Source organism: Hibiscus syriacus, unplaced genomic scaffold (assembly GCF_006381635.1).
Source record: "Hibiscus syriacus cultivar Baekdansim isolate YM2019G1 unplaced genomic scaffold, ASM638163v2 tig00110270_pilon, whole genome shotgun sequence".
Lineage (NCBI taxonomy): Eukaryota > Viridiplantae > Streptophyta > Magnoliopsida > Malvales > Malvaceae > Hibiscus > Hibiscus syriacus.
This window is the reverse complement of record NW_024062656.1, coordinates 454,568-515,515: the sequence shown is the minus strand read 5'-3', so window position 1 is coordinate 515,515 and position 60,948 is coordinate 454,568. Positions and strand designations below refer to the sequence as shown.

At 34.9% G+C, this 60,948-nt stretch overlaps 1 protein-coding gene and 2 pseudogenes across 2 annotated transcripts; 2 read left to right on the top strand and 1 right to left on the bottom strand.

The window, feature by feature from the left end:
* Positions 1–20,184: 20,184 nt before the first annotated feature.
* On the top strand, positions 20,185–20,947 carry LOC120115686 (annotated as a pseudogene).
* Positions 20,905–21,556, top strand: LOC120115685 (annotated as a pseudogene).
* A 21,473-nt stretch (positions 21,557–43,029) lies between these two features.
* LOC120115684 (flowering time control protein FCA-like) lies at positions 43,030–55,894 on the bottom strand. Of its 2 annotated transcripts, none has more exons than XM_039136315.1 (17): positions 55,364–55,894; positions 54,905–54,987; positions 54,685–54,763; positions 51,142–51,224; positions 50,984–51,035; positions 50,164–50,231; positions 49,878–49,944; positions 49,606–49,685; positions 49,451–49,521; positions 49,153–49,215; positions 48,863–49,055; positions 44,504–45,049; positions 43,932–44,126; positions 43,659–43,826; positions 43,510–43,548; positions 43,208–43,270; positions 43,030–43,132 (listed from the first exon to the last, which is right to left on the bottom strand). In XM_039136315.1, exons 1-17 carry the CDS (start codon positions 55,812–55,814, stop codon positions 43,088–43,090), a joined length of 2,346 nt encoding a protein of 781 aa, XP_038992246.1. In that variant the 5' UTR covers positions 55,815–55,894; the 3' UTR covers positions 43,030–43,087. The 2 variants fall into 2 exon arrangements, with proteins under 2 accessions (XP_038992246.1, XP_038992247.1); XM_039136316.1 differs by having other exon boundaries at positions 43,050–43,132; positions 48,893–49,055; positions 49,878–49,941; positions 50,161–50,231.
* Positions 55,895–60,948: the final 5,054 nt, after the last annotated feature.

Here is a 60,948-nt window from a genome sequence, read left to right as displayed (position 1 = left end):
ATAGAATTATGCTAATTTTATTAACGGACACGTCACCACCTCCATTAAAAATTAACGGTCGGTGGCTTGATTGAAATATTTAAATAGTTGAGTGGTTTTTTTGATTCAATTGAAACTTCAATGGTCAAATTGATTTTTGACCATAGTTTAGTGGTCTCCCGTGTAGTTTACCCTTATTTATATCATTATATGTGATTTAATAATAAAATATATTATATTTTTAAATGAAAAATACTTGTTCTGAAACATAAAGATCACGTTATTAAAAAGAAAATTGACTAACCTTAAATATAAATTGCAAAATAAATATAAAAGTTGAATACGTTGACGTGGCCGCATTTCCTTTGTAATCTTTTTCATTATATACTTACAATCATTAATTATATAATATTTACTATTTTTATAAGAAAAAAAGAATTGTCTAATCTTATGTTAACTAAAGTAAAAACAATATATATTATCAATAAAATAGAGTATATTAAGGCGTTTTTACCCAAAAATCACCCTAACAACGAATATTACCTGTCAGACACCCTTTCTCCAAATATTAACGATCTAGCACCTTTTCTGACAAAGCGCGGATCATGAAGCGTGCCTTCGCGGGGTTCTGTCCGAGCTGGTACCACGGTGAAAAGGCACATATCATGAGGCGTGCCTTCGAGGGATTCTGTCCGAGCTGGTGTCACGTTAGAAGACGCGAATCATAAAGCGTGCCTTTGTGGGGTTCCGTCGGAGCTGGCAAAAGGTGCGGATCATGATCTACTCCTTTCATTTAAATCCAACAATCCGCCATAAATACTGCCAACCGTTGTCCGCCTGCCCCTCCCCTCTCCCTATAAATACCTCATCCCTTTCAACACTCACATCACAAACGAAAATATTATATTTCTTCATTCTATCTATCCTTCTATCAAGTTTTAAGAAGGTATAGTTATCATTTTTAAAAGCTAATTTTTTATTATATTATAATCATTTATTAATTTATTATATTTTATTGTACGAATTTTTTTATTACTTTTTACAGTTATAAAATGATAGGTAGGTTGTTGCGTTTATATGATAATTATATCTCGAGTCATTTTACCGATACGATAATAATTTTATATTATGTTATTTTATTGATTATGAATGTTTTATTTAGTTATTTTTTAGTATTAGTTTATATTTTAATTTGTATACTATTTATTTAATTAGGTGAATGTGTAACACCCCCAACCCGTATCCGACTCGAATACGAGTCTGAGATGTCACATCAACTTTTCAAACCATTTTCTTAAATCAAATAGAGAAATATTCAAACTCCATTCAAAACATACTAAATAATTTACATATATTTACTCAAAACGTTTACAAACTGTTCAGAGCTTATACAATTTACTTTTCTTTAAATACATGCAAACTAGATTTTATATAATAAAATACATATTATTCATTTCTCTTCAGATCTGACCTTCGGCAAGGAGAACTGACTTGTCTTACTTCACATCGATCCATAAGCTCATATCGGAACCTACGTGTGAAACATTCACACGCTAAGTCGATGACTTAGTGAGGCATTTAAAAACATATAAGATAACTTTAACTCCTATAATGCATGGACATATAATTATATCATACTGTCAACACACATTTTCGTCCTACTAGGATTCAAACTCCTAAAAATAGGATAAAATTTTGCTAAGATTCAAACTCCTAAAAATAGGATAGAGTTCTACTAAGATTTAAATTCCTAAAGATAGGATCCACAAGCACTATAAATAGCCATTGTAACTCACCATTGTGACACACGATTTACACACAAAACATAGAGGAAAGCACGGGAAGATACAAAGGCAAAACTATTGTAAAGGATTCGAAAAGGAAATAAAAGGTAGCATTTTCTTTTTTCTTTCTTTTGCATGTGCACGTTATTTTTCTTGAGGTTTGGTTCGAATAACCCAAAACGTGGGTTGCGCCGATGACCAAAATGGGTGGGGTTTCGAAGTTTCGAACCTAGATCTACCCCGAGACTTATTTTTAAAAACCGGGTTGATTTTCGGTTAAAGGAGGGGAAGAGCTTTTTAAAAATCTATATTAGTCCCTTTATTTATTATATAGATATTTTATTCATTTATTTTTATTATTCATGTTATTATTATTATATGTATATATATATATATATTAAATTATTTTCATTTATTTTTTACTATATTTTATTATTATTATATATATATATATATCTTTAATATTTTACTTATAAGTCTAATATTACTATATATATATTGTAATTATCTTTATTTGTTTTTTTACCATTATATGTGTATATGTTCTTTTTGTCATTTAATTTATTAATTTATATATTTACTTTTTATTTATTTTATATATATATTATTCGTACTTTGTTATTATTATTTTGTTTATTTGTTTTATTTATTTTCTTTTTCTTTTTATTTTTTATATATATTTTATTTTTTATTTTTTTTACTTACTATTTTATCTTTGCTTTCTTTATTTTATCATTTTACTTAATTTGTTTTCTTTTCATTTTAATTTAATTAATTAATTTCTTACCATTTTATCTAACATGGCTTTTTTACTTTCTTAAGGGTACATTTTCAATCAATCAAATGTAAGTTTTGGATCGTTATTTTACCTTTCAATTTAAACTTTCAACTTTCTTAATTAAAGACAACTGGAAATTACATAGTACCGAAAGGGCGGTTCAAGGGTGCTAATCCTTCCTTGACTGTAACCGACTCCCGGATCTGACATATCACTGGTAAGACGCAGATCATGTAAGAAATAAGGTATCTGATCAACCCACTTTTCGTAAAGTAAATGATCGGTGGCGACTCCCAATCCATTTTTCACGTCGAAGCCCAATTCCGGGGCACAACCGAAAGACGGTTGCGACAGCTTGGCGACTCCACTGGGGACGGTAAGTGAGTCAGGCTAAGGTAATTTCCAATTGTCTTTTTAACGAAAAGGGTAAGTTTAAATTTTAAGGTAATATTTCGATCCTTTTACTTTTGATTATTTTCGAGTAAATAGTTGGACTAATCGTTTTTTCATGATTTCAGCCTTCAAAGTTTTCTTTTTTTCATCTAAAGGCTCTATACCCGAGCTCCGAACCCGTTTTAAGAGGGGGTGAAAGCGACGCCTTCGTGTGAATTTATTCATCGTATGGGCCTAGCAAGTAACCTTCGGGATTCATATACCTTATGCCTTCGTGTGAATTTATTCTCCGTATGGGCATAAGGGAATGTGTCCTCTCGAGTTTAACTTAGTCCACACAAGCCTGTGATGGGTTTAGGACTAAGGGTCTGGTAAGCCCAGGGGGGCACCAGCAAGAATAACTCGGGTACCTTTTTTTTAGAACCTAAACCCGGAGACTACAAGGAATTAGGGCCCACCCCAAGACCTCATTTCAAACCCTAGGATGCCGGAATTATTTCCTGCTTTACTTTCTGTTCAAAGCATGTGAACTAGAAATTTATGCGGTTAGAACTTGTTCAAAACCAACTTACGGGATAGAGATCATGTCCGGGTAGGAATAATAAGCATGAGGGGTATATGTCATGTGAGGTACGATTTTTCATTTTTATTTTTATTTTGATTTACCTCACTAACTCTTTTTGTTTTTGTTCTCTTTTATTTTGTTTTCATCACCTGCATAATTTAAAAGAGGTGTTGATCCACCAAAATGTGTTTGTTAAACATAAATAATCTGAATTAATGGATAAAGGGGTTGTAATACAAGAGATAAAAATGCAGAGGACAGTCTACAAGACGACTATGTGTCATATTCAATCCTGAAGGCGTGATGCCCACAATTGAGGAATATATCACTTTGATGCGTTATAAAGGACTCAGAATGAATCAGGTCTGCATCAAGCACAATGAAAGACTATCTTGGAAAAACTAACTGTCAGAGGTTTCAGGAGCAAGATGAAGGTTACTAATCTTAGGAGTCCCTTCAGAGATAACAATTACAAAACGATAGCTGGAATTGGAGATCATTGCTGACGAATTCAAGGAACAAACTAATGACTTTATATATTTCTTATCAATCGAGGGCTCCAATGACGTATTCGTTGGAGACAGGCTCAACAAAAGATAGATGCTAGAGATGCAGTCATTCAAGACTTCTTGGGCCAGTGCAAAAAGTAACTCAACATTGGCACGACCCATCTAGAGAAGCCGGAGTGGTTCGACATGTTATTCAACCAGTGACATACGAATACAGAAGACTAGTCAACATGTCAAAAGCTGTCAGAATATTTTTGTCTCTTAATAGATAAAACACTTTTGTCCCCAATGAGGATTATTCATAATAACAGGCACATTTTTTGGATCAATGCCTCGGATATTTCATGTATCATGCATTTAGACATATTCTACATTTCGTTATTTTCTTTGCATTCATATCAACTAACGGAAGAATGTATCAATGAAGGAATAAATATTGGATACACCGCCTCAAGAGTTGTACACACCTCATCCGTATAACACCCGCTTGAAAAAGAAAAAAACAAATGGAGGCCAGAATGGCTCAAATCGAGGAGAACATGGCAAAATTGCAGAAAGAACTTGAAGATAAGATAAACCAGATTAGTTTGAGTACTCTGAATACAATCATGAAGAACCAAGAATATTTGGTTAATCAGATCGTTGCCAAGTTAGTTGGCCTACAACAGACCAGTGCGCTTGGGCAGGTTTACCGGAAGGGGTAACTATACCACCTACCCCACAAGGGGTTGTCTCACCTGAAATCTTACCCGGATTACAAGAGGACTCATATGCTATCAAGGGGAAAGCTATATCTGGTGCAAATATACAAGCTTCCGCGACCAACACTCATCCGGAAGACTATCATGTCCCGGATTTTGACGAGGAGGATAAGGAAAAGAAGGTGGAAAAAAAGATCAAGATGTTAGAAGATCAAATGAAGATGGTCCAAGGGGACCATGATTATTATGGAGTGGATGCAATGAAGCTGAGCCTGGTTCCAGATTTGGTGCTTCCACCAAAGTTTAAAGCTCCTGAGTTTGAGAAGTTCGATGGGAACAGCTGCCCATCAGCCCATATCACTATGTTCTGTCGGAAGATGACAGGATATGGAGGGAATGATCAACTCCTGATCCACTACTTTCAGGAGAGCCTATCCGGTTCAGCTATCCGCTGGTATAATCAGCTCAGCCAAACTCACATCAAGATATGGAAAGACTTAGCCAAGTCTTTCCTAGAACAATATAAGCATATCAACGATATGAGACCAGACCGAGTTATGCTGCAAAGCCTGGAAAAGAAGCATAATGAGAGTTTCCGACAATATGCGCAACGATGGAGGGATTTGTCTGTGCAGGTTCATCCACCCCTGGATGAAAAAGAAACTAGAAAGTTGTTCGTACAAACCCTGAAGGCACCCTATTTCGGACACCTGGTGGCAATTACATATGGAGGTTTCTCAGATCTAGTTATGGCTGGCGAAATGATTGAGTTAGCCATTAAACAAGGAAAAATCGAAGGAGGAGACTCTAGTAAAAAGCCTCCCATGAAGAACAAAGATCGAGAGGTCAACAATTTCAACACCTACAACGTCAACAAGGGCGTTACGGTCTCAAGTCCAAAAATGTTGCAGTTGTACCGTCTAGTACTTCTAAACAAACTCAGAGAGACCAAGGAAAGAAAAGATTTGCATCAGTCCAATCCAATGACATATGAGGAGTTACTCCCAACGCTAGTTGAGAAAAATCTTGTGACTCTAGTTCAATCCAAACCTAGAGAGGCCCCATATCCTGAAGGTCATGATATTAACGCCGTATGCAGCTATCATATTGGGAGCTCAGGGCACACCACTGAGAATTGTAGGGCATTGAAACGTAAGGTCCAAGATCTAATCGATTCAGGGGCATTCTGATCGAAAGTCATATGGGGTATCCATTAGGAATTTTGTTGCATTATCAAGTATATCATCTTGTTTGAACTTGTTTTTCTTTCGTACTTCTTATGCGTGAACATTTTAAGTCACTTGACGTTTAAACATTTTAAATAAAATGCTTCCTTCTTAGGAGATGAGCAAATTTTAATCTTGAATTCCTTGAATATCACCTCAATTAAAAACTGTTTAATAATTGAGGTTGTAAATCTTTGACAAATGACAAGATTGAACCCTGCAAAACAAAGACCCCTTGGTCTTAATTTAAAAGATACATCAGACTACATATTTTTCTCTTACCGAACTAAGTTTTCTCTTCTCATGAAGAGTCCATCCAAGGTTTGGTATTCAGACACATATTAAGAGCGAACAGAATAGGGCAACTAGCACATGAGATTGCAAAACTAATTGGTTTATACCCTTGTTTATGATGTTCAGGGATGATAATGATCTTCACAGATGGAATAGTCGAGTAAGCAAATCTAGTTTAGGTTAGTTGTTTGGAAATTTAACTCTAAAGATGAGATCCCTTGACTTTCAAAAACACCTAGACTATAATAGGTTCTTCTTAACAATCTTAAGAAATTAAATCCGTAAAGCTGAGCTATTCCACTAAGGCAATTGGTTATAGAGGAAACTCGAAAGCCCTGGCTTTATGAATAGATTATGTTCAAACTATGACACTGCTCGGACACTTGGCAATTCGGTGTTTGCTCCACTGCTTTTGTCAGGCCAAAGACTTTGTGATGAGATGAACCATTCAGTGATTTGTCCATCTAAAGCTGAGCTATTCCACTAAGGCAATTGGTTATAGAGGAAACTCAAAAGCCCTGGCTTTATGAATAGATTATGTTCAAACTATGACACTGCTCGGACACTTGGCAATTCGGTGTTTGCTCCACTGCTTTTGTCAGGCCAAAGACTTTGTGATGAGACAAACCCTTCAGTGATTTGTCCCTCTAAAGCTGAGCTATTCCACTAAGGCAATTGGTTATAGAGGAAACTCGAAAGCCCTGGCTTTATGAATAGATTACATTCAAATCATGACATTGCTCGGACACTTGGCAATTCGGTGTTTGCTCCACTGCTTTTGTCAGGTCAAAGACTTTGTGATGAGATGAACCCTTCAGTTAAACCTGATAAAAGTGATTATAAGTTGTCCCTCTAAAGTAATTGGTTGAACGCCCCGACTTTATGGATTCGGCTAGCCAGACAATGGCAAAATAAATCAAATTCATCTAAAAAGAAATTTTCGGTAATAATAGACTAAGGGAGTTGAGAAACACCTGTTATAGTCAAATTCACACGAGCACTCAAGAATTTCATTTTTTAGACCGATATTTCTGCACTACCTTTGTTAGAAGAGCTTATGAAACTTGAACAAATGGAAGATTTCAGAGAACTGAAACAAAAGTGTTCTGAAAGGTCTAGTCATTGATTATGCTAGTTGTGTCATTTTGTTCACCTCTGATCAAAATACCAAATCAAGAAAGAGGGGCATGCCATGATCTTCACGATAACCAAATCGATGAAACAAACCCACCTCTAGCCCAACTTTTAGATCTTGATATTTGTCAAAGATTTGCAGCTATCAAAGATTAAAAGAGTGTTTGATTCTTTTGATATCCAATGAACTCATGTTTTATGATTTGCTTCAATTGTGAAACCTAGAAAGAGGTAACTTTTTCAAAAGTTCTTTTTGATATTTTTCAAATTTTTGAAAATTCGAAAGAAGAAAAACATTTTCAAACAAGATAAGTTCTCTGGAAGCACATCTTGGAATTCAACAAATATCTCTCCGAAGCTCAAGATCGAAACAGAGGCAAAGGAAACCATCTTTGGGGCAAAATTTGATAAGGAAAGGAAAAATTGTCTTGAGGTCTGCAAGAGTGTACCATGGTGGAAATGAAGACAAATTAAGTCAGAATGAAGACTGCACACGCAGCCATTCCCCTCACATCTCAACATATACATCAACACGTACATACATGACGCATGAAATTTGTATCTTTGAATTCATCATCATGAGCAATAAAAACCTTGATTTTTCCTCCCTTGAGGGTAAATTCAACAACAAATAAATTTCATTTGGGCATACATCAAGCATACATCATCAGGATAGTTACATCCATATACATTTTACAGATCTTTCAGGAGAAGATGAGATTAAAAGCCAACTCGACAGATTGAAAGATCGACATTCATCTCCAGATTCAACATTTCCAATATAAACTTTGTCTCACTTAAGACAGTCTCATTTAATGCAGATGATTATCTCACTCAAATTTGTTTTTCTTAAAACATACTTTGTCTCACTTGAGACTGTTTTTCTCGAAAGAAGATTTATTTCACTCAAGATTGTTTTTCTTAAAACAAGATTTGTCTCGCTTGAGACCGTTTTCACTCGAAAGAAGGCATTTCATTTCACTCAAGGCTGTTTTTTTAAGAAGATTTTATCTTGCTTGAGATAGTTTCCCTCAAAACAGAAAATTTTGTCTCCCTTGAGACAGTTTCTCTTGAAAACATTTCCCTTGAAATTAATTTTTTCTCTCCTGAGATAGTTTCCCTCGAAACAGAAAATTTTGTCTCATTTGAGACAGTTTTTCTTGAAACATAAACATTGAAAACATTTCCCTTGAAATGATTTTTTTTCTCTCTCTTGAGATAGTTTCCCTCGAAACAGAAAATTTTGTCTCCCTTGAGACAGTTTCTCTTGCAACATAAACATTGAAAACATTTCCCTTGAAATGAATTTTATCTCGCTTGAGATAGTTTCCCTTGAAACGAATTTTGTATCCCTTGAGACACTTTCTCTCCAAACATAAACTTTGAAAACAATTTAACGAAATCTTTGAATATGTTTTCCTTCAAACAAATTTTGTCTCTTGAGACAGTTTTCTTGAAACGACACAATTTGCTCGAGAATAGATTTCAACTTCACGACGAAGGATGTCTAGCTCGAAGCCAAACATCCACGATTTCAACTCCACGACGGAGGATATCGTGACACTCGAGACAACACAAGTTCAACTTCACAACGAAGGGACGACTGGTTGTCAACAAACAACTTCTCAATTTCAGAGCCAATTTCAACTTCACAACGAAGGATATTGGACTCCAGACAACGCAAGTTCAACTTCACGACGAAGGGACCGCTGCTTGTCAACAACAACTTCTCAATTTCAGAGCCAATTTCAACTTTACAACGAAGGATATTGGACTTCAGACAAAGCAAGTTCAACTTCACGTCCAAGGGACCGCTGCTTGTCAACAACAACTTCCCAATCTCAGAGCCAATTTCAACTTCACAACGAAGGATATTGGACTCCAGACAACGCAAGTTCAACTTCACGACGAAGGGACCGCTGCTTGTCAACAACAACTTCCCAATCTCAGAGCCAATTTCAACTTCACAACGAAGGATATTGGACTCCAGACAACGCAAGTTCAACTCCACGACGAAGGGACCGCTGCTTGTCAACAAAATTTCATTCAGAGTCAATTTCAACTTCACAGCGAAGGATATTGGACTAAAGACAACACAAGTTCAACTTCACAATGAAGGGACGACTGGTTGTCAACAAACAATTTCCCTGTTCCAGAGCCAATTTCAACTTCACGACAGAGGATATTGGACTCGGAACAATGCTACTTACTTGGATTTCAACTTCACGACGAAGGATATCCAACTCAAAGAAGGATTATCTGCCATCAAAATTGTCGAGTTCGACTCCATTCAGCTCGATGACACATCAATCGCACTACTTTCCGGTTGCAGTCGAGGTTTTCAAGTCGAGAAGATGACCTGGGTTAGCCGTGCCTTAGTGACAAGCAACCATTTTCAAACAACATAGCTTAAGTCAAGAAAAAGCTATCTGTCAATGAAGATTTCTGAGTTCGATTCCGATCCAAGGTCTTTAAACCAAGAAGAAGACCGAAGGGTAACGGGAAGCCACGTGCTGATTCAAATTCGAACTACGGCTTCAATTTCATATCATTTCAAGATGAACTCGACTTCACGATGGAGGAGTCATCCGTAACTCAATTCGACAGGGAGTTATTGAAACATCAGAGTTAATTTTCAACTCCACTGAACGAAAAATGTGTCTTTTAATCTTTGCCCTATCCCCGTTACATGACTATGGGCAAAGAGGGGCAGCTGTCAACACACATTTTCGTCCTACTAGGATTCAAACTCCTAAAAATAGGATAAAATTTTGCTAGGATTCAAACTCCTAAAAATAGGATAGAGTTCTACTAAGATTTAAATTCCTAAAGATAGGATCCACAAGCACTATAAATAGCTATTGTAACTCACCATTGTGACACACGATTTACACACAAAACATAGAGGAAAGCACGGGAAGATACAAAGGCAAAACTATTGTAAAGGATTCGAAAAGGAAATAAAAGGTAGCATTTTCTTTTTTCTTTCTTTTGCATGTGCACGTTATTTTTCTTGAGATTTGGTTCGAATAACCCAAAACGTGGGTTGCGCCGATGACCAAAATGGGTGGGGTTTCGAAGTTTCGAACCTAGATCTACCCCGAGGCTTATTTTTAAAAACTGATTTGATTTTCGGTTAAAGGAAGGGAAGAGCTTTTTAAAAATCTATATTAGTCCCTTTATTTATTATATGGATATTTTATTCATTTATTTTTATTATTCATGTTATTATTATATATGTATATATATATATATATTAATTATTTTCATTTATTTTTTACTATATTTTATTATTATATATATATATATTTCTTTAATATTTTACTTATAAGTCTAATATTATATATATATTATAATTATCTTTATTTATTTTTTACCATTATATGTGTATATGTTCTTTTCATCATTTAATTTATTAATTATATATATTTATATATATATATATTTTTATTATATATATATATATATATTATTCGTACTTGTTATTATTATTTTGTTTATTTGTTTTATTTATTTTCTTTTTCTTTTTTTAATATATATTTTATTATTTGTTTTTTACTTACTATTTTATTTTGCTTTCTTTATTTTATCATTTTACTTAATTTGTTTTCTTTCATTTTAATTTAATTAATTAATTTCTTACCATTTTATCTAACATGGCTTTTTTACTTTCTTAAGGGTACATTTTCAATCAATCAAATGTAAGTTTTGGATCGTTATTTTACATTTCAATTTAAACTTTCAACTTTCTTAATTAAAGACAACTGGAAATTACATAGTACCGAAAGGGCGGTTCAAGGGTGCTAATCCTTCCTTGACCGTATCCGACCCCCGGATCCGACATATCACTGGTAAGACGCAGATCATGTAAGAAATAAGGTATCTGATCAACCCACTTTTCGTAAAGTAAATAATCGGTGGCGACTCCCAATCCATTTTTCACGTCGAAGCCCAATTCCGGGGCACAACCGAAAGACGGTTGCGACACATACCATACGAAATCCATATGTCCTTTCATGTAACAAATGCATACATATGTATATATACTAATATTGTCATCATTCACATCCTTTTTAAGATCAACATTATTTCTATTCATTCATTTAATCTTGTAATCTTATCCTTAACCTTTATGCACATCTTATATCACATATATCAATTCACAATAAATCAAACATATTATCATACAATTTCTATATTGCATCTTATATCACATAAGCATATACAATATATAAGGTATTTGTTGTTATCTCTGTCTTAGCCCATGTACACATGTGAGAACTAAAAATATATGAGTAGATTGAGGTTGTGCACCTATGTTGTCACCACATCTCGTATAAAGATCCACTGAGTGGCATATGAAATTGTCCCGAAGGACCTATGTATCCCGAAGGACCGTGTAGACCCTCGACTCTTGGCATGCCAACTATACCTCTAGCCCTCATGACACATAACATGGACATTTTATTCACACATTCATGTCATATAACCCTTTATCATGTTTTCATGTGATCACATAGTTCACTTCTATATAATTCACACATTTCTTCTCTTCTACCACGTATCATATGTATATGTAATCATCGATCTCATATCATATAACATTCTTGTATATTCCTATATATCATTGTCACATATTGCATATCACATATACTATAATCACACAATTTCCATATCATTGGACTTATTTCACTTCCTAAAGTTAATACATAGACATGTAGTCCTAATTATATACTCTTTCATATAATTCATATAGTAATACAATATTCTCATCTTATACAATAATTGTGCATAATGATTTCTTAAGGTCATACAATCTCATATTACCCTATAAGTAAATACTACTTATCTCATGTCACTTTTCCACTTGCTCACATAACTATTTATATGGTTTATTACCTATCCTGGCTTTATACAGTTCCTTTAACCTATACCATAACATATAATTTACATCACTTATCTCATTATTCATATACTAAGTTAATCTATTTATTTAATTTAGTTCCACATGACTCTTATAATCTTCCCATCTATCTTTATAGTTCTTTAAACTATAACTCCTATATATTTTCCATTAAATATATATAACTTGCTTATAATACTTATCATATAGTTTTATATCATCATTTATATTTATGTCCCTTAATTTATATAATATTCTCATAGAGTCTCATAATCTTTCTCATTTAATCATTTACCATATAGTATAAATTGTACTTGGTTATCCTATGTTTACATGTATATATATATCAATAATTCTTTAGTTGGTAGATTATGTCACCTATTCATCTCATTCATTATGTCAATACATATAACTTATGTAACATATATATATATATATATATATACATATACATATATATATATATATCACTTATACCGGTTCCTATGTCTTATCACACTAGCATATATTCATACAATCATGTCACACACATATAATAACATATAACTTAGACACTCATAACAAACACATGCTCATGTTCATGCATAATACTATAGGAAATCGACTTATCGCAAGTCTTATTTCCATTAAACACCATATACTATCTACTGTACACTCACCTGGCCTCATAGTCAATATCGTTCCCTTATCTCTTCTTGATGGTTATTACTTGACACTTTTTCCGGACATTGCTCTCGATCGATATCTATACAATCATACGTATAATATACATATCAACATTCCACTTGGCATACTCTAATCTTTCATTTCTTAGACTAAAATAAAGATTTATTTCTATTTCCTTTTGAAGTGTATCGGTACACACTATATTGTATCGATACATTCCTTAACGTGTGTATCGATACCTACCTAGTATCGATACCAAATTACATTCGAAAGTTTTCCTGTTTAAGGGGGTATCGATACACTTTGAACGTCTTCCCAGATTTTGCTATTGATGTATCGATACTTATTGAATATGTACCGATACCACCACACCAGCCCAGAAATCAATTTTAAGCATGAAAATCACTTCATTCTTGCTCAATTGTGTCATATTTCAACCCCTTTCATATCCTTAACTTACATACACCTACTTAAACTCATTAATACTCATTTATCACCTCTTAAACCTCAAAATCCTATAATCCATACGAAATTCAAGAATTAAACTCAATTTTCAACATGTTCCAAATTCAATTCTATTACTTCTAACTTCTTAATTAACCATTGACAAGTCAAATTCCACTTAAAATATATTAACTCCTTCTATTTCAATAATTCACTTAAAAACACCTTTTCCTTAACCTCTCATAACTTGTTCATCTTGGAGTTTTAAACCATTTAAAACTTTCCTTAAGCTTACTTATCACTCTAGAAATCAAAAGAAATCTTAAAATTAAAGAAACTATTAAGTTGAATCACACTCACCTTGCCATTGGAGCCACGGGAGAGAAGAGGAAGATAACCCATGCTCCAAAATTTCTCTCTGTCTCCAGTGTTTACTTTCTTATAAAGGGAAGATAAAATCTTTCCTTTAAAAAGACCATTTTACCCTTATTACTCTCAAACTTTACTATTAAATCCAACATCAAAATTCTCCAATTAAATCCCTCACAAAAATATTTCTAATGAGTCCCTGTACTTTACAATCTTTGAAATCATACCTCAAAGTTTCAAAATACCATTTTTGTCACTAACCTGATTTTGAGATATTACATAATGATTGTATATTAGATCCATTTATTTGTAACGTTAAGTTAAAGATACCGAGTCGTGTCTGGATGTATTTAGCCGCGATTGGATTCAGTGACATAGTGAAATATGAAGGTATTGTAACCTTGAACCCAACATTATTTATGTTCTGATTGAGAGATGGAGACCAGAGACACATATTCCATATTTGAGGCTATGGTAGATGGGGATGTTATTTTGGTGTGGCGGACGGTGATTGACATTCTTTGTGCTAGGAGTATCTTGGAGGTATCCCGCCTAATTTCAACGGTGGTCGAATACAGTTATCATGGTTGGCTACAAATTTTTAACAGTTAAGCAAAGATTATTCCGAAGAACAGACTAAAATATTTGCCCGACCTTGCATATTATAACTCATAGGAGAGATCTTGATACCGATAAATCTCGCAACCAAGTTCATTGTATATGGTTACATTACCTCGCAGATTTTTGAGTTGTCGGGTCATTCAGTTGGGGCTCCACGATTTTGGTATCTTTGTATAGAGAAATGTATGGATGACGATGATCCCTTTAATAAATTATGCTATTGTCGAGTGGCATCCTACTGATCGCGTGCTCTGCCAATTTAGTTTTATACAATCTATTCCTGAAGCACCTAGAAATCTTAATAACATGCATAACGTCGACAGGGAAAAAAGATGTCAACTGGACGAAGAAGCACAATGAGTGAGTAATGATCTAGGAGGATTTACTTATACGCATTCCCCATATGAAGCAATTTATGTTGATCATTATTCAGTTACGGATGACTATTATCAATGGTTCGTGAACGAGAAGATGTTCTTACTTTCTCAGGAAGCACGAAGCAGGAGCATTTATCAGCGTCGAGAAAAGCATACACCGTCACAATATCATCGTCCCCTGACTCGTGGTTAGAGAGTAGTCACTTATGGCTCATCGTCAGCTGCAACACCAGAACCATCACCACAACCACCATATAAACCTATTATATTCTACAATCATTTCAGATTCCATCGCATCTATTTGAGATGACATTACGGCTGTTTTCGATGCCATCACAACCATTTCAGATGTCACCACTGTAGGGTTTTATGAAATTTCCTGGCGGATATTCCCTCATGCTTATAGATCCAGTGTGGTCTTCATATGCTACTTATTTGGCGGGTGATACTTCACTAGAGACACATACACCTCTGACTCAGTTTTTGTTTTCATCGATGTCGATGTTTTTGCAGTTTTCATAGTTTTTTATGTGTGGTGGGATGGTTAGTCATACACCTCCAGAGTCCTTATTCTATAGAGGTGCTACATCATCATCCGTCCCTCATCAACAACATGTAGTTGCTATTGCTGCTGCTGATGATGGTGGTGATGAGAGTGAGGAGGAAGAGCAACTTATACGAAGAAATCCTCATCGAAATAGATAGCCAGCACTCTGTGGAACACATTCAAGATATAGACATTGATAGACTTGTTTTTATTTATTTTATTTCTTAATGTTTTTATTTAATTATGGACATTTTATTTATTTTGTTTCTTAATGTTTTTATTTAATTATGAACTTTTTATTTATTTTGTTTCTTAATATTTTTATTATTTAATTGTTTGAATTGTAATGTTTCTATTTAATTTTTATTATTATTTAGTTTGTAATGTTTTTATTTAATTTTCACCTGAGTAGCCCATCACTTGAGTAGCACATAATTAAAAGTAAACGTAAATGAAATAACACAAACTGAGGTTTCATAAACAACAATTTGCATCGCCACAACATCAACGATTACGTGATAATAAAAGAGATTAACATACTTATGGCTCATCGTCAGCTGTAACACCAGAACCATCACCACAACCACCATATAAACCTATTTATATTCTACAATCATTTTAGATTCCATCGCATCTATTTGAGATGACATTACGGTTGTTTTCGATGCCATCACAACCATTTCAGATGTCACCACTGTAATGTTTTTATTTAATTTTCACCTGAGTAGCCCATCACTTGAGTAGCACATAATTAAAAGTAAACGTAAATGAAATAACACAAATTGAGGTTTCATAAACAACAATTTACATCGCCACAACATCAACGGTTACGTGATAATAAAAGAGATTAACATTTTTTCTATTGTGGCCTAGGTTTATACAATGCCAACATCTTTTGCTTTCTTTGGATGTCTCTTGAATATCCATATCACAATGAATTTGAGTGGATTTTGGATGACTTGTCTCTCTTAATAAAGACGGATCTGGTATAATCGGAAGGCAATTCTAAACCTCATTTGGGTATTTCTCATTACCTATAGGGGAAGTGAAATTTATATACCTTAAATACTTCTAAAAGTTGGTACCTTAAATACTTCTTAAAGTGAGTATACGGAATCCACAAACTAGTTATAGTCTTGACGGTATAAGATCATGCTACTATGACATGGAGTACGAATACTTTGGAGCTTGAAAAACCCACAGTCACACCACCTGTCTTGTAGACTAACTCTGAACGAGTTAGCTTCAATCCCTTGAAGAGGCCATGTCATTTCTGTGACACTAAATAATTCATGGTTCGAGAGAAGCTTGTTATAGAAATTTCATTTGATGCAACATGTATTTTTTGCATATATGCAACTAATCTTAGGCGATAAGTATGATCGTTTTGCATCCAAGTTAGAGCTTATCCCCCGAGCTTGGCAAAAAGTGCTCCCAAATAAAATAAGTCGTTTTAACCAAAGTTGTTACTGGTCAATGGTACACTCCTTTAAGGTCGAATTAGTAGACTCAACCAAGTTGTCTTCATGTTTCCATATCGATATCCACCATCGTATGCAGTTATCCACATTTATTTGTTGATAAGGTTGATATAATTGTACCCTTGCTCATTTTTTCCTCACAAATCTTGAAGCATTGACTCAAATGTTTGAGGTAATGGTTTGTAACCTGAGGTTTAAATGTAATACTTACTGTTAAGTTCCCATAAAAAATGAAAATGATTGAGAAATAAAATTAGGCATTGTGACATACCCATGCACACAAGTAATTGGCACTCATGATTCTTCTTGAACTTTCCATGATAGTTTGCAACAATATGTCGAATACAATATCGATGTTGGAATAGGGTGGTTGCCATATTGGACCCAAAGACTCCATTATTACTTTGATCCCAGCTCCGCGATCTAAAATGACACAGATTTTTCCCTCGTGACAATATGTAAGCGTAAGTTTTTGAGGAAAAATGCCCAAGATTTTGTATATTCTCCTTCAACAAGGGTAAAAGTAACTAGAATAATGTTGCGATTACAATCTTGGACAACTTCCAATAACAAAACTTGATTGTATTTTCCATATAAGAATGTCCCATAAATTTGAACCACGAGCTGCAGTATATCAAAAACATTAATGCACTATGGGTAATTCTAAAAAAGCTAGGAGAATTGACATCGATCGTGAAGCACTCGATCATTGTGGTATGCATGGCAAGTTTCGAAGTCGACTATTGTCCCAGGATTTAGTCCGCGCACTACCCTAAACCAACTTAATAGTTCGTTGTAAGATGAATCCCACTCGCCATGAAAGTTTTTCAATGACATTCTGTTTTGCCTTTCACGTTTTCCTGTAGGAAACGGCGTATCCATATTGAGACTGTATAGCTGAAATCAGAACCACAATAGCTATATGAGAGCTTTCTTTAACCATGGGTGTGATGGCTTGGCAGATAATGTCAGAGTCAAAGTTGGGATAATCCTTGTTGATCTCTTTAACATAGTATGTATGATGACCTTTATATAATGTTAGTTCATATATGTTGTTTTTCCTCTTCCTCTTCGATACACGAACTATCTAGTTGCATCCGTTGTCACGTTGGACACAACAGAGACATATTTTTCAATGGTGGATCGGTCAACTCTGGAGTAAACAAAATTATGAATATTGTAATTCTTAATTGCAATCATCATTTTTTCTTTGGTTGGAAACTTCATTATGATATATAACTCACCATAATTGACTAATGAGTTAAATATGTAGTCACCAACATTAGGTATATTCGTAAATTCTGGCACGTACATTATATAATAGTTAGCTTCATACATATGTATTGAAGGTTCCGTGTGTAACTTATTTGTGAGAACTTCATCTGCATCATTATCATCAGAGTCCATGTTGAACTGCGGTGATTCAGACTCAACGAATAGTCCAGTATCAACACCATCCACACCTGGCTCATGAAGATGTTCTTTTGGTGGAAATGATTGTTCCTCTGTGATGACGATATTTAAGTCGAACAAGCTAGTAGTTTGAATACCTTCCCCTTGAACTTGAAGGCATCGTGTCATACGGGTTTTGAACCGAGTGTTGTGTCGCAATCATCTCCGCATTGAGGTCGACGAAACTCGCAGTTGAATGCCTCCCCTGAAACTTAAAGGCATCATGTCAAATGGGTACGTGCATTCCTGCACGTGTTAGATTTCCCTGCGAAGGCGCGCTTCATGATCCGCGCCTTCTGACGTGACGCCAGCTCTGACAGAACCCTACGAAGGTACGCCTCATGATCCGCACCTTTCCACAGTGGCGCCAACTCGGACAGAACCCTGCGAAGGCACGCTTCATGATCCCGTTTTGTCAAAAATGATGCTAATTCGGTAATATTTGGAGAAATGGTGCATGACATGTAATATTTCGGTGATTTTTGGGTAAAATGTCGTAAATTAAAGGTTCATGCCTATAAATGAATTTTTATAATATTTAATATAAATTAAATATTGATAATTAAAATAAAAAGTAAAAATAATATATATTGTAAATTAAAATTTTATTAAAGTAGTTTTTAATGTTAATTAATATCATAATAAATATATTTTTTATATAATATTTTAATTATTAAATTAAAAATTATTATTTAAAACAATACAATATTCATCACAAATTTTCTTAGATAACATTGTAAGAAAAAATTTACTTATTTAAAATGTTAGAAAAATTATTGGTTGAAATTATGTGTTTATTATAGTGTTAGTAAAAAGACTCATGAATTATCTTATGTATTTGAGAAGACTCCTAATGAAAACGATATCTTCCCTAAACTATATATAATTGAAATGCCAAACTTAATAATATAATTCTATTAATACTATAACAATCATCCTATTTCAACAAATATTTTTTTCAACTTCTTAAATAAAATTTAAAATAAATTTCTAACACATTATTTAAGAATCCAACCCCCAAACAAAACAAAAAAATTATATACAAATCCTTAGTCATTACTCAGACTATATCTATTTAAATATAATATTATGAACACGAAATTTTACAAATTCTCTAACTCCCATGTGAAATACGTATATTGTTTTGCACACAAATAATTCAATTCAAAGGGCATAAAAGTCATTTCGAGAGGGGGCGGTCCATAAGCAATAAACGCGTCAATCACCGTCCTCCCCTTAATCGTACGTACCGTACTCCTATAATTTTCTTCGATAAAAAAGGTTATTTTTTCGGGGTAATGCAAAGATAAGAAGTTTGGCAAAACTTTCGAGATAATGTTCTGGAAAAAATTAATTCCCGAGATAAAGCACTCCCAAGATTAATTGCTCAAATAAGGTGAAATCCACAGTGTTGGCCGTAGGTCGCCATGTCTTCCCGGCGAGCTACAAGAGATTGCATGTGCCATGTACGTCCCAACACGCTGGGCATCCGAGGCCATCCGACCGAGGCCATCCGAACGAGCTATGCGAGGGCAACCGAGCGAGCTATGCGAGGGAATCCGAGGGCAACCGAGCGAGGGTAGGTCGCCATGCACTCCGGGCGACCTACCCTCGCTCGGTTGCCCTCGGATTCCCTCACATAGCTCGCTCAGTTGCCCTCGGATGCCATCACATAGCTCGTTCGGATGACCTCGGTCGGATGGCCTCGGATGCTCTCGGATGGCCTCGGTTGGATGGCCTCGGTCGGATGGCCTCGGATGCCCAGCGTGTTGGAAAGTGCATGGAACATACAATCTCTTGTAGGTCGCCGGGAAGACATGGCGACCTAGTAGGTCGCCCGGAAGGCATGGCGACCTATGACCAACACTGTGGATTTCACCCTATTTGAGCAATTAATTTTGAGAGTGCATTAGCTCGTGAATTAATTTCTTTCAGAACATTATCTCGAAAGTTTTGCCAAGAAGTTTGGGGTCCTTTTGGTTTTGTTGTTGTTTTTAAGAAAATGGAGAATATGTGAAGTATATGGAGAAGAAGAGAGAGAATCCCATGGCGAATTTGAGCTTTTCCAATCAGAATCCGGCGGTGACAGCTACTAATTTCGTCGGAGGCATCTTTGACATGGCGGCGTGTGAAGGTATTAGTGGCGGAGATAACAAGTGGGGGTCTTTAGGTTTCATGGACTTGCTCGGCATCAGTCAAGATTTCATTGCTCCCTCTTTATTCGATTCCTTTTGTCTCCACCACCACCACCGCCGTCAACGTCGTCTGGACTTCACCACCAACAACTACAAGGTCCTCCATCGCGGCTTCCACCGTGCCGGAATCTTCAGAGGTTTTAACCAACCCGGCAACACCGAACTCTTCCTCCTCCTCTTCATCTAATGAAGCAGCAAATGCTATTCATGAGCCAACCAAAGTTGAAGATAACGAAGAAGAAAAAGAGTAGGATCAAGACAAGACCAAGAAACAGTAAGCTTTCTTCGATTATCATTTATGTTTTCAAAGTCATGTGTGTGTATGTATGTGTGTGTATGTGTGTGTGTATATATATATAAAAACTATTTTGCTTGTGTTTGCTTATTCTTTAAGTAAAAAGCTTTTGAGTTTTACTTTTATGGGGTTTTAGGTTGAAACCCAAAAAGAAGAACCAAAAAAGGCAAAGGGAGCCGGGATTTGCTTTCATGACAAAGAGTGAAGTTGATCACTTAGATGATGACTACATTTCATACTAGTAGGCAAGGCATTCTCTAATATAAATTCCTTTTTTTTATATGGTCCACTAATGTTTCCTTGCTTCCCAAGACTTGAACTTTCTCGTTCATACTAGTAGGCAAGGCATTCTCTTTGTAACTTCCTTTCAATACGCGTTTTCCAAAACAGGAGCTATTATCGTTGCACCAGTGCAGGATGTGGGGTGAAGAAGAGAGTCGAGAGATCATCGGAAGTTCCGACGATCGTCGTCACGACGTACGAAGGGTAACATACGCATATGTACCCGGTAACGCCCCGAGGAACGGTCGGGATCGGCCTGGACCCCTCTGGTTTCAGTGTTCCTCAACCTCAGTATTTACATCAGCAGCAGCAATTACAACAACCCTATATGTATAACTCATCGCCTTCATTGAACATTAGTACTACCACTGCTTCTACTACTGCTACTACTAGCTTCAATTCCTCGTTCCCTAATTTCCTTCAAGAGAGATCATGGGCTTCTTCAAGATATTGTTCCAACACAGATGATGAAAGAGGCAAAGGAAGAACAGTAAGATATTGTTTTTAATTATAATTTTAATGGTATGTAGTTTCCTAATCCTTCACTAACTGATCCATGTGGGATTTTATCTTTACATGAAGAACCCACTTCACCATAAATATATATGTGCGTGTAAAATCACTAGTCTTTTGCAGGTTGTTTGTTGTGATTTATTCTTTGTATTTATTTAGAGAAAATTCAGTAATGGAAATATTGGGTTTTATTTATTTCTCGCTAATTCTTCCATTTTACTATGCATATCAGTCATCTTCCTCCTTTCTTTCCTTTTCATTTGTGTGCATGATTTTCAGGAGAGATAACGTAGCAGGGAAGGAGAGTTTAGGGTTAGGGTTTTCTTCACGAGGAAAAGTCGCATGAAGACCATTTATTATTAACTGTAGGGTCAAAACACTTGAACTTCTAGAAAGTGTACCCTACAAGGTAGAGAGAGAGAGAGAGAGAGAGAGAGAGAGAGGGTAGGGCAGTGAAAACAATATGTTAAAAATTAAATTTATTGTTTGAATGCGATATCTTGAAGTACATTAATGGGAGATGCTAAGAAAAATAATTTTAACTTCTAAACATGTTCCCATTAGCCTTTTACTTCATTTTTAAGCTATGGAGATTGGAGATGGATCATTGATATATAAATAGAATTATTCGGTTGTAATTAATAATGTCATAATATAAAGAATCAACATGATACTTAAAAAAATAAAATTTTGAATCCCATTCTTGAATTTCTATTTTTGTCCCTTTCTAGGTGTTTCTAGTTTAATTCAGAGCGTGGCTAGGTAAGGGTATATTTCAGTACGTTTTTAGTGAACTTATACTATAACGTTTATTCATGATTATGTATAAATTCTGTTTTTCATCTAATTATATCTTGTTGTTTGTAAATCTAATAATAGTTTTCAAATGTATTATTTATACTTGTTTTTGTAACTGTATTTGTATTTTATCTGTAACACCCTAAATTCTGGGTTAATAGTTTCGGGTTACCCAAGAGCTATATGGACCCTATGGATTTCATACTTTAAGTAATTGGGCTTAATTGGTTTGGAATTTGAGCCCAATTAGCCATAGAAAGGAGATTTTTGAATAATATAAAGATGTGAATGACCAAAAGTGTAATTAGCCCATTTTAAAAGATGAGTGTTTTTAGATCTTATCTCATATTCTTCATCCTTCATTTATCTTCCTCCTAATTTCATCCTTTTCCTCTCCAAACTCCATAGCTCAAAACTAAGTTCTTGAGCATTTCTTATACTTCAAATTCATCCAAAATCCTTCCATCAATATTGTTTTAAGGATTCAAGCTTTGGGTTTCTTGGTTTGCAAGAGAAAATGGGTTTACAGACTTCAAATGCAAATAGAGAAGAAAAATACAAGAGTAGTTGAATAAATGAGCTTTATTTTAAATTCCTAAGCTAAGGTAGTGTATTTATATTCCTTTGTTGTGTTATGAAACTCCTAAACATGATGCCTTCTTGGAGATTTGGGGTTTTTACTTAATTCGTGCTTAAATGAAGAAATTGATGTAAAGAAAATGTTTTATGACACTTTAATACCCTTAATAACTTACTAAAGCTTTAGTGCATGATTAGGAACCAAACTATGACATTTAGAGTGATTTTAGGTGTTTTCTCAAGCTTAAATAAGATATTTCTGGGTTCGAGTATCGATATTGGATGAACAGTATCGATATGAGATGATTTGGGGCAAACATTAGGGATTTTAATTGGGAGTATTGATACTGTTGGGGAGAGTATCGCTACCACCCCTACATTATCGATACTCAGGGTAGGTAATATCGATATTAGGCCTATTTGTCAGTATTCAAATGCATTTTTAGTATCGATACTCCTGAGGGTATCGATACTACAAGTATAGTATCGATACTACCCAATTTGGATGGTTAGTTTTGACACCCTTAAGTCCTAAAAGAGTGAAAGATGATCCGTAATGGTAGGGCTTAGTTCGTGAAGAGCGTAAATGGCCAAAGGGCCCCATAAACACTCATATGTATCAAACGTAATACTTCAAAGTTTCTTCAATCGATCAGGTATTGAGTAATTGTGAATGAAGGATCATTTCAAAAGATATGATTGCGAGTGAGACGATAAACGATGCGACTATAGTGATAGTGGAAGACGAGTACTACGTGGTCACCTATAATCAAAGCTGTGCAAGTTGCCCTACAGGTTCAAGGGAGAATCGATGAGAAGTGCGATTAGAATAACTATAGAGTCGTTGTCAATGAACTATACTTGAATCGAGTGTTGGGCTAGTTATAATAGACCTAGTGGGTAACAATGTTTATGAATTGAGTTAAGGGCATAAAATACTAAAATACCATTAATCTCTTGCATAACGTTTTAGGGGAGAGAACGGACAAGGTAGTAGAGAATGAGTAACGACCTCACCTACTGGTGTCGTAATTCATAATAATGACAAGATAACCACTTGATAATAATGTTACACGTGTGATAACCATAATAACCTTATGAGATAAGATTCCATAAGACTAGCCTTTGTGTGACGCTCGGGGAACAACAAGGACCCTGAGTTACTTTAGTAGTTTGACAATTATCTTATGTGTATAGAATATCTTGATATGTTCGAGTCAGTGTTATGATACCTCAATTGCTAGTAGGACGTAGGCTCTGATGCTGTGTGACATGGAGACATTCCAAGTACTCTGAGGAGTAAACTAGCAGGGTGTAGGCTTCAATGCTATGAGACCCAAAGGCATCCTAGGTACTAGACAATGAGGGTCTTTCTAGATGAAGATTTCGATGCTAAGCTGTTGGTTTTATCAATCAACCAAATGATGCCAAGAGGGGGGTGAATTGGCCTTTTAAGAATTTTGGTGGAAGTAATCGAAAAATAATTTTTTTGCACACCAATTTAGAGTGGTTCGACTTTCTCAAACAAAGTCTACATCCACTACCTTAGCATCCACACTAAAGATTTATCAAATCTACTAGATTTGTTTACCTTTGAGGACAAGTTGTAACCTTACAATAACCCACAAGGTTTATACCCCCAAAACATTATTTACACTCTATCCACAAGGGGAATTACAAATAAAGCAAACAAAGAGGAAACCTCATAAGGCAAATATGTTTGCACTAATTAAGCTCTCACCCAAATCATACTTGAGAAAAATAAACAATGAAGCTCACAAGTGTATTTACAACAAGGAATTTGACAAATTAAGCACAAAACAAAACTTTGATGTTGGTATATTAGTTCAATATATTTCTTATTGACCTTGGGAAGCTTTGACCTTAAATTTATACCTTCTCCATTAATTCTAGTCATTTGGAGCTGTTGGGGATCATTATAGTTGTTACCTACAACTAAAAACAACATTTAATACACAAGTGATTGATCTTTTTGTGAAATGGATCAATCATTTTTCAAATAAATCGACCGTTGTAAGAAAGTGATCGATCATTTAAAGGAAAGGATCGATATTTTTTATCGATGGATCGATCCTTTTGGTAAAGAGATCGATCCTTTTACTCGATGGATCGATCCTTTTTGTAAAGGGACTGATCACAAACCTATTGGAATCCAAGTGATCGATCCTTTTTTCAAGGGGATTAATCCATTGGTTAAAGGGATCGGTCCTTTTTGTAAGGGATCGATCCTTTGAGCCAAAAAAGCACAAAACAAAACTTTGATGTTGGTAGATTAGTTCAATATATTTCTTATTGACCTTGGGAAGCTTTGACCTTAAATTTATACCTTCTCCATTAATTCTAGTCATTTGGAGCTGTTGGGGATCATTATAGTTGTTACCTACAACTAAAAACAACATTTAATACACAAGTGATTGATTTTTTGTGAAATGGATCAATCATTTTTCAAATAATCGCCGTTGTAATAAAGTGATCGATCATTTAAAGGAAAGGATCGATATTTTTTATCGATGGATCGATCCTTTTGGTAAAGAGATCGATCCTTTTACTCGATGGATCGATCCTTTTTGTAAAGGGACTGATCACAAACCTATTGGAATCCAAGTGATCGATCCTTTTTTCAAGGGGATTAATCCATTGGTTAAAGGGATCGGTCCTTTTTGTAAGGGATCGATCCTTTGAGCCAAAAAAGCTTCAAAACTTAACTTTAAAGCGCGAAAATGATCGAGTATGTTTTTGAAAAGGTTCTACTAATTTGAAAAACATTTAAAACATATTTTTTTTAAGTAAATTTGGACTTTGAATTATTTTTGATAAAGTTTTGATCAATTCAATTAAGTCCAAAATCAATCTTACAAATTATTGTTATATCAAAATATTAATTCAACATAAGAGACCCGAGTATTATCTAGGGTACATTTGGTAGGATTGAGGGGTAAGAGTCTTGAGATGCTAAGTGACCTTCCGACTATTCCATGATGCCTACCATTGTTTGTACGATTGTACCGGACATCTTTGTGATACCGGGTATTATCATTGTGTGTTGTATGATGATGCATAGTAGGATGATACTAAGGTTAGAGACCTAGTATATGTTTACTCATGGCGAGACCCTTAGCGGAGACTAAGGGAAACATAAGACTAACACTAAAGAGGTAGAAATTGTTAATCCTTAGATAAGGAGCACTTGATTATGATCATACTTGTATCTACTGTTTATTATCATGTATTCTAGCATGCTTATGTTTAAGTGATTCATATGTTACTCTAGATTAGTGATTATACTATTGGCTTTTGTAAGCTCAACGTTCAGATGTTTTCATTTTCAGGTTAGTATATCGAGCTATTCGAGGTGCATCGTCATAGCATGACTTCTAACAATCCTCAAAAGTACTATTTGGTTACTTGTAATTGACATGTGTATTCATAGGGCATTTACTTATGTATTTGGGAATTGTAAACTCGAGTTGTATTATTTCATTTAAGTTATGTGTCATGAAGCTCCGATTTTATAAAAAGTATTTTATTAATGTATTTGAATTATTGGTTTTAAATGATGGTTATGGTTATTGATTTCAAAAATGGTTAGCCACTTCAATGGTTCCGTGTGATATTTTAATCCTTCAAATTTTGGGTCGGATCAGATTAGAGTGTTATATTTAGTGGTATCAGAGTGTCATATTGAGTCGATCCTAAGACCCAGTTATCGGTTGTAGTAAGGTGTCAGTGAATGCATGTCTCTAAGTACTAAAAATACTCTTATAAGACTGGAATCCTAATAGTGCTTGCTTTTTGTGATCATGTTTACGAAAATGGTGATAGTATTGGGTTCCGAGCGTAGTCTCGATGGTAGGATAACAAGCCTTGTCTCTCATCCAGGTAATCTTTAGCAATAAGTTCCTACCTAGGGTAAGTATCGTAAGGTTTTAATGTTGGTAAGCGTTGTTAAAATGACATTCTTTAGAGGATTTACTTTCATGCTCTAGGAGGTAATGAATGTTTTTGTAGAGCATCAATTGCTCAACCGACTGCTCTGAGTATGATATCACCAATAGAGTATATAGTAGAGGGTCTAAGGTGGGTTAAGACCTTGAAATTATATGATTTAGTTTATTATGACTCAATTCTGATCGATCAGTGGTTGGGAGAATCCATGAGAACTTCAAGGTAGCTTCATCTTACCTTCAATGATAGGCTTGAATGCGTCATTGTGTTGCTCAAAGATGACGTTATCGACTGGTAAGGGAGCGTAGAGGTAGCCCTATAGCCCTAAATGCCTACGTGGGATCCGTCTTTAAGTGAGTGTAAGGATAACGTGTCAGCAAAACATATGAGGACGTCTTGAGGATGCGACCCTTCTAGCCGATTAAGGAGATTATACGATGCTTAAGTAAAAGAGAGGTTTTCTTTGGTTGACTTGATATACTTTATAATTGGTTTCAATTGAGTCCTTAAGGTCTAGGATTCCCCTTAAAGGGCTTCGTATAAGTATTCATATGAAAGGGTATATGACATGATGATGAGCTAGACGATAGCGATAGGACGAATAAAAGAACTTCGGTACTAGTAAACATGTCTTAGTTGAGTGAACATGAGTGCTAGAGACCCTCGTGAGCAAATAATGGTGACATTAGTTTAGTCGTACCCATCGATATAGAAGCCTGAAGTAAGATCTTAGTAGAAATCTTTAGCTTCATCACTTGGGGCGGCGAGGAAGGTTCGGATAGACCACTGGGGGCGAGCGAGAAAGGTTTCGTTGGAGTGTTGTCATATCTAGAGTGTGTGCATTATGGGACAAGGCTTCGAGAAAAATGCCTAAGATCATTTAGGATGTGTTTTAAAGGTGGATCCTTAAAGATTTTTTAGGGACTATCCTAAATTAAAGAGTGACCCTAGTAGCTCAGTAGGGTAGAGAATATGTTCAAAGAGGTGTCAACGTATGGCTCTGGTAAGATAGCACCAAAATAGTTCAACCTATTTTTTGTTTAATTGTGTACAATTCAGTTTGTCAGATTCTGCGAGACCTAAGAAGAATGTTGTTGATGCGGATGTGATGTCATGTATATTTTTAGCAATTACAGTTATTTATACTACACCAGCAGACAAGGTTATCTTAGATCTTCTTCAAGTGCTTGGGTCAGACACAATAATCGGCCTAAGTGAATTTGTTAACTTAAGAGTTGCTCGGACCTTAGAGTTGCGAGACTAAAGGAGAGTGTAAAATTGGACTGTCAAGTCATGTATGAGGCTATGATGATGTTTTTGGCTTCGTTAGTTGAGGGTTTGCATGATCGATCCTATAGAGTTATAGTAACCCTAAGTCCAACCTTAGAGATAGAGATCTCCATGAGGGTGTTAAGTATATCCAAATTACTTAGGTCAATACAACTATCTTCGTGTTTACCAGAAAGTATATGGATATAACTCAGCTAGTGGCAAGGCACTTCTATTGCTAACTGAGTGCAGATGCCCCTTGTATTCGTATAGAGTAAGTTAGATTGATGTATATTTCAGTGTAACAGTTTCGAATCTTTCTTCATGTACTAAGAGTATTATGGGTAAGATAATGAGATCGGTTCATGTGAGATCGAAGATCGACTCTAAAGAGACATATGTTGATAGAATCATCCACTTGATTGGTTCCATAAAAGAGAATATCTAAGTGGCTATTCAAGGATACGACTGAGGTTTAGGAGTGCGTGTCTGCCTCAAGCATCGATGAATCGTGCGATCATCTTTATAAGGGTCAAGTAATCTTAGGTCTGGATTTAGAGGTTCATATTCCCAAGAAAAGCACCAGGGACGTCAAGTAATGAACATTGCGATCGTCGATCGTGTGTGATGGATTACTTGAAACTTCTAAAAGTTGAGCTAATGTGCTGACTATGTGGGGTGAATGGATAGGTATTCCTAACGTGAGTGTGTTAGGTCCTATCCAAGGTAGCTTGTTAGTAGACTTGTAAGGTGTGAGTCTAACGATGCTGTGTGATCCCAGATAACACTGTAAAGTTTGCTTGTGTAGTTAAGTGAATGTTTGAGTTTCGACCCCCCAAACTTCTTCCTTGTTATATTCTTATTAGTATATGAGTGCAAGCTATATACAACATCTAACAATTTGTAGCGTTGTGTAATATCGTGGGTTTCAATGCTTGAGACTAAATGAGATTAAGCAATTTAAGGGTTGATTGACTAGTATTAGTCATCGTCAAATAACTCAATAGTGGTAAGCGATAGTGAGTGCAAGACGTAGAGTCTCAGGATCCTTAAGTCAGAGTGCAGTTGCAAGGGATCTTTGTTATGTGTTGTGTATTCTCTAGGAGGACCATAGGTAGCTAGTTCACTCATCAAGTAATCGGTTCTCAGTTGTAGTTTCTTTAACTGCATGATTTGGTGTTTGGCACATGTGTGAACTGTAAGGAAAATAAGGATCAGTAGGGTAGCATAGATGAATATTGACATAGCAGAAGTGTGTAAATCGACGTTAGAAGTTGAGAATTTTCATCATATCTTCGATAACTGACAATGAGGTCGTGGAGGGCAAGTGTCAGTAAGATCTCGACGAGTATTATGTAAAAGAGATTTATAAGATTATATAGTATACTAACCTGATAGAGTAAGGTTATCCAATAAAGAGTTCTGCGATAGAATTATAGAATGATGTTGTCTTTATGAAATGTCTCGAGCACTCATTATTAGACAACGAGAAAAATATTCATTGGCCTTGGGCCTCTCGAAGGATTGTTGATTAAGGTTTGATGTATGTAGTTTCATTTAGAAAACCGTAGGTCGAATTTACAAGTTCGAGATTCCATGTCTTATTGCGAGGACTTCTTCCTGAGGGATCAGACGAATAAGAGTTTAGATGCTTCAAGGGTTCTAAGTGTTCGACCCAAGAGTAAATCGTTAGTTGATCAAAGTAAATTTCGAGGATGAAATTTCTTCCAGGGAGGGGAAATTTGTAATACCCCAAATTTTGGGCTAGTAGCTTCGGGCTACCTGAGAGGTATATGAACCCCGTGGATTTCATAATTTAAGTCATTGGGCTTAATTGGTTTAAAATTTGGGCCCAATTAGCCATAATCCTTTATTGTATTATGAAACTCCTAAACATGATGCTTTGTTGGGGATTTAGGAGTAAACTAGCAAGATGTAGGCTCCGATGCTATGTGATCCGGAGGCATTTTAGGTACTAGGTAATGAGGGCCTTTCTAGATGAAGATTCCGATGCTAAGTGACTTGGGTCTTATATATGGTACCTTTGGTAGGATAGAGGGGTGAGAGTCCCGAGATGCTAAGTGATCATCTGACTACACCATGATGCTTACCATTATTTGTATGATTGTACCTTTAGTAGGATAGAGGGGTCGAATCACATTAGGACGTTACATTATCTCCCTAAAAAAGAATATTTCTTATGATGTATAGACCGGCATATGTATATATTATTGTCAGTGAAAGTATCGATGTATATACATTAGAATTTCATAAATGGAACAAGAATAAAAGGGAAATCTTTTTAAGTTCCTAAATATATAGAATAATAAATTATTTAATTAATTATTATAACATATCTTTTTATTATTTGTAATTGCGTATAAAACGAACAAAATCAAAACAATATTGTTAAGCTCCTCGTACATTCATTATCTCATGTTAATATGAAGAAGTAAATAATAATAATACGCGATGAGTCTTTAAATCTTTAAGTAATATTAAGGGTTTGAATCATGACATTTTAAATAAAATAATTGGATTGAGATAATCTTCCTTATAAATAGAATTCTACAATATTCGATATGAAATAGGTGATCAATAGATGAAATATCGAGAATTGAAAAAATATATCTTTCTATAATCAAGGTGGGTTTGGCATTGAACAACTGACTTGATAGCATCTTCTATTTCTTAATGGTAATGCTAGTGTGTGAATTTGCACATATATACACACACAAAACTGATCCACAAAGGCGAGCTTTTTTCGGGTTAGAATTCTGAACCACGTGCATGAAAAAGAATGAGTATATGCCGACGACAGCAGAAGTTGGCCATCCAAAGCATCATAACTTATGGAAGTTAATCCTGTTTCATAATTACAATTTTATATATTTTAAACGTGGATTAATCATTGATTTACTTAATCTCACAAAGAATAAAGAGCAAAAGAAAATTTTAACATTGTCCACATATCTACTTATATACATAGTTTAAAAATAACATCTAGAGCTTCGATAATAAAAGAAAGAGAAAATAACCTCAGTGAACGAAAATACCTTATAATATACGCTTTTAACCAACTTTTTTTGAATTTGCGAAAATGACCAACAAATTTGCAACGCGATCTCAAATTCGCAACGTGAACTCCAATTTCGCAACCCAGTTTCCAAATTCGCAAAGCGAATTTGTAAATCGAAACACAGAAGTCAAATTCACAACACGATTTCCAAATTCGCAACACTGAATTTCAAATTCGCAACACTGAATTTCAAATTCGCAACACAGAAGTCAAATTCGCAAAGCGCGTTTATTTTCGCAACGCAAATTTTATTTTTGAATTCGAAACACAATATTAATTTTGCAACACAAATGTAAACAGTATTATCGCAAATCATAACCTAAAACCCTAAATCATAACTCAGTCCATCTCCATCTCTCACTCTCTACGGCGACATCCGTCCCCATCTTCGACGAAATCCGTCTATCTTCATCTCTCAGAGCAACCCTCACAACCATTCACGGTCAGAAATGGAAAATCAACCACCGAGGGTTAGTTTTTTTAATCTCTTATTTTTATTTTGAAATTTTTGTATTATTATTAGATTTTTCTTATATTGATGATAAATTTACTGATAATTTCAATATATATAGATTAACCATTTCACTGAGATTGCTTAGTAAATTCATTCGGTTGCTGCCAATACTGCTAAACTGTTTAGTCTTTAACCCTGTGAAGTTAGTATTTGTCTTTGTTTTGTCTTTTTGTTGAAGAAATGCAATTATTCAAGTTTCAATTTGCAGAAGAATAGTTTCTGAAACTTAGATTCGCAACACGAAAATGAAAATCGCAACGCGATTTTAGTTATTTTCATTTTCGCGTTGCGAATTTAAGTTTCAGAAACTACTCTTATTCTGCAAATTGAAACTTGAATGAATTGCATTACTTCAACCAAAAAACAAAGACAAATATTAACTTCACAGTGTTGCGAATTTAAGTTTCAAGAATAAACTACTACTCTTTATGTTGATCCTTGAACCTGCACTAAACCTATATGTTGTCCTTGTAAATGTTTATATAAGTGCTTACTTCTGGAATGTTCTCTGATGCATTTTGTGAACTATGATGGAATAATGACTTGGGTGAATACCGTGCTAGTTTGAAACATATTTGGCTTTGTTTTCACTGTTTAATATCATGTCTGTTTATAGTGTATAATTTGTAGTTTTTGGTATATCTAACTTGGTATGTTTATTGTTTTTGTAGAAATTTTTTTCGGCTCAATTGACCTTTAAGCCTAGCCACTAAAATTATGTCGACGCTTACACCTCTACAAAGAAAATTGTTTGAGGATACTTGTTTCGGGCCATGGCTGAAAGTACAACATCTAGGTGGAGATGTTATGTTGACACATTTGTTTCTTCAGACCATGACTAACGATATACCCGAGAGGATACAACGTGGTGATGAAGAGATATTTATTTCCTCCGGCGTATACTTGTTTTGGGCGGGAGGAGTTTTGCTTAATCACTGGTCTACGCTTCAGACACGATGAAGCAACCCGATACACTAGTCATATCTCCCGCCCATCATGGTTATCTCAGGTTTTTCCTAAGCTGGCAAAGTCGAAGCCGAGTTTACACATCGACGACTTGAAGAGATTATTTGTTAAAGATCGTTTTACTCAGATGGATGACCTTGATATTTTCTGAGTATGTCATTTATTACTTTTGCATGCCGGCTTTTTAGGCAAAGAGGGCAGACAACCTATTTCTAAGGACCTAATATTATTGGTAGAGGACCTAAATGCATGGAACCTATTTCCGTGGGGTTCATATATATGGAAAGCTACCTGGAAGAAGTTGTTGTCTGCCTTTGAGGACCGAAAAAGTTTGCGGGGCGATGGTTCTAAATACACTTTGGCAGGCTTTATTTGGGCCTTTAAGGTAAGAATTTCTATATAATGTTTCCAAATTTATAATTAATTATTTAACAATTAGTGATGTTTGTGTATTATATTGTTTGTAGATTTGGATATTTGAGGCTTTTCCCAGCATGCGGATATATGCGATAAAAAATTCAAATGATATTCCTAGGGCTATTACCTGGAGGAGGATCTGTCTGTTGGATTGGGAAGAGTTACTACCATATACGACGATGAATGATGTAAGTTAACACATAAATACTACCATATATAAACAAGTTATTACTAGTACACGTTTAACTTTGTTTGAGCTTTTATATTGTTAGGAGGCCAACTATCCATTACAGAGGCTGAGCTTGCCACTGATTGGTGGCAAGCTAGTAAGCAATTTTTTAATGGGACGGATGATGAGCACCCCCTACTTCGAGAGCCATCACCTGATCGAGCCTCTTCTCCACCTTCACCATCACCTATTCCATCACATCATCGAGCCTCTTCTCCACCATCACCTCATGATAGGCGACCGGCAAAGAGGCCACGACATTTATCTCACTGTTCTCTACCTCCACGGGATGAGTTAGGGGAGTTACGTGATGAGGTCGGTGCTTTGCGTCATGAGGTTGGTACTTTACGTGAAGACAATGGTGCATGGCGTGATAAGGTACGGTCTTTACGTGGTGAGGTGGATGTTTTACGCGATGACAATGGTGCGCTACGTGGTGAGGTAGCTTATCTACGTGAGATTGTTTCATCATTGCAGAATGAGGTTCATACTCTACGCAATGAGGTAAATTTGTTTAATACTATATTAAAAATGCAAATAACCTTTTTCTGGCATTATTTATTTATTTATTTACTGATTTATGTATTAATTTATTTTCAGCGGTCCGATAAGGTAGATGTTTTACGTCGGGTTTTTCTTGCACGACGGGGTTCACGCATAAGACGTCGTGCACGTTCCATTACGTCTCCTTTCACCCCACTAGTGCCAAGACTTCATAAGAAGAAGCTCGATTCACCTGTCATCGTTCAAGAGGCGTCTCCTATCGTTCAAGAGGCCCCTCTAATCGTTCAAGAGGCCCCTCTCATCGTTCAAGTGGCCCCTTCCACCATTCAAGAGGCCCATGTCATCGTTCAAGAGGTCTCTCCCACCGTTCAAGAGCCCGATTCACATGGCGTCATATGTCGACATATTGATAAACCCCCTCCCGTGCTCGATATGATGGATGCGAGTTGGCTTTCGTATGAGTTACCGGCCAATACCATTCCTCAGCATGAGAGGGGAACACTACCGGACACAATTACGGATAATATCCTTTGGGCTAAGACTGCAGTTATTTTTATCTACATGAGCGGAGCCAGGGGTGTTATTCTGACATATGCAAACTCGACGATGTTATGCATTTGTTTCTTGATCGGTCTTGGTGGGGTATTTTATTAGGGGTTGAAGATAATGGCTATTTCGAAGGGGGTAAGTCTTATATTCTTCTTATATTGCATTTTGATTTTTTTTTAAATTTATTAATAAATTCACTAATATATGTATTTTTTATAAATCAACATATTAATGCATGGGTGTCACGTCTTCTAATAATAAGGAAATTGAAGAAAATAAAAAATACTCGATGGACTATTATGCCGACGTCTTTTCACGTAGCTCACTTGAAGGATCCAAGAGTTCTTCATATATATTGGGTAATAGAAAAGCTAAACTTTATCCTACGTGGTGGGAGGTCGATAAGGTTAGTATTTATTTTTTGAATATTTTAAAGGTGTTCATAAATTTTATTTGATGTGCGCAATTATTTATGATTGCAGGTGTTTATCCCTGTTTTGGAACGTCATCATTGGCTTCTCATCGAGATTCAGCTCACATCCCTAAAGACAATAGTATATGACAACATGTTGAATTACATACCATTGTCTGATTTGAGAGATATTATTTGTAAGGGATGGAGTGCTCATTTGGCAAAATACTTGGACGCGATTGATTATTGGACTAATTCTGGAAACAAGAAGCCAAAAAAGTTCAAAGTTACAATGATCAGAGACGATATCGCACAACAACAATGGAGGGAGCCAGAGGGGATTGTGGTCCTCTTGTATGCATATGCTTGGAACGTTTGACGACAGGAAGTAAACAGTTTCTACCTCTCACAGATAGAGATAGAGGTGCAGTAGGGTTGTGGTTTCGGCATTTTATGGCTCGAGCGATATATGTGAGATGTTGCCTACCTGTATCCGCGTGCTGAAAGTGTGCATAAACAATTGGTAAGTTTGAGCAAGTGTTGTTAATATATATACTCTTTGTTGGTTTGAAAATGTTTGGTTAAGTACCTAGAATTCAATAATTTGTTGTTTGTTGGTTCATGATGTGTAGAAAGTGTTGTTTGAGCAAATGTTTGGTTTTTGCAGGTTAATCCTGAAGTGAGCTGCGTGAAATTGATGTATTTGTGCGTAAACAACTATCTAGGGTACACTTTTTTGCTTGTTTAATTGAATTTTACATTGATTTGTAAAAGTTGATTTGTTTAATTGATGAGGAAATAAGAATTATTTTTTGCTTGTTTAATTGATTTGTAAAAGTTGATTTGTTTAATTGATGTGTAAATAAGAATTATTTTTTTCTTGTTTAATTGATTTGTAAAAGTTGATTTGTTGTTAAATTTCAATCTGCATTATGCTGAAGGCAAAAAAGACCTGTTGAATGTACACTTTCGCAACACGAAAGTCAAATTCGCGTTGTGATTTTCTCGTTGTGATAGTCAAATTCGCATTGCGATTTTCGCGTTACGATAGTCAAATTCACAATGCGAAACAACGTGAAAGTCAAATTCGCAACGCGAAAGTCAAATTGGCGTTGCGATTTCGCGTTTCTTATTTGACTTTCGCAACAATCGCAACAAAAAATCTGATAAGTGATAACAACTGAACAAATCATAGCAATGTTCAAACTCAAGTTACTAATGAATGTCTAATGCATTCACACATAAAATACACATAATACAACGTTTGCATTTAAAAATCACCTAAGTTAATAAGTCCCAAAAGGTGAAGCCGGTTGTGATTGGGATTTATTGCGATTTTGATTTCCTTTTGCTTGGCACCATATGAACATTCTCCCATGACCCTCCAAAACACAAATCTATCCAAACATGATCAACATTAGATGATTTCATTCTACAAATTGTAAATTAATTTACTTAACAAACGAGCTATAAACTATATATCATCACTAACTTAGAGAAGAACATACATTTATTAAGTTAATAGTTGATAATTTGGGAGAGAAATCATTGAAAAATTATATAGAAATAAAATTATGTAAAAAAAATATCTTCCGAATATTATCCATTTCATCCAGCTCATGAAGATAGGATAACCGTTAACCGAAACAGTCTAAGAGAAACATAGCTGATGTAGAAGCAGCTGTATATTTAAAATCTCGAAGGCGATCCATTTGGTTCTCAAACATTTAAAGCATCAGAAGCATTTCAGGCTTATGATTTGGGTGGTACTCGAAAACATTTCGGACTTATTATTTTTGTTATTATTACAAGTTGTAGCCCTCAATTATCAGGATTTTTAATTGCCATTTGTTGCATTTCTCGTATACCACCCAGATCATACTTCCGAAATGTTTCTGACCCTTTAACTGTTTGAGAACCAAATGCATCACCATTAAGATTTTAAACCTGCAACTGCTTCTACATCAAGTATGTTTAGCTAAGACAGTTTTAGTTTAGGGTTAACCTACCTCAATGAGCTGACTGAAATGGATAATATCCGAAATACATTCTTCAGATATCCAATCTTCTTGCTTGTTAACCAAAAATTACGATGGTCGGGATTTCCCTCACGTTTAAAGTTGAAATAAAAAAAACAATGAAAATTAGGAATAATCAATGATAATATGCATATTGGCTAAGTTATTCCATTGAGTAAGTTGTTGTTTGATGGAACAAAGGCTTGGGCTAATATTTATAGTGGAGCCAAAATTTATATATATTGAAATTCAAACTCCAATTACATATGAAATGAATTTGAAATGCAGTGTTAAATTGAACATGGAAATTGCATAATTGATTTATATTGTTCAAGTAACATGCTTTATGAACCATCAAGCTAAAAGACATATTGATTGAGTTCAAAGCTGAGTTGTGAGTTGATGGGTTGTCGCACTTGTCACATGGTGGGAATAAAGTACTCACATGGAAGAGATAGATTGTTTTGTTATGCACATCCCATCTCATCTGAATGAAAATATACATACAATATAATCAAACCAAAACATACATACACAATAAATTTATACATAACAATGTTAAAATAATGTACCCACAACAACGAAATTAATCCGATGAAAAAGAGTTATTTCTAACGAAGTCCGGAACATTATTTTCCAAATAATGTACTCATAACAATGTTCAAATAATGTACCCACAACAATTTTTAATTGATTTGTTGTTTAATTTTCAATATGCATTATGTTGAAAGTAAAAGCTACCTGTTGAAGGTACACTTTCGCAATGCGAAAGTCAAATTTGCAACGCGAAAGTCAAATTCGCGTTGCGATTGTTGCAAAAGTCAAATTCGTATTGCGATTTTTGCATTTCAAATTTGATTTTCACGTTGCATATTTGACTACATAAAATACAACTGAAAAAGATAAAAGACAATAATCTGATAAGTGATAACAACTGAACAGATCATAGCAATGTTCAAACTCAAGTTACTAATGCATGTCTAACTGAAAATGTATGCATTCACACATAAAATACACATAATACAATGTTTGCATTTAAAAGTCACCTAAGTTAATAAGTCCCAAAAGGTGAAACCGGTTGTGATTGAGATTTTGATTTCCTTTTCCTTGGTACCATATGACCTTTAAATTTTGATGAGGATCCATATTTTGGTAGAGGAAAATATGATTGTGATGGCACTGGTGATCTACAGATCAACCTTGTATGACCACTTTCCTTGCACCGACTATATATTGATATCCTCCTCTCTTCACCCTTAGACGGTATGTGATCGTGATTTTTTGGTCGATCAGGTAGCCTGTTGTCCATGACTGGTGGCAAAACTGTTTGTAAGTCATCTGGTATGTCCCACTCAGAAGGATGTGAAATAGGGTAGACAATCTCGGCATAAGTCTGTTGATATACTTCTGTAGTGTAGCAATCCATAGCGTATGCGCTTGAATCATCTTGGTTTAGATGAAGATCAACTTTTATAACATGGTCACACGGATAACTAGATGTTTGTCATTTCATACAACTACACGTCTTTGCATTTAGATCGATAATCATTTAAGTTATTATCTAATACTTCAAACAAAGTGTTTGAACATGGTTTAACTCTCTATGACGTTGACTTCATAACACGTTTCGTTATTTTTTTTTCAGTCCATGGTGTAACACGACGTTCCAATGTTCCTGTAAATTAAAATAAATAATACTTAGTAAAATATATATTAAATATGATAAGCTACGAATTTAAAGAAATAATACCTGCATGGTTTCTTTTCTTGTAGTACCACTGTTGAATAGAGGCTCGAAAAAACTCCATTAACATAGTAATGGGTAATTCCCGGGAATGACGACTTAGAGCGTTGATTGATTCTGCACTATTAGACGTCATGAAACCATATCTTGCTCCAAGTTGATGTACTCTTGACCATCTTTCAAACCCGATATCTTCTAGTGTTTGGGCACATTGAGGCAAAACACATCTTAAACAATTTATATGCTTATTAAAATGCACTTCCCGATAAGCTTTTACAGCCTTCCAATATGTCCATTTGTGATTTTTTATACCAGCAGACTTTGATTTTAGATTTCTGTACAAATGAACGCCACAAAGTCCATGAAAAGCATCTGGGAAACACCTTCTAACAGCGTTGTCAATTGAGTTTGCCCTATCGGATATGATTGTCAGATTGCTAATAGGACATATGTAATCCCTAAGATGCCCTATAAACCAAGTCCATGAATAGAGGTTTCAGATTTTCCAACCCCGTAAGCTATTGGCAGTATCCCATTGTTAGCATCCATAGCTACTGCTAATAAGTTTACTCCAAGGTATCGACCTTTCAAATGTGCTCCGTCAACTATAATAACTGGGCGCATGCAAGTAATAAACGAACGAATCTACAAAATACTATACACAAGAAATATAATCATTTAAATGTGAAATGCATGTAACTAACAAAAATGAGTCAACAAAATTATATTGATTTACTAACCGCAGCACCAATGGTGATAAACAGCAACTCAAAGCGTCCATCTCTATCTGTTTTGATATGAGTTACCGACCCAAGATTTTTCAGCTTTAAATTGTGACAATAAGCCGGCAGTTGGGAAAACGATGCTTCTGGTGACCCCCTCAACAATTCCAAGGCATAACATTTGGCTCTCCAAGCCTGATAATATGAGATACTAATCTTGAACCGGGCATTCATGTCAATCATAATTTCATGTCCCCGATATACCCTGCCATTCAAAAACATTAACTCAGCCAGAAAACCACCCAACACCTTTTTGTTTGCCTGTCTATAGTGAGGAAAAACTTGGGTTCTTGAACATGTATGTTTATCAATAAAAGTCTTAACTTGAAACATTTCTAAATCTTTTATCCTCTTTGTAATCATACGCCATGTACAATTTTTGTTAATCATACACCTTGTTTCGAAACGATCTTTGCTTGATTTGTTAACTTTTAGTTGATAGCCATCTTCCACACATTTCGTATACAAAGCTATCTTCAAGTCTTTCTTTGTATCAAAAAAGTCATCTTTCTTGATACGAATAACTTTTGTGTAACAATCAACTGTTATCTTTACCAACTCTTCTTCCGGTATCTGAAGTAATTCTGGCATATTCCAGTTATACTCCCGTGGCATTTTCTTCTTTTTCTTTTCTTCGAGGACTTCTTATTCTTCTTCTTTTTCTTCTTCAAGGTTATATGAATTACAGAATGGATGTTCAACATATTCATTCACAGTTGTAACTTCCTCCTCATTATCATCAACAACATCTTCCTCGACAGCGGCTGTTTAATCATCAAAATTCGGGTATTGACCAATATCAAAATCATTACACGCAGGGTCTGTTTCTTCTTCTGAAACATCATCAAAATCCGAGTATTGACCAAGATCAAAGTCCGGGTATTGACCAAATCAAATTTGAATACTGACTAGTACTCACAATTTTTTCTGTTGGCCCATCATCGTCTAACTGGTCAATACGAAAACCGAAATTTGGTGCTGAAAGTTTATTGGGATTTGGATTAGGGAAAGGTTGTGGGTTTTGAGATTGTGTTTGATATAGTGTTTGGTATTGGAAATGTGGTAAAACAAAATTTTCTTGGTGATGAAATTGTGGTGGAACCATTAAATTTTGAGGTTGATAACAACGTTGTACATTGTGAGCATCATAAATTGGGGTTGAAGAACTTAGTTGATTACTACCCGCTACTGACCCAACTTCACTACTTCTAGGTTCAACAACATACAATGTAACATCATCTTCTTGCGAAACACTAATGTAAGCAATGAATCGTTCAACATCTTTATTGTCGGTTAACAAATAAACTTTACCTTTTCTCTGATAGATAGCCTAAATCCACTTAGAGGCTCTAAATTCAATTTCTTTGCAACACGTAACATTAGAGTTTCATAAGTTAACATTTTTAATGACAGTTTTAATTGAAGATTCATGGGTAAAGGCACATATTGTAAAACACCATGAACATTCTCCCATGACCCTCCAAAACATAAATCTATCCAAACATGATCAACATCAGATGATTTCATTCTACAAATTGTAAATTAATTTACTAAACAAACGAGCTATAAACTACATATCATCACTAACTTAGAGAAAAACATACCTTTATTAAGTTGATAGTTGATAATTTGAGAGAGAAATCATTGAAAAATTATATAAAAATAAAATTATGTAAAAAAAAATTAGAGATGTGGAAGGATGTTGTTGGATATAGGAACGGATATCGTCGGAGAGAGTTATAGATGGAGATGAATGAGTTGCGATTTAGGGATTTAGGTTATGAGTTGCTGCTGCTGCGTAGTTATATACCCAAAATATTTATGTTGCGAAACTAAAACATGTTGCGAAATTAAATTCGTGTTGCGAATTCGAAAATCGAGTTGTGAATTTGAAATTCAGTTGCGAATTTGAAATTCAGTGTTGCAAATTTAACTTCTGTGTTGCGATTTACAAATTCGCGCTGCGATTTACAAATTCGCGCTGCGATTTACAATTCGCGTTGCGAATTTGGAAACTGGGATGCGAAATTGGAGTTCGCGTTGCGAATTTGTTGGTCATTTTCGCAAATCCAAAAAAAAAATTGGTTAAAATCATATATTATAAGGCATTTTCGGTCAATGAGGGTATTTTCTCTAAAAGAAAACATTATTTTCTCTAAAAGAAACATTATTTTCTCTAAAAGAAAACATTATTTTTTTAAAAGATATGTGTTCGAATAATTATATCCAGATAACGTTCTTAGTAAGTTTTGCATGGAAATGTTAGAAATAAAGTTATTTTTTAAATTTTGAGTTTTGAGCAGGAGGGTTCTGTACTATGAAATCCCTTTAGCTTTAGAATTAAAGGTTTCTGGCCGACAAGGCTGGGGCCGAAGCGTTTTTCTTGTACTATGAAATCCACCAATTCCTATGCTTTTGGTGTGGCCTACTGTGCTTGATGTGACGATATTAGTTTTACCGTGAATCGTCTTCGGTCGAGATGGAGAAATCGCACCATAAACTGTTGTATTTGTTGGTGGCTGTTGAAGGCCGTGACTTCTTGTTACCCCCGGTGTGTTATTGAAAGCCATGTTAACCTTACTTTTATAAGACGGTATGTTGTTCATGTCGTTGACGACGAATGCAGCAATAATCTTGTTCATCGATGACGAATGATAAAACACGCTGCATTTCTACAAAGAAGCCAAGTTTGTGATTGTTTAGGTCTTAAGTCCTTCCTTGATTATGATCAGAATATAGGAAAATGTAAGGCTTCACCCATTTTGAAAATGGGATTTGAAAGTATAGAACCTTAGAGAATCCAATTCATCACAATAAAGCTCCTTTTTGTGTGTACCTAGTTACTATAGCAAATAACATTACTATGTTACAGACATCCAGATAGCTTCCATTGCCCTGACTAACTTCTCAACGGCACAGGCCAAAATGCCGGTAACAGCAGGAAGCAGGCAATGTCTACCACACTAAACTCTCACAAGGTTACTATTACATAATATTTCAGCTACTATGACACATCTGATCTGGCTACATGCATGCATGCCATCGCCATCACTATATTTTGTTATTATCGATTGCCTAGCATTCATCAACAATAAAATTCTGTTCCATTGCGCAGATTCCCTTCAGCTTCCAAATCCCTGGAGATTGAAAGCACAGTCCAATCCAGGCAAAGATCAATACAAGTTCAAATCAATAGAAGGTCTATGCAGGTTTTGTTTTTACCTATTTAAAAAGACATAAAATTGCCTAATGGAATTAACAAATGAAAGATTGACCTCAGAATTGAAAAAACACACTTATATAGTAGAAATGATCAAATTATAATAGAGGAAGTAAATCCACCAAAAATGCATAGTGTAAGGACCTTCATCTTAATAAAATGAATGATGCATGAAGCATACAATAGAATAGCTTGAACTGCTGATCAAAAATTGCGTAAACACATGGACAGTACTAGGATGTACCATTGGGGGTCAAATTGCTTAACTTTGAGACGGTCAGGGATCTAAGTAATTAAACAAAAAAAAAGAGGCTAGATCTTAATTTGACAAATTTCAAAACTAGTACGGATCTCAATTGTAACTGAACCTGAAATTTTGGGGGACCCTCCCACAGTGTACATAGTTCCATCCCAGCCTAAATATTTGTGTAGTGTCTAACAGTTTTAATTTCCATTTCTCTAATTTTACTCTCTATTCTAGATGAACAAGCAGAAGGGAAAATGTTAACCAAAAAGCAATTAAAATTAAAACCTTATGGTTTATTCTTCCATGATAAATCCTGCACCATCTGAAGCCCCTGCAGCAAATACACCAAAGAAATGAATAGCGTTGCCTAATGAGACAGAATAACGGAAATTACAACACATGACACCTGTTGAAAGCGTGATGCATCATTGGGTGATGGTGCCACCGGTAATTGTCCATATCCAAGTTCCTAGTAGCATCAAAAGATCCAAAACAATATGAAGACCTTATGACACAATGAATTCCAAAAGAGTGAAAACAAGAATGCCTTTACAACACTAGTAACTATAAAGAAGGGATTGCCAAAAGAAAAGAAATAAAACAGCAATTTATAGAGAAATGATTTGACGAGAAGTTCGGACAGTGTTGATTGACATGCTTTCTTGAGGTTTTCTTTTTTATTTGGATGAGCTGTTAGTATAAAGTTACCTGTGTATTTTGTTGATTTCTAACTCCAGAAAGTGAATACTGGATTTCCACAAAGCAGAGTTAGCATTTCCACAACTAAATATCTAACACAATAAAAAGCAAAAAATATCTAACACAATAAAATCCAGTTAATAAAGTCAATAACCAACCGATGCAGGACACATATGCTGCTGTAACTGTGGATGATGGCGAATCTGTGTTTGAAGCTGGGTCTGTTGTGAAGGTTGTTGAGCAGGGTGTAACTGAGGTTGTTGACCCAGATATTTCTGTTGTTGCTGCTGTTGTTCAAACAAAGTTAATTCTTCAGGCTTCTCCCACTGCACATAGATGCAGAAACAAACTCGTCAAAACTCAAAAACAATTAATGAATTAATTAAAAAATGCTCTCCAACAGTCAGCTGGAAATCAAATATATTTCTCACCTTGCTTTCACGTGTTAGACTGTTATGATAGTATTTGAATCCGTCAGGTGACGTATGCTCAGTCCAATGACATTCAACAGATGCTACTGCTGGTGCCCTAACAGGTGCAGTAGCAGCAGATGCAGATGAAGAAACATCTTTACTGAGAGTACTAGCAGGACTGCTGCCGACAGTCTGTGGTGTCATCCCAGCCCACTGGCAGAGCACCAAGCAAAATCCTCAGTGTAATAATTAAAGTACAACTTTTACAAGCAGATCCCACCATAAAAACAAATCTTTTAGCAACTAGCACGATTTAACATGGGAAGATAGCAGTTCAGATAATGATAACGTGCAAGGCATGTTGACATCAAGATGTCCGATACAAGGGAATAAGTTACCATTTAAAATAATTAATCTTTTATTGCAGAAGAGTATATTTAGAAAATAACTTTTTCTGAATAATTCTTTCAGCTGAAATTATGACATTGGCCCTTTTCTCCCCCTAAAAATTGACGTGGTAAGCCTTATTCCTAAACTTACATTTGCAAAATATTATCTTGTGTGAACCTGACCATCATGGCCCGACATACCTGCTGTTTAGGAGCCTGTGAATTCTGCTGCAATGTCATACTTTGATTTGAAGGCTGCATCAACTGCAATTGTTGTTGCAGCTGAGAAAATGCCTGCTGAGATGATTGAAAACTTGCTTGCAGAGTTTGTGTTTGCTGAGACAGCATCTGCGCTAGCTGAGAAGGGGATTGCTGAAGTGGTTGAAGCAGTTGCTGCTGGGTAGGAACATGTATCTGTTGTTGATTTGCAGCAATGGCCACAGAACTGGGTGGTAGGGCTTCAGCAGACGAAGCATTCTGCTGAACCTGTGGCCGAGGAGCAGGCAACTGGTTGCTCAAACCAGCTAAATGTTGTGAGGGATGTGCCTGACCAAATGAAGTATGACTAGCAGTATGGGGAACTTGAAGTTGACCAACATGCGCAGTTTGTATCTGCGAGTATGATACAGGTGCTGAGGGGTGCAGATGAAAGGAAGGAGGTAGATTCTGAGGTGATTCAAGGGTCTTCTTTGAAGGTGAAATCTGATTACCAACGGTTGGAACTTGTGATGAAGGTTGATTATATCCCTGAAATGAAACAAACCTAATTCAATCTGAAATGAAACATATAGACTTCAACGGTAGAAAAAACAAATGCAACTTTCAAAAACCCATACTGAACAAGATACTTTCATACTTGTGCTACAGTTAGAAAGAAGCAAAATGCATTGAATGCACTGAATTTTGGGGGAATTACGATTCAGGATCCGATTGCAATAAAGGCAGCAGTTAGGGATTACTTCTTCAAAATTTACAATGAGCGTTCAACTCTGGAAATTGATGACATAAGGCTGGATTTTAGCAAAATTACACTGGATCAGAATCAGTTGTTACAGAGAATTTTCTGAAGATGAGATTTGGGAAACCTTGAAGTCTTGTGACAGTAACAAAGCCCCAGGGCCGGATGGTTTAAATTTGGGATTTTTCAAGAGGTTCTGGCCTGTTTTAAAGGAAGATATTACGATTTTCTTTCGAAATTTCTAATTGGGAAAAGATTGGGAACATGGTGTAAACCATACATTCATTACTCTTATTCCAAAGATTTCGAATGCTGGTGGCCTCGATGATTATAGACCTATAAGTTTAGTAGGTGGGCTATATAAGATTTTATCTAAGTGTCTATCAAGGAGGTTAAGGAGCTGCATTTCAGACATTATCAGTCCTCAATTTGCTTTCATCCCAGGTCGTCAAATTTTGGACTGCTCTTTAATTGCTAATGAGGGAATTGATTTTTGGAGGAAGAAAGGTTTAAAGGGTTGTGTTTTTAAAGTGGATTTTAAAAAGGCATATGACACAGTTGACTGGCCTATTCTTTTCAGAGTAATGAGGAAAATGGACTTTGGTTCTACATGGATTAGCTGGATCTCGAAATGCGTCAAAACAGCTTCTATATCAGTTTTGGTTAATGGGGTTCCTACAGAGGAATTCCCAATGGCAAAGGGTATTCGTCAAGGTTGCTCTTTGTCTCCTACGTTATTTAACACAGTTGGGGAACTCCTTAATCTTTTGCTTCGTAGGGCTGTTTCAGAAGGGTTATTTTCGGGTATGGTTATTAGCAGGGAGAAGGGAACTTTCAAATTATCCCACCTTCAATTTGCTGATGACCTAATAATATTATGTGGTGCATCTAAAAAGCAGGTTATGAACGTGAAGAGAGTACTTCGAGTCTTCGAAGTTATATCTGGTCTCCAGTTGAACTTAAAGAAGTCAAAACTATTTGGGGTGAATATGAATGAAGAGGAAATAAGAGATTGGGCAAATTCGGTGGGTTGTACTGTTGGTAGCTTTCCTTCAGAACGCTTAGGACTACCTCTGGGAGCACAAAGAAATTCTTCTGCCCTATGGGATCCAGTGGTTCATAGTTTCAACAAGAAGTTGGCAGGTTGGAAGGCATCCTCTCTTTCTATGGCAGGGAGGTTAGTTTTAATTAATTCAGTCTTATGCTCGCTTTCTACATACTATTTGTCATTGTTTAAAGTTCCGGCTTCGGTGTACAAGTCAATCAATTCTATCATGTCCAACTTCTTATGGGGCGGAGGAAATGGTCAGAACAAGATTCATTGGGTGGATTGGCCCAATGTGTGCAAACCAAAATTCGAAGGTGGATTGGGGGTTCCAAACATTGACAAGGTAAACAGAGCTTTATTAGAAAAATGGTCTTGGAGGTTTGCTAATGAAATAAATGCGGAATGGAGGAGATTGATTTGTTCTAAATACAATTTAGACTCTTCTTTACTGCTATTTGACAATAAGGTTACACCCAAATTTTCATGGATTTGGAGATCCGTGGTGAACAATCATTACAAATAGACCCTACTGGCTGTAAAATTAGAAGCAACTATTTTGTTCAAGTTGGCGATGGGGGTAGCATTCGATTTTGGCAAGATGTTTGGGCAATGGATCAACCATTAAAGATCATTTTTCCGAGATTGTTTTCCATTTCCTTAAACAAAACTGGAAAATTATCTGAGTTTGGTGATTTTAGCTCAGGCAGCTAGTTTTGGGATATACATTTAAGAAGGGAATTGAATGATTGGGAATATGAGCAGTGGTCTAATTTGATGACAATTATTTCAAATATTTCCCTTTCGGTTGATTCATCTGACGTACTGGTCTGGAAAGGCACTGGGGATGGGGTATTTACTGTGAAATCTTGTGTTAGTCAGTGTTATTCAGGGACCTCAAGTTCATCAGATGTTAATTTCTGGAAGAATGTTGTTTGGAGTGGATTATTGCCTCCAAGAGTGGAGACATTTGTATGGCAAGTTGTTATACAGAAGTTGGCAGTGAAGTCAGCTCTTGTTAAAAGAGGTATGATGGGTATAGATGACTTGTTGTGTCCTTTTTGCAAGCAGTTTGATGAGACACCCTCCCATTTATTTTTTACTTGTTCGGTGGTTTGGAGCATTTGGAATAAATTCATTAGGTTCTAGAACATTCAATCTGTCTTTCATGTTGATGCAAAAATATTTCTCCTAGCATGGGCTGATTTGAGGATTAACTCAACCATATGGTCATTTATTCCAGGGGTTGTCCTATGGACAATTTGGAAATTCAGAAATTATATTGTTTTTAAAGGAGGAAAGGTAGATCAAGCAGAACTCTTCTTTTTAGCTAGATTCAGGCTAGCTTCATGGTACTTAGCTAAGTACAAACAGGTTTCGATCTCTAAGGATTTGCTTATTTCAGATCCTTCCTTAGGGTATTCTTGTTCTCCTAACACCAAACTGATTGCAACTGTGATTAATTGGTCCCCTCCCCCAAAGGGCTTCATCAAATTAAATGCCGATGCTGCTACTACTACTGACTGGAAGAGAAGTGGGATAGGTGGTGTTTCGAGAGATGATAACGGGACAATCATTGACTCTTACAAGGAATCCGCAGGTCCTGGTCCTCCTACTTTGATGGAATTGAAATCTTTCCTAAAGGGCTTATCTTTCTTTCACACTATACGACACAGATTAAAGGATCGGTTGATAATTGAGAGTGACTGCAGGGTGACAGTTGACTGGGTTAGGGATTTCATTTCATGTCCTGCTGTTTATGCTTACATTGTTAAAGATATTATTGAAAAACTTAGACTGTGTGAAGGTGTTATTAGATGGGTTAATAGGGCAGCTAATCTAGAGGCAGACGCTCTAGCTAAGGCTGGAATTGGTTAATATTTATGTTGTTTTTAAGGTTGTAACTATTTAGGTTGTCGATTTCCTTCAAGGAGTTTTAGGTTTTTGTAATATATTGTATTAAGTTTATTATTAATAAAATCCAAGGCACTCTTTTCCTCCTTCCGCTGATTAAGGAACTTTTTCAGAGTTCCATCAATCATGAAGGGGGTTTTTAATGAGGCCTATTATTCCTATAAAAAAAAGTACATTTAGATGAAACTACAAGGCCAGAAAGAGAACCATCTGAAGGGCCACCAAAAGAACACCCTATTGCTTTACAAGCATAGTAAGAAAGAGTGTGCCTGATAAATAATACTAAAATATTTAGTTGACAACTGACAACATTTCAAAAGGCCAAGAAAAAGATGAGTATGACCACCAATTCATAGCTTTCAGGCTCCAATCGACAGAGCATTTAAATGACAATTCATCTAATTAGGTTATTTTCACTTTTTTTAATGAAAGAATCTTTGCTTTGATTGAAGGGGGGGGGGAAATTGACCACCTTAACTATAAAAACAAAAAAATAGAAGCCAACCCTAAAGGAAGTTTCTTACAGTCAAAGGTATACTGTTCACATTTCAAAATACAATTTCAGCATATCATCCATAAAATATGTTACTAAATGCCAAAAAGAAGAAATATTTCTGATTAACAGAGTTTTGTAGTAAAAATTAACTATGTGCCATGCAAATATTGTTCTTACTGGATTTAAAGATATTGCTAGGTCAGCAGACCTAGGTAACATCTGGTTCCCCATACTCCGAATTCCAGGATTAGGAGTTGGTCCCATATTCTGTGGACTCATAGGGTGCCAATCAGTAGGTGGAACACGATCCCCCGTGGCGTCTCCAATGTTGGTTGCTGCTCTGTAATTAATAGCATGAAAACAGAAATTCAGGCATATAGCCACACAAAATAAGGAGAAAGGTTAAGCCTTAAAAGCATTGGACTTTGCTTGAGTACCTAGGCCTTGGTGCTTGGAAACGAGGACCCAAACCTGGACCTCCAAATGCAGCAGCACCACCCCTGGAAAGGAAGCAAGTCAAAAGACAGCCTACAACTTGTTCAATGTGTAACTTAGGCAACGTGCCAACAGATGAATTGACAAACAGATACACAATTAACTTTCATCCAGATGGAAGGTAAAAAGTGTCCAACAAAAGTAACAGATATAGCAAACCATCAAAAGCATGGTCCTTTCCTAATTACATCATTGTACAAGTTTACACACAAGAAATGCATAAAATGTCTTTAGGAAAACCTTGGGTCTCCAGATCCTTGCCGAGGCCTCTTAGGATCCGCAAAACGGACAGTTAATGGTTGATCACAACCCTAAAATGTAGAAAACAAATAATAAATTGGCACATCAATAATAATCAGTAAACAGAGCATTATGAGAAAAATATAGATGCATACTCTCATTGTATAAATTCCATTGAGAGCATCTATAGCTGCTAAAGCTGTTTCTCTGTCGGAGTATTTAACAAACCCGCAGCCTTCAAAATGAAAACAATAATTATATGAAAGATGGTGAAAATGTAATGAAAGTGATTTTATGTGAACATCTAAGAACTGAACAGAAATTATCAAAAAGATGTAATTTTTAATAAGATGTTGTAACAAAAGAAACAAGAACGGAAACCATTCATCAAATCCAAGGTCACTAAGTATAGAACTCAAGGACACACCACGACTCTGCTTTAATTCATCACGCATGAGGTAAACATCTTCAACTCGACCAAATTGAGAAAAAATCTGCCAATGGAACAGAAATTACTATTTTGGTAAAATGTATAAAAAATAAAAAATCAGAAAACTAAAATTAGTTAAATAATGTCAGTTTATATGAGTTATGCATAAGAAAACGGGAAAAAAAGACATTTAACAATTGAGGTGATCCTACTCACACCAGAATAATAGAAGCCTCAGAAATAGACACCATAATTGTACAAATAAAATATCTGTATGACTTACTTCCTGCACATCCATTTCAGTAGCTTGTTTGTTCAGCGATCCAACAAACAATTTGAACTCAACTGCACCTGCCATTAAGATAAATAAGAATATATTATGGATAAATAAGACAATAAAAGGATAAAAAAAACTAATCACGAAACATCATGCATAATGAACAAAATTACCACACACACACACCTCCCCCCAAAAAATAAAATAAAACAAAAGATCCCAATTCACCACAGCAGTCAAAAGTTTAAGGCACAGATAAATCTAGAGATTTCTGTCAAATGTCAATGGAAAGTCAACTTAAACTAAGAATGTAAATCTATCTCCCACTAATGCTTATAAAGGAAACCATAATGTTTCCAATCAATTAGACAAATCATGCACCTACTTGCATTATTTACTACTTAAAGTTCATTTTCTTCAACCTTTTGGAGTTTCAAGTTTCAACTATGAGACAGGGATTCAACTATAGACACAAATATGCTTGGATTGTGTAACACACGAGACAATTTGCATACGCATGTGTCTATGCTTTTGGAGAAGTCATTGGACAACTATGCCAATATGAACAGAGGGATACAAGCACCCTACATTCTGAAATTAAAAGGCATTAGAAAAAAATCATGGTACATAAAGGATTACTTAAACAAGGGCATGCAGCACCTAAATACAAAAACCACACGTTAGTAGAAGTGAGTGCCACGGATATTACATGCTTAGCTGAGAATTCAATGAGAATAGTGCATATAACCACAAAGATCCTCTATTGACACATTCTCAAAAATTACAGATCAAGCTTCAAGAGCATACAAATATGTAAAATTATTACCAAGGCGTTCTCGTTCCCCATCAGCATATCTGACTTGGATAGGACCCACTCCCTGTGAATTTGCATGAGAATGTACCACAATTTCATTTGTAAGAGAATGTAAAACCATTTCAGAATATACAAGTAAACAAAAAAACGTAAGAGGCAAAAGACCTCACCCCAGGCAGAACATGTTGATTGTGTAAGGCTCTAATAGCCCTATCAGCTTCTTCTAAGGTTGCATATTTTATAAAACAACATCCTGCATAACCAGAGTTTTAATTCTAATTTTGTTAGATCACTTGCACCCACAGAAATGGTGCAGATAGGCAGATACATAAAAAATCATGCAACCAAGAGATCCACGTGTCATGAAATAAGGCTGTTACATTTCGGTTGCATATAAATGAGGCGAGAAAAAGAAAGGGTTTGTTGTGGGGGGGGGGAATCCAAAACATCCATTTTACAATAAAATTTATTTTCATTTAGCACATCCCACACAAAAATTAAACATATGCCAACCACTATATCAGAATTGTCAGAAGAGAAAACACTTTCAACTAATCATCTTTCTGTCAAGGCAGTGTAGCATGACACAAATAACTCAATTTACAGAATACACACCTTCCAGATAACTACTTAATAGGATATGGTAGAACTAGATAGTACGTAGTATAAAAGTAGCAAGTCCATCTGCTTGAGTTATTTAAAATAAATATATTACTAAATCATAATTTTCTTAAAACATGCAACTAATCAACCAACGGTTTGCTACATTCAAGAAAAAGACCCACAAGAACAATCTTGCTGATCAATGCATTATAAATCCATGTACCAAACCAGATAAAACCAAAAGAACTTAAAGAAATACAGTCAGAAAAATAGGAGGCAGAAAGAGAGAAAAGTGAAAAAGAAAAAATAATTTCTAATAAGCTGGAAGCTGAACAGAATCAATTTGCCATGAAAATAATCACCACCAAGCTTACAAACAGAACATCTAGGGGTACATGTAGAGAGGATATTACAAAACCATAGAGAAAAAAGCAAGGCAAACAACCAGATACCCCCCAGAGGGGGCTACACAGAAAACACGAGAACATTCAAACCTTAACTCTAAGCAGCTTAGAGGTGTCAGTGACAGGCACTAACGTACAGACAAGTCAGAACTTACAAAAACAACTATTTGTCATTCACGTTAAAACACGTGACAATATGTCAAAGGGGGGCCTTATTTCTCCCCCAATGGACCCCAAAATAAGATAAACAATGTGCATAGAACATTACAATATGCCAAGCGGCATCATTTCTCTCCCAATTGACCCCAAATAAGATAAACAATGAGCATAGCACATAATATGTCAGGTGGCATTAATTCTCTCCCAATGGGCCCCAAATAAGATAATCAATGTGCATGACACAAGCACCAAGCAGAACAGAAATCTAGGGTCCGACGACCTTAGAACCAAAGAGCATGCATTTTAGGCCTCTCATTGTCATTTTCATCCTGTTCAATCCAAAACAAATCCCCCACCATACATTTTCTAACAATCTAATTAAGCAAATAACGTACAAAGGCTAAGGACATCAATATATAAGAGACAATCAGCAGCAATAAGCTTGCTGTGCAAATAAGACATCCATATCATTTAAATGTTTAACTCATTCAAGTTGGAAATAAATAATTTAACCTAGACACCATAGGTTGCATAATTACAGCAGACATATTCACGCTAAACAAAAGGAATCTGGTATTCCACCATCTCCGCACACTTCTCAAGAACCAAATTTGTACAAACATTTGAATTAAATCACATCTCTCAAGAACCAAATCGGTACATCAAACATAAATTCTCAATTGACAAGCACTAGAAGAAACCAAGTGCCAATTTCAAAAATCTACCGAAAATTCATAGTTGTATTGCTGCTTCAGAATTGAAATAAAATCAAATTAATGTACGTAGACCACATCTATTAAAGCTCCATCTAATCATTCCAAGACAGAATCATCAAAGCACTCACTTCACCAAGCATCAATGAGAACATAAACTCAATCACTCAGAGAAAACATCAACTCCTCACCAGTATCCCATGAAAATGGGCTGCAGTTCTCTCTGAATAATGTACAACCACATCTGCCTAGACAACTCACAACAGGAAAAAATGTTTCACAAATCCATCTGATAGTAGGGAACAACAATTTCAGGTAACTATGCTGCACAAATTCTATAATCTGATCTTCCACGTTGATTTAAATTCAAATACAGCCATTCCTCCATGTTGATTTAAATTCAAATACACTCATTCCTCCATGCACATTAAATATTCACATTCCACAACAGCATCCAAGCTATTAAAAGGAAAATGAGCTTCCTCAAAATGAGAAATCTGTCAGCCCCGACACTGGCACTACTGATGCAATCAACAATGAGAAGTACAAAAAAGGGAACACATAGGAGCATCAAAAATCTGCCGCAAGCAGCCTTTGTTTTTCCAATGGGACATGATAGGTGGAATAAAATAAACATCAACAAGATGAACTACCCAAACATATTAATATTGAATATATTTAAGGAAAATTAAAAGAAAAGAAAAAAAGAGAAATCTAATAACAAAGCCAGCCTGTAGCATAAATGCAAATTAGCAAAATGAACAACCAATGCAATGAACTGCTACATCAGTCATAACATACAGCAGAGGCAGCAACTAATTTCCTATTGTAGACGAAAAAAATTCCAAAAGAATTTCTGGCATTATAATAAGCATTTCAATACAGAAAATGAGCTGGCCACAATATAGACTAGCCATCCAACCTATTATAGAAAATTATTCAATCAACATGCCACAATACACATTCACCAACCAATTTCCTATTGTAGATAAGAAAATTCCCAAACAATTTATGGCATTATTATAACCACACAAGTCGATGCAGAAAATGAGCTGACCACCAATATAGACTAGCCATTCAACCAATTATAGAAAATAATTCAACAAACAGGCCCAAATACACACAGTTAACAACCAATCTATTTCCAGGAACACATATCCATCCCACAAAAGTAAGATGCTTGACTTCTTGTAATGCTCCGAGTACCACAGCATGGAACCAAGGAACTTTCAACACATAGAACTGAAGTACCATCCATATTTAATAAACAACCAACTTCAAATACATCATGTAAACATAAAATCGGTCCACATAAAAATCAACCCCATATAGAAGTAAGAACTACCAGATTCTTCAAGATAACAGTCAAGCACAGAAATCTTGCAACAAATAATATGATATAAACCATTCAACACAACAATCATAGAATTTCTGTTTCTACATAATATAACAGTAGCACATCCTTTAATTTATATATTTATATATAGTTGTATACTACATCAACAGAAATAGACATTTCAAGGAAAATTAATTGTTGGCTATTGCCCTGGCAACAGAATCCATTATTTAAAGAACATGTTCTGTTTGCAGTACAAGTTCCCTACTTTTTCTATACATAAACCAGGTTTTAATGGGTTTACATTTCTCTCCTTTTTTGGCAGGAGCAACAAAAGAAAAAGGTGGTAGCAACCAAAACCAACAAGCGCGAAACTTGTATCAAAAACAAACTGAGATGAAGATGAGCTAATGTTCGCTCCTATCAGCCTCTCAGCAGACCTGAAATGAGATACGCATAATAAAAAATATCTAACAATGAAACAAAATTCACGCTAACCTTGAGGTTGGCTTGTTTTCTTATCTTTTATTAAAGCAACCTCTATCACATCTCCATGTTGTTGAAATACATGTTGAATCTGACAAAAGATGAATAAAATCATTTGTGCAAGAAATAATACCAAAAAGTCCAAAATGTAAAATATATTAATATTAGATGGTAAAGTGGTATTTATTCAATATATACACGATCCATATCCGTCACCGTCACATGAACTTACATCCTCTTCTCTGGCAGTCTTTGGTACAGATCCCACAAAAAGTTTGGCAAAGTTTCCACCACTGCCAACAATACCAAATCGATCTTGACAGAAAAAAATGAAAGTAAAGGATAAGTCAAAAATATATGCAAGTCATGGTCAGGATATGCAATTATAATGGTCAAAAGTCGATAAAAAAAAGGCAAATACGAATATTAAAAGGAAAATTGAAGATAAAATAATCTGTAGCTGAATCCATCCATGCAGCCAAAGAACAAAAACTAGAAGTAAATGTCGAGCACTTGGTAAATTTATAATTCGAAATAGAAGTTCACCAAAGAGAAGAAAAAGATAAGGAAATGACCTAAAATCCTTTGAATTGACGAATTATTCAATTAGTGAAAGCAGTATATGATTGAGAAAAATACAATTGAAAATATATACATATAATAACTTCCAATTGTTGGAAGAAAAACGAACCTTTGTTGGGAAGTTCACCTCCACGACCAGAGAAGGGAAAAGGGCGTTTCTGTCCCGTGTAACTTTGCTGCACAGGATGCGGTGCAGGTTGTTGATAATTACCATCGAAACCACCAGCCACAGGCCGAAACACTCCGCCTCCGCCTCCTGAGCCACCACCAATTGGGCGAAAACCTCCACCTCCTCCGACACCACTGCTGTTGTGAGGCTGAAGAGGAGGGCTATCGAACGGATGATGCCCTCCTCGGAAGTTGCTAGGGCTACGTCGATGGTGGAGATAGGGATCTTGGGTATCGAACTTGTCGTTGGAATCACTGTCGGCGTCGTTATTGGTCCTGTAGCGGCTCATAAGAGAGGCGTCGGAAAAACGCGAGGGGGCTAGATAGGGGTTGCAGTTATTGAAGACAGAGTCATGGTTGTTGCTATCGCCAGAGCGGCCGCCTCTGTGCATATCCAGCTTTGCTGAGTGGTTAGCTCAAAGATTGAAGCCCTAATCAAATTTTGCAGAGAAACTAGAAACCAAATGGTTAACTCACTGTTTCTCTCTCTATGTATATATGTAAATTAGATCATTTAAGATTAAAAGTTGAAAAAAAATATAAAATTTATTTTATTTAAAATACGAATGGCAATAAGTTATATTTGTAATTATAAAAAAAAATTAATTACAAATTTACTTTAGAATCTTAATCTATTTCTTTGTTAAATGCCAAATAATTTATATAATTAGTTAGATATTTAAATCATTTGAAAAATTACATTCAATAAGTTTAATTTTTTAAAAATAAAAAATAAGAAAGATAATGAATTCAAATATAAATTAATTAAATTTATTAAGTGATTTTAGTGATAGAATTGATGGTTTTCTTTTTAGGGTATTTGAATTCAAGCGATTATGTGTGTAGGGTGTGTATTTATTGTTAATATGCTAACAAAAAATATAAATATATTACTTTATAATCAATTCAGATTATTTAAAAAATAATTAACTAATTATTTGTAAAAGTAAAGCTAATTCAAATAGCAACTATGAGAATTTAAAGCTAATAACAATTATAGACCTAAAAACAATTAAAACTAAAAACAAAGGATCAAATTTTGATTTATCTAATTTCAAAACAATTAAAATATTTTTTTTGGTTAAAATCTGATTTTTTGCCTATATACTGTATTAAATTTAGAAATTAATTAAATAGGAGAAGTCAAATATTATTTTTTTGGTTAAAATCTGATTTTTACCTATATACTTTATTAAATTTAGAAATTAATTAAATAGGTGAAGTCAAATATTATTAAATTGTCATGATGGTAATATAAATTTTTGGAACATCAAAATATTATATTACCGTTCAATTTGTTTTCAATTTTGCAAGTTTTAAAGGATCAAAAAGATAATTTACCAAATTAATAGGACCAATTCCCAGCTGCCGTATGGTGCTGCCCTTGATAATTGGGTTAATGCAAAATCATCTTTAAAAACTTGAAACTTAAAATTTTTATGCCATTTAACAAAAATTAAATTATGATAGTTAAGATATATATCATTAATTTGTGATTAAAAAATATGTAGTTTAGTCTTACGATTTGAACTTATTTTTATTGAGTCTTGATTTGATTGACATGATTATAATTGTAAGAATTGAAAAAAAAAATTATTTTGATTTAGGGTTGAGATCAAATTAAGATAACTTAAGTGTTTATTAAAAATATTTTTTTATAAAATACTTAATTTCACGTGAGTCAACTTACAAAACATTTTAGAGTAAATTATTAAAATGATTGTTTTTGTTTTGTTTTATTTATTGTTTTCATAGATTTAAAAAAAGTAACTTTTGGTGGTTGGGACGTTAATGATACGTTAGTAACAGGATTAATTTTTTATTTGACCCTGAACTTTATATCAAATATTAATTAAATTTTATACTTTAGATAAAATATTATTTTGACCACTAAATTTGACCAAAATCACTCATCATCAACCACCACTCACTGTTATTATCAATAATTAGGATCCAACATTTTTAATTCATTCCTTTTTAGGCTTATAAACGTAAATTTGATGTATATTTCATTGAAAAATACTCCAAACTTCACAAATTTTGCCTAAAATCTTGACTTCCATTAAAATTAAACCATAATAATAATTTTATCATGAAATATAGGGTGTTGCTTTGTTGAGTTCATCGGTTATTAAAGTTATAAAATGATCATTTGATTATAGAGAGTTACTTTATTGAGTCCATCGACTATTAAAAGTTACAAAATGGTCACCTGAATATTCATATGTTTCAAACTCGTTTTTTTTTAAAAAAAATTAGGGGTCTTCTGAGTTGGACATTAATTTATTGAGTACGAGATATGATAAAATTTGGTCACATAATCGTTTGAGTTATATGTTGTGGATCGACTCTCCATTTACATTGTGTTATCAAGTCGGTACTTGAAAGCAACGACAGTGTCAGTAGACGTCACCAAAATATGGTTTTATCATATCTCAATCAGCAAGTTAAAATCTAGCTCAGATGACCATCAAATTTTTAATAAAAATAAACGAGTTTGGAAGATATAAATTATTAGATAACCATATCATACCTTTTAATAATCACGAGACTCAACAAAATAATGTCTTATGGTCAAGGGATATTTTGTATCTTTTAACAATTAAAGAAATCAATAAAACATCGTATTATTATCATGGACCATTTATATACCCTACCCTGTTTTCTTTTTTGTTGAATCTTAGAGAATATATATCTTATAAAATATCTTTACAAATAATGTCCTGCACACGTTTCAAGCAAGTTATTTTTTAACCTTATTTTATCTTCAAGCCTTCATTTTTACTATAAATTTTTTCAAATAGTGATAACTTTAAGATTTAAATTCAATTTAAATTTCTAGAGAATAAATTCATCATCACATCTTTCAATGACTGTTAATTATTGAGGTTTGTTTTGTATTGAAGCAAATATGTAATATCTTTACACATAAATCAAGTAACATTAGTGATTAAAGGGATAATTATTATCTTTAAAAGTATCGGATTTGAACACTAATGACTATAGAGTATTTGAGTGTTTATCATCAAATAATTGAGAATTTTTAAAAATATACTATCAATTATATTCACCATATATTAATTAAAAAACATGAGAATGTAACGTTTTTACCTTTGTTTGTTTTTTCAAATCTCAAATCAGACACCTTTTTGACCAAATTAAATTGCAGATTTGCAACATAAATTTATTTCCTTATTTAGGCCTTTATATGACCTTTGAGAATCCACCACGGAGCCTATATATTTGTTGGGATGTTATTTGATTATCAACATCAAGTGTTTGTGTAAACGCTTTTGTATTGATTCATGATCTTGTTTTACTTTTATTTGCTACTAAATTTCATTGGATGTTTTTATAAGTAAAATCATCATATTTTATGCTTTATCTCGATATTTAGAAATAAGTACAACTTCTGTCCAGTATTGGTATATGTGAAAAACAAGTTAGTGTATTGAGACATATGTTGTCAATATTATGCAATATTAATTGTTTAATTATTTGGGTTAATGAAGGTTAATTTATGTTGATTAAACATTGTTAATCATCTGAATCCATTCAAGCCTCAATCTAATGCTCCCTGAATATTGTAGCACTACCTGACACTTTAATATTTTGAATTTTACCTTTGCTATAACTCTGTCGATTGGTCACCTTAAACATTTATCTTCCCAACAACTATCTAGTGATTTAATCTTGCTCTATGTGGGTTCTACACTCAAAACTCTTGAAGTTTCCACTTTATTACTTGATTTACGACTCGTGCTCTTGCGTTGAATGTTGTAATAATTTCGTAGCATCACATATCCATCTCATGAATATCTATCAAATTCCACATCAATCTTATTTTATTATTATTCTCATAATAATAATCGAATAGGGATATTTAAAATAATTAACAATATTATTCAAAGATATTAATAATAAAATTACACGTAAATGATAATAATCAAAATCAATAATCAAAATATTACGTCCATAAAATATGCCTATGGCACTAATGCTAACACGACAATGATGGTGGTGAGTGCTAATCGACAACAAGAGACTTCGATTGAATTTAAGGGTTAAATTGATATTTCATCTAAAGTTTATGGTCAAAAATGATATTTCATTTAAAGTTCAAGTGTCAAATTAGTATTCTATCCAAAGTTCAAGGGTCAAATTAAAAACTAACCATTTTTATTAATGTGATACATTATCAACTTAATAGAATTTAACGATTCAATGACCAAAATGTAACAATCAATAGAGTAAGTGACTAAAATTTAATCAATCAATAATATAAGTGACTAAAATATAATTTTTTAAAGAGAAAATAACCTCAGTGACCAAAAATACCTTATAATATACGATTTTAACCAACTCTTTTTGGATTTGCCAAAATGACCAACTAAATCGCAATGCGATCGATAATTCGCAACGCGATCTCCGGTATCGCAAATTCAGTTTCCAAATTCGCAACGCGATTCTGACTATCGCATTACGATTTTCCAAATTCGCGTTGCGATTTTCCTAATTCGCAATGCGAATACGTAAATCGCAATGCGAATCTGACTATCGCAATGCGATTTACATAGCGCCATTCGTATCCAACGCGTATTTTTTTTTTCAAATTCCAAACACGAATATATTAATATCGGAACATTGAAACGTCCACAGTATATCCCGTAATCGCAAAATAACCTAAAACCCTAAATCACAACTCAGTCTCATCTCCATCTCTCACTCTCTAAGGCGACATCCGTCCCCATCTCCGACGAAATCAGTCCCCATCTCCGAAGATATCAGTCTCCATCTCCGGCGAAATCATTCACGGTCAGAAATGGAAAATCAACCAAATCAACCACCGAGTGTTAGTTTTTTTAATTATTTTTATTTTGAAATTTTTGCATTATTATTAGGTTTTTCATATTGAAATTGATGATAAGTTTACTGGTGTTTTCAATAATAGATTAATCATTTCACTTAGATTGCTTATTAAATTCATTCGATTGCTACCAATACTGCTAAATTGTTTAGTCTTTAACCCTGTGAAGTTAGTATTTGTCTTTGTTTTGTCTTTTGGTTGAAGTAATGCAATCCATTCAAGTTTCTTTCAATTTTAGTATTTGAAACCGAGAATGACTATCGCAATGCGATTCTGTCGTTGCGATTTTCATTTCGCGTTGCGATAGTCAATTCGCGTTGCGATAGTCATTTTTTGTTGCGATTTCATTTCGTGTTGCGATTTAAGTTTCAGAAACTATTTTCTTCTGCAAATTGAAACTTGAATGAATTGCATTACTTCAACCAAAAAACAAAGACAAATACTAAATTCACAGTTGCAAATTTAAGTTTGAAAAATAAACTACTACTCTTTATGTTTATGTTCTTGTTATATCTTCACAGTGTAGTTTTTGGTATATCTAACTTGGTATGTTTATTGTTTTTGCAGAACTTTTATTCGGCTCAATTGACCTTAAGAAATAAAGTAAACCTGGCCAAAACAATTGCGTCGAAGCTTTCACCTGCACAAAGAAAAATATT

Coding starts and splice junctions, on each gene's coding strand:
- LOC120115684 (XM_039136315.1), bottom strand. CDS start 55,814: ATGCACAGAGGCGGCCGCTCTGGCGATAGCAACAACCATGACTCTGTC. Junction 49,686..49,877: donor TGAATTAAAGCAGAGTCGTG/GTGTGTCCTTGA, acceptor TTCATTTTGAAG/GCTGCGGGTTTGTTAAATAC. Junction 43,827..43,931: donor GTCTAACACGTGAAAGCAAG/GTGAGAAATATA, acceptor ATCTATGTGCAG/TGGGAGAAGCCTGAAGAATT.